At 42.4% G+C, this 72,089-nt stretch overlaps 1 protein-coding gene across 1 annotated transcript; it reads right to left on the minus strand.

The window, feature by feature from the left end:
- Positions 1–29,732: 29,732 nt before the first annotated feature.
- LOC132870221 (uncharacterized) lies at positions 29,733–30,749 on the minus strand. Its single transcript, XM_060903844.1, has one exon. It carries the CDS (start codon positions 30,747–30,749, stop codon positions 29,733–29,735), a length of 1,017 nt encoding a protein of 338 aa, XP_060759827.1.
- Between the last annotated feature and the right edge of the window lie 41,340 nt (positions 30,750–72,089).

Consider the following 72,089-nt stretch of genomic DNA (forward strand, 5'->3'; position numbering starts at 1 on the left):
GTACACCAGCAGCAATGCTTTAAAGTCAATTCTGTAGCTTACTGGAAGCCAGTGAAGGGACCTTAGAATTGGAGTAATGCGCTCTGTTCTTTTTGTTCGTGTGAGAACCCTCGCCGCTGCATTTTGAACCAGCTGAAGTCGTTTGATGGTCTTTTTTGGCAGGCCTGTGAAAAGGCCATTGCAGTAATCAACCCTACTAGAGATGAAGGCATGTATTAGTTTTTCCAGATCATTTTTTGACATAAGTCCTCTTAGTTTGGAGATGTTTTTTAGGTGATAAAATGCCGTTTTAGTGATTGCTTTCATGTGACTGTCAAAGTTTAGCTCGCTGTCAATGAAAACACCAAGATTTTTAACCATTTCTTTAGTTTTAATCCTTTTTGTGTCAAGAATAGTGGTAATCCTGAGTCTTTCATCTTTTTTTCCAAATAGAATTACTTCTGTTTTATCTGTGTTCAACTGAAGAAAATTTTGTGACATCCAGCTATTGATTTGATCGATGCACTGGTAGAGACATTCAAGGGGGGCATAGTCATTTGGTGATAGAGCAAAATAAATTTGGGTATCATCTGCATAGCAGTGATACAAAATTGAATTTTTATTGATAATTTGCCCAAGTGGGAGCATATAAAGGTTGAAAAGTAATGGTCCAAGAATCGACCCCTGGGGGACACCACAGGTCAAGGGCATTGACGTTGAGGAACAATTTCCCAGGGTAACAAAGAAGCTTCTATCTTTTAAGTATGATTTTAACCAATTGATAACTTTACCAGTCAATCCAACCCAGTGTTCAAGTCGATATAGCAGTATGTTGTGATCAACAGTATCAAAAGCTGCACTGAGGTCCAGTAATACCAGGACCGATGTTTTGCCTGCATCAGTATTAAGACGTATGTCATTTATAACTTTAATCAATGCTGTTTCAGTGCTATGATTGGCACGAAATCCTGACTGAAAATTATCAAAACGGCTGTTTGATATCAAGAAGGCAGTTAATTGATTGAAGACAATTTTTTCCAGGATTTTCCCGATGAATGGTAGATTTGATATTGGCCTGTAGTTATTTAACACTGAAGGATCCAGATTATTTTTTTTAAGAAGGGGCTTTACAACAGCTTTTTTTTAGGGACACAGGAACAACGCCAGTCTCCAAGGATGTATTTATAATTTGAAGCACATCTGTAATTATAAGATGAAGAACAGACTTAAAAAAGTTGGTGGGCAGAATGTCCAATTCAGATGTTGAGGAACTGAGATTTTGTACAGTTTTTTTCAAGAGTCTCATAATCAATTAAACAAAATTCTGACATTGTGTTAAAGTTATCTATCTGTGTCATTGGTGATTGCAGTTTTTCAATTTTTTGCAACTGAGATATATTATGAGAAATATTCTGCCTTATTTTATCAATTTTACCTTTGAAAAAAGATGCAAACTCATTGCATTTATTAACTGATAGAAGTTCAGGTGCTAATTGTGGTGGGGCATTAGTTAGCTTCTCTACTGTTGAAAATAGCACACGGGCATTGTTCATATTCCTGCTGATGATGTTGGAGAAGAAAGACTGTCTTGCTTTACGAATTTCATAATTATAATTACAAAGCATCTCTTTATGGATTTGATAATGGATGTGAAGTTTAGATTTACGCCATTTTCTTTCAGTCTTTCTACATTCTCTCTTTAGCAGTTTAACAGCCGGGTACTGCTTCCATGGTGCTTTCTGCATTGACTCTTTTTATTTTGAATGGAGCAATATCATCCATAATTTGGGTCATATTTAAATTGAAAAATTCCAGTAAATCATCTACAGAGTCTGAAATAAATGACATTTCTGGAACTAAGATAGCAAACTTGACAACACTATATTTACACTTTATTTACAATGAAAATATATACAAACTAAAAAAGCTGATAGAAACTGTATGTAATGAATGAAATCGAAATGTAAGCTGATCTCTTACAATACACCACAGCACTTGCGAATCCGCATGGGACTGAACTGAAATTCACCGCTGCCTGTCTATATTTGAAACGAGCTGTCAATCAAAGAAAATATCCGCCCGCTTTCACCAATCACCAGTCTCCTCGCGGAAAGCTTTGCCATGTCCCTCCCATGTGAGGCTCGGAGTCCGTAGGCAGGCATTTTCGCAGTATTTGTCCAATAATCATCTTGCATTTTGAGATTGAAAAGCGCATAGCTCCCAAATGCCACTGAAGTCCACTGAGGCTGGGAGTCCGGTGGGCGGGCGTTTTCGCAGTATTTGTCCAATAACCGTCTTGCATTTTGATATTGAAAGCGCATAGCTCCCAAATGCCATTGAAGCCCACTGAGGCTGGGAGTCCGGTGGGCGGGCGTTTTTGCAGTATTTGTCCAATAACCGTCTTGCATTTTGATATTGAAAGCGCATAGCTCCCAAATGCCATTGAAGTCCACTGAGGCTGGGCTGCATCGCGCTGTCACGAGGGGGAAAAACTCACACACACATTAAAGTTATAATGGAATGATTTCGCACTGTAGTTGGGTTGAGCACATATATTTCTATGATTCTGGATCTGAAATAGTAATGTTATAAGGTCGGCTATAACATAAGCCTAGCGCAATTCATCCTACACGATGTTCGTCATTTTTAGAGGAGGCTGAGCCTCCCTTGTTGTCTTAGAGCAATCGCCCGTGATGGAGATGATGTTGGAACTTGAATACAGCGCCCTCCACAATTATTGGCACCCCTTGTTAAGATATGTTCTTTGGCTTCTAATAAATTCCTTTTTTTAAATAATATAGGACAACAATGCAAAAAAAGAGAAAAATACAACCTTTCATTCAAGTGCATTTATTCAGTGGGAAAAAAATTCCCACATTAAGAAATAATTCTTTTACATAAAACCATGTGTGCCACAATTATTGGCACCCCTGGTGTTAATACTTTGTACAACTCCTTTTTGCTAGCAAGACAGCACTTAATCTTCTCCTATAACATTTCACAAGATGGGAGAATACAGAGAGAGGGCTCTTCGACCATTCCTCTTTGCACAATCTCTCTAAATAGTCCTGGGTCCTCTCCTATGCACTCTCCTCTTCAGCTCACCCCACAGGTTTTTAATTGGGTTGAGGTCTGGGGACTGAGATGGCCATGGGAGGAGCTTGATTTTGTGTCTGGTGAACCATTTTTGTGTAGATTTGGCCACATGTTTAGGGTCATTATCTTGCTGAAAGACCCAGTGATGACCCGTCTTCAGCTTTCGGGAAGAGGCCACCAGATTTTGATTTAAAATGTCCTGGTATTTCAAAGAGTTCATGATGCCATGCACCCTAACAAGGTTCCCGGGGCCTTTGGAAGAGAAACAGGCCCACAGCATCACTCAGTGCGTTTACATGCACATAGAGAAAATCGAATTTCTGCCGTAGCTCGACTGAAATTGAAGTTCTAAATGCCATGGAAACACCTTAGCTCGGCTGAAATTGAACCGAACTGGATTTCTCGTAATCGAGCTACGCGACCTAGATTATGCGATTGTAGCTGAGCTACTTAGTGCATGTAAACCCTATCGAGCTACGTAGTCGAGCTACTTACTTCAGCACTGCCCCTTCCGGAAGTGACGAGTGACGAGACCACAAGCGGGAAACACAACAGCCTCGGTTGGCATGACAACAGTAGTAATAGCGAGTAGCAGAAGAGGTCAGGAGGAACAACATCTCTCGATGTTGCTGTCCTCGTCGTTGTTCTTCTTGTGAACACGGAACTGATAACTTTGTTTATACTCTTGAATAGCTCTTCTTCATGATGACAACCGGAAGTGTACCAACATGATGGGGCATGTAGCGCCACCTGTGGCTCGGGTGCACAATGTACCTCACACAATAGCTCGATTTCCTTGTGTGCATGTAGGATTGGATTTCTCTGGCACCCCTGCTGGGACCCTTAGCTCGATTACCAACAGTAGCTCGATTTGGATGTGCATGTAAATGCACTGACTGATCCTCCCCCATACTTCACAGTGGGCATGAGGTGCTTTTCTGCATACTCATCTTTTGTGTTATGCCAGACCCACTTAGAGTGTTTGTTGCCAAAAAGCTCTATATTGGTCACATCTGACTAAAGCACACGGTCCCAGTTGAAGTCCCAGTACCGCTTAGCGAACTCCAGACGTTTATGTTTATGCTTGTAAGTGAGAAAAGGCTTTTTCTGTGCATGCCTCCCAAACAGCTTGTTGGCATGTAGATAGTGCCTGATGGTTGTTATGGAGACTTTGTGACCGCAAGATGCTACTCTTTGATGCAATTCTCTAACAGTGAGCTTTGGAGAACTTTTTACTTCTCTTACCATCCTCCTCACTGTGCGTGGTGGCAAGATAAACTTGCATCCTCGTCCAAGCTTGTTTGCCACTGTTCCAATTGTTTTAAACTTCTTGATGGTTCCTCTGACTGTAGATGTGGGCAGGTGTAGGTGAGTGGCTATTTTCTTGTAGTCATTGCCTGACTTACGAAGGTCGACACACATCTGCCTTGAATGGTGTGTTCTCTTGTCTTTCCCATGTTGAAGAGTGGATAAGAGAAATAGGCCTCTGTGTCACATCATATTTATACCCCAGGGAAACAGGATGTGATGAATTACTAATTAAAGGTTCCTAGATACTCTGATCAACTTTATAAACTACAGTAGAAATGACAGAAATGCTTCAATTACATTTATTTTCTAGGAATTGTTATGGGTGCCAATAATTATGGAACAGGTGATTTTATGAAATATAATTATTTCTTAGTCAGGGATTTTTTTAAATTCACTTGTTTAATTCACTTTAATTCACATTTTTCTACAATTTTCAGTATGAGATTATGCTTCTGCAATAAAAATTGAATTTATTTTAAGGTTTTTAATACAGCTTAACCGGGGTGCCAATAATTGTGGAGGGAGCTGTAGATGGTCCCTTGTTAGACTTTATTTCTAGGTATTTTTACCACCTTTGTTTAGTTTGTCGTGCTGATTTCAGTTTTCTTCAGTGTCTCAAACACTCTTAGAAGCAATGTGTAGAAAAAATTACATGAATTATGTGTAGCACTTGTTGTGTATACATATTGTGTCAATATTAAATAACATTGTGTTGGAAAAATTCAGCTTTTTTACACATTCTATCAAATCCAGTGGAATGACACGTCCGGTGGAATAATGCAGCATGAACTTTTAAATATGTTTAAATGTTCATTCCTTTGCCCAGTTTGTTGGGTTTACGGTTATTTAGCACAAAAGTCTTTAAGCAGAAATCCAAAGTCTTTTAGCACAAGTTCTAAAGTCTCTTTGCACAACTCTAAGTTCTTTAGCACAAGATCCAAGAACACTTAATCTTCATTATGAATACTTACCGATCATGTTTAAAGATGTTTGGTGGATTTTTTGAAGAAACTTGCCAAGATTCCAATTGAAAACGAGTGAATAAATTTCCCCACTCTGCCATTTAAAAAACAGTATCTGAAAATGTCAGTAAATGTCTTGAAAATTGTGTAAAAATAGGTCACAGCAGGAAGAAAGAAAATAATGAAGATGAAAAGAGAGCACTGATAGAGAAAAGGAAATTAACTTTTCCAAGATTTGCATGTACATGCCAATAAGTTGAGAAAAAATGATTTTCATTTGTGAGGGTGAAATTTATCATGAGAAAATAATAATAATAATAATAATAATAATAATAATAATAATAATAATTTCAATTTATGTAGCGCCTTTCTCAAAACCCAAGGTCGCTTTACAATTATAGGGAAAAAAAAAAGTCCACCAAATAGAGATCAGGGTGTCATTCCAATGGTGTAGCAGCCACAGTCCCACCAAAAGGCACACGAAAACAAGTCCCACACCGCCAGCTCATTCGCTGAGACGCAGCCGGGCAACATCACTCGAAACACCGTGCCATGGATCCACAAAGCAAGCACAGAAGCACCACCACGCAGAGCGCTGGTATGTCCCAAACTGCCTGCACAGCTGCCGTGACGCCACGAAGCAACATTACTCGGAACATCACGCCAAGCACTAAAGCACTGCTGCACAGAGCGCTGGACAACCACGATGTTAAAATGAGCAACGAGCTCACTGCAGTCCATAGCTAGGAGCACAGACATCACCCACGGCAAACCAAGGCCTGGAGGGAACCGATGCCCAAAACTGGGTCCGGAGCTACACCACCACCGGTGGACAAAACCACTCAAACAAAAACAAACATCAAACTACACAAACATAAATAAATAAATAAATAAATAAATAAAAGGAAATAAAATAAAAAGATCCAGTGAGAAGCGGCAGCCAGAATGTGCATGGCATACTCTCAACCGGAAATGGGGGAAAAAAAAGTCACATTACAAGTAATAGACATGACATGTAATTAAAACTGTTAACTTTGGCATGTGAAACTGACGTTTTGACGTCGCAGCAACACATGCTTCTTGCACATGCGTTGACAATGGCTATAGATGCATTTTGAAGAAGAAGAAAAAGACTGTCACATGCACACCCAAACACAATGAAATTCATCCTTTGCATTTAACCCAGCTGAAGTAGTGAACACATGCATGTGCGCGCACACACACACACACACACACACACACACACACACACACACACACACACACAAGTGAGCAATGAGCACACACACATACCCAGAGCAGTGGGCAGCTATGCTACAGCACCCAGGGTGCAGTTGGAGGTTAGGTACCTTGCTCAAGGGTACTTCAGGCCAAGGTTGCCTCATGTTAACCGCACTACGGTGGATATCATAGTATATACATCCATTTCTGTTCAGAGTGCTCAATTAAAAGAAAACAATAGGATTAGAGAAGTGAAAATTTTTGCCATCTATCCCATTGTTATTTCAACAACAGGTTTAAAGAGCGACACAAAAACACAACAGACATTATTATTATTATTATTATTATTATTATTATTATTATTATTATTATTATTCAAATAAAGTGCAGGCTGTTCTTGATCTGATTGATTTGTGCGAATTGTCTGTAATGTGTGCACTGAAGTTTTTTTTCACACAATCTACATTTGTAGATGAATGGTTGTGGTTTATTGATTTGATAATTTAGTGTTAAATAACATTTTTAGTGGCTGATAGCATTAAATTAAAAAAAAAGAAATATTGAAATCAAATATAAACATGCTACAACAAAGTGAATTTCCCTGTAAACTAGCCACAGCTTCGACACTTGTCTTGATGATCAAACAACCCTTACATCTTAGTGTAATCTCTTCTTCTTCATCTTCTTCTTGCTTCATGATTGCCGTATTATAAACAATTGCTATATTAATTTTGGTTGTTTTGTCATTCCTGAATGTTTATATTTGCACTTTTTTTAATGGCCATTCATTCTAGGATACTTTAGTGGAAGTTTCTCTCTTTTCTTTACATATCGCGACTGTTGGTTACTTCTTAGTCAGCAAAACACATGTTGTCAAGCAGGGCAAGAGACATAATTCCCCGGTTAATTAATTCGGCAAACGCATAATTATTGAGAGTCAGTTGAATTTGTGATATGATCAGAAGTGACTGAAGTTATCTATGAAGGTGCCCACAATTCAAGGTTTGTTCTGGCTTAACTACAAATATCCAAAGACACAAGAATCGGATTTTCAGTGCACGTTTCAGAGATCAACAACTGATCCTTAACATGCACAGCAGCAGAAATTCTGGCTCCCAATCCCTAAGCAATCATAATAAACCCCTTCCTATATCAAGATGAGTTTTTTTTTTTAATTATTGTGACCATAATCTAGAGTTGTGCAAAAGAACATAGAGTTGGGCTAAGAGACTTTAGAACTTGTGCTAAAAAACCTTGGATTTGCGCTAAAAGACCTTTGTGCTAAATAACCAGATACCATTTGTTGTCATGAATTATAAAAGTTTAATCTGAAATGAGCATTTGTGGGAAAAAAACAGTTGTGTGTTCATCAATCTTTTTAATAGTTTCTGTTGTTCTAGTTTTAAAGACTCTCATATTATCAACTAATTATAAAATTTTTTAAAAATGTTAAAAGAACTGTACATAGTTTTGGCATTTATTGACTACCATACCATACAGAACATGCCTCTTCCTATAGCGATCAGTGCATGCATCATTGATGTAGCAAACACCAGGTGAATGAAAACTTAGGGCAGCATGGTGGTATAGTGGTTAGCACTGTCACCTCATAGCAAGAAGGTTCAGGGTTCGAGCCCAGTCCAGACGGGGGCCTTTCTATGTGGAGTTTGGGTGTCCTCCCCATGTCTGTGTAGGTTTCCTCTGGGTGCTCCGGTTTCTCCCACATACAGTTAGGTTAACTGGCCCATAAATTGCTCATAGGTGTGAATGGTTGAAAGGAGTCAAGTCAAAGTCCCTCTCAGGCCAAAATCTGGTCTTCCCAAGCAGTCTCCTGTCCAAGTACTAACCAACTCTTTAAGGTGTATGGGTGCGGTGGAGACCAGGGGGTTTGAGTTGTGATACATGAAAGGTGGGTTGAACATGTCACATGGTGAGTGGTAATGCCAGTCTAGCGGAACATGGGTTGATTACCTTCTTGATGAGAAAGGGTCCAAGGAACCTGGGTGCTAGCTTGCGGGAGACGGTTCTAAGTGGCAGGTGGCACGTGGAGAGCATGACTCGTTGTCCTACCCGGTAGGCGGGTGCCTTGGAGCGGTGTTTGTCGGCCTGCCTCTTGGATGCAAGAGTGGAGCAAATGACTCTTCTCCAGGCCAATGCTCATGTCCTCCTGCAGCGATGTATAAAGAGCTGGGCTGAGGGTACGGCGACTTCCTCCTCTTGGCTGGGGAACAGTGATGGTTGGTAACCTTGGGAGCACTGGAATGGAGAGAGACCTGTGGCAGAGGAAGGGAGAGTGTTATGAGCATATTCAATCCAAGGTAGGTACTTACTCCAAGAACTGGCATCCATGGACGCCATGCACCTGAGTGCTACCTCCAAAGCCTGGTTCGCCCATTCTGCCTGGCCGTTGGTTTGTGGGTGGAAGCCTGAGGAGAGACTACAGGTGGCCCTGATGAGTTTGCAGAAGGCCCTCCAGAATTGTGCAGTGAACTAAGGACCTCTGTCAGAAACGATGTCAGTGGGCAGTCCATGTAGACGGAAAATGTGCTGGATGAGTAGTTCAGTGGTTTCTTTGGCTGAGGGGAACTTGGGCAGAGGGATGAAATGAACAGTCTTGGAGAAAAGGTCAATAACAGTGAGGATGCATGTGTTGTCACCTGAGTTGGGGAGTCCTGTGGCAAAGTCCAGGGCGATGTGAGACCAAGGTCGATGCGGAGTCGGGAGGGGTCTTAGCAAGCTGGCAGGGGGTCCATTGGCTGTCTTGTTCCGGGAGCACATGTCACAGGCTGCCACGAACTCCTGGACGTCTTCCTTGATGGATGGCTACCAGAAGCGCTGCTGGATGAGTGCCAGGGTTTGGGCAGCTCCCGGATGACAGGCCAGCTTGGAGCCATGACCCCACTGCAGCATCTGGGTTTGCACAGGACAGGGAACAAACAGATGTTTACGTGGAATGTCATTGGAGTTACCTTCTCCAGGGTTCTGCTCCAGGGCCTTCTGCACTAGTGTCTCAACCTCAATTATGGCAACCCCCACCAGGCAGCATGGAGGGAGGATGGTTTCAGGCATTTTGGACTCCTCCTGGCAGGAAGAGAACATCCTGGACAGGGTGTTGGGTTTGCCGTTCTTGGAGCCTGGGCAGTAGGAGAGCGTGAATTTGAACCAGGAGAAGAAGAGAGACCATCGGGCTTGTCGAGAATTGAGGCGTTTGGCAGACTTGAGGTACTCCAAGTTTTTATGGTCGCTCCAGACTAGGAAGGGGAGATCAGACCCCTCGAGCCAGTGCCTCCACTCCTCCAAGGCTAGTTTCACAGCCAGTAGCTCTCTGTAACCGATGTCATAGTTACATTCAGCTGGGGACAGCCAGCGGGAGAAGAAGGAGCATGGGTGGACCTTGTTGTCACTGGCCCTCTGGGAGAGAATGGCTCCGACCCCTGACTCGGAAGCATTGACCTCAACGACAAACTGCTTGGTAGGATCGGTTATGGGGAGTATGGGTGCTGTGGTAAACCTGCGCTTGAGCATGGAAAAGGCTTTCTCTGCTTCCTCCCCCCACTTGAACTGGGTCTTGGTCGAGGTCAGGGCTGAGAGATGTCCGGCCACCATGCTGAAGTCATGGATGAAGTGCCTGTAGAAGTTGGCGAACCCAAGGAAGCACTGGAGCTTTCATCTCGAAGATGGGGTGGGCCAGTCAGCGACTTCCTCCAGCTTGAGGGAGTCCATCTGAATCTTAGCTGGAGAGATGATGAACCCCAGGAATGAGACAGAGCTTTGGTGGAACTCGCTTTTCTCTGCCTTGATGAACAGCTTGTTCTCTAGCAGGCATTGGAGGACCTGCTGGACATGACCCCGATGTTCCTCCAGGGAGCGAGAGAAAATCAGGATGTCATCCAGGTACATGAAGACAAAGGTGTTAAGGAAGTCCCTCAAGACGTTGTTAACTAGTGCCTGGAAGACCGTAGGTGCGTTGGTCAGGCCGAAAGGAACCACAAGTTACTTGTAGTGGCCTGTGGTGGTGTTAAAGGCCATCTTCCACTCATCCCCTTCCCTGATCCTAATGAGATGGTAGGCATTGTGTAAGTCCAGGTTAGTAAACACTTTGGCTCCCTGGAGTAGTTCGAAGGCCGTGGTCATGAGCGGTAGTGGATAACGATTCTTGATTTTGATAGCATTGAGACCCCGATAGTCAATGCAGGGGCGGAGTGACTTGTCCTTCTTTTCGACGAAGAAGAACCCCGCCCCTGCTGGGGAGGAGGAAGGGTGGATGATCCCAGCTGCCAGGGACTTGGTGATGTATTTTTCCATGGCTTGTCTTTCAGTGGGAGAAAGAGAGTAGAGGCATCCCTTGAGTGGTGCTGTCCCGGGCAAGAAATTGATACCACAGTCGTAGGGTCTGTGAGGAGAGAGGGGCACTGCTCAGGTCTTGCTGAAAACTACCTTAAGGTCTAGATATTCCGGGGGCACGTGAGAGAGGTCGGGAAACTTGCTGGCTGAGGGCTGCGGTGGTTTGGCAGGAGGTAGAGCAGAGTTAAGGCAGGAGGCCAGGCAGAAAGGACTCCAGCCTAGGATGGTGTTATTAGTCCAATTTAAGTAAGGGTTGTGCTGCATCAGCCAAGGTAGTCCTAGAATGACTGGAACATGAGGGTCGTTCATGATGTGAAATTGAATAGTTTCGGAGTGATTGCCTGAAATCCTTAAGGTGAGTGGGGCGGTAAGGTGAGTGATGGTGGCCAAGCCAGTGCCATTGAGTGTCAGGACAGTGAGAGGGACCTCGAGGGCGAGTAACGGGATTCCGAAATCCTTGGCAGTAGTAGAGCAGATCAGGTTCCTGTCCACCCCTGAGTCGATGAGTGCCTGAAGATGGTGATGCCGGTTGTTGTGGGTGAGGATAACAGGGAGCAACGGTTGGTCAGCAGGGGACTGGTTCCGAGCATTGCCCACCAGGGCCTCTCGATTCACTGCTGGGCTCATCCTTTTAGCGGGCAGGCTCGGCAGATGTGTCCTTGCTGACCACAGTAGAAGCAGGCCCCCGTGCTCCGCCGGCACAGTCGTTCCTCCGCTGACACCCGTACCTGATCTACCTGCATGGGTTCAACGGACCAGGCGGAAGGTGGAGAGGTGGTGAAGCTGGGGCGGTTCTTCTCTCTCCTCCATTGTTGAATCCGAGTGTCAATGTGATTGGCAAGGTCCATGTGGCTGGAGAGGTCTGATGGCAGTTCCCGAGAGACTAGTTCATTCTTAATGGCGTCGGACAGACCATGTAGGAATGCGTTGACCTGGGCACTCTTGGTCCAACCGCATGACGCCGCCAATGTCTGGAACTCAATGGCATAATCCGAGGTAGCTCGGGACCCCTGCCTCAGCTCCATGAGTTCCCTAGCCGCCTCCCGGCCGGACAGAGAGCAGTCAAATGTTTGCCTCATTTCATCTGAGAATTCTTTGAAGCTGGAACAAGAGGATGCATCAGTGTCCCAGACTGCTGTTCCCCATTCCCTGGCCTTGCCGGTGAGGAGCGTGATGGTATAGGCTACCCGGGAGCGTTCTGTGGGGAAGGCCAGAGGTTGGAGCTCCAAGATCAGTGAACATTGAGATAGAAAAGATCTGCAGGTACCTGGTTCTTCACTGTAGGGCTGAGGCAAAGGGAGTCTTGGTTCGTGGAGAGCAGTGGTGGCAGGAGGTGAAGAAGGAGGCAGTTGGGCAGGGGTAGGCACAGCTTGGGAGTGCTGAAGTTGTGTGGCTAGAAGGTTGAGTGAATTGGACAGGGTGGAGAGGTTCTGGGTAATCTGTTGTAGCTCCTTTTGATGGGTCCCGAGGAGAGCTCCTTGCTGCTGTATAGCCGCTCTCAGATGGGTCAGTTCTGCTGGATCCATGTTGGTCAGAATGTAGTGTTGGGGTGGTGGGGGTGTTGTGAGATTAGGGTCCAGAAGCAGAACACACAGACAGTAATCCAATAAATAATGTGATTTAATCTAGGGAAAGGGCATGGTAAAAAGGTAAACAAACAGTATAGAAAAAACAAATAGCAAAAATAGTCCAGGAAAAAAGAGACAAAAAATCTTGACAAAAAAACCAAAGTGGGCAAGTACAAAAACACTAGTGCAAAAGACATGAAAAATAGTCCAGACAAAACAACTTTGAGACAAAAAATGAGGCAGGCAAGGACAAAAAACACTAGCACAAAAAACATGAAAAAGACAAAACATTAGTGCAAAAACCGTGACAAGAGCAAGCAGGCTAGAGAGCAAAAAACCAAGAAGCATAAAGGGCACAGAAATGGTGAGAAAAACTGACGAGACGTTCTGGCAAAGTCCCTGTCTGAGAACGGCATTTTTATAGACAGCAGAGAAAACCAGAAAGTGAATGCAGGCAAGATGGAATTATCGTCCCGGATCCGGATTAGCGCTGACCTGGGAGATAAGTAATCTCCAGAGTGGAACTCCGGGGTGGAGCATGACAATTATCATTTCACTATGTGAATTGCTCAAAAAATCTGCAGCTCAGTGGCCATTGAATGCCTCTGAACATCCTGTCCATTCCTCAGAGATGATATACAGCACTGCTAATGCCAGCTATTTCGAAGCGAGTCAGTATTTACTTACTATTCACAGTATAATACACCCGCTCTTTGCGGAAAAGATTGAAGACTCCTGCTTACAATCCTCTGGAAATTGGTGGACTGATAGTCACTCAGGGATTTCAGTGGGAGATTTTAATTAATGGGGTTACTCAAGTAGTGTTACATTAACACTAGCTCTCTCTATCTTCAGCTTGAATAATGTTAGCTTGCTACTTGTCTTTAACAACTACTGTACATCCAATATACTCTTGAAGCAGGTAAAGGCTGGTTTATGTTGTAGTTTCATCCATCCATCCATTCATTATCCATCCATCCATTATCTGTAACCGCTTATCCTGTACAGGGTCGCAGGCAAGCTGGAGCCTATCCCAGCTGACTATGGATGAGAGGCAGGGTACACCCTGGACAAGTTGCCAGGTCATCACAGGGCTGACACTTAGGCCAAGTTTACATTAGACCGTATCTGTCTCGTTTTCTTCGCGGATGCACTGTCCGTTTACATTAAAACACCTGGAAATGCCGGGAAACGGGAATGTGCCAGGGTCCACGTATTCAATCCAGATCGTGTCTGGTCCGGTGCTGTGTAAACATTGAGAATACGCGGATACGCTGTGCTGAGCTCTAGCTGGCGTCGTCATTGGACAACATCACTGTGACATCCACCTTCCTGATTCGCTGGCATTGGTCATGTGACGCGACTGCTGAAAAATGGCGTGGACTTCCGCCTTGTATCACCTTTCATTAAAGAGTATAAAAGTATGAAAATACTGCAAATACTGATGCAAATACTGCCCATTGTGTAGTTATGATTGTCTTTAGGCTTGCCATCCTTCCACTTGCAAGTGGTAAGTGACGCGCATACCCGATATGCACTGGGATCACACACACAGCGGCTCAGTCCCGAATCACTGCTCGTGCGCTTCACTCGCGCGCTCTGTGAGCTGCGCAGGGCCGGAGTGTGCACCCTCCAGAGGACACTCGCTGTTCAGGGCGGAGTGATTTGGAGTGCAGGATGCCTGCGGAGCTGAGCGTATCCGTGTATTGGCGTTGCTGTGTGCACGCGAATCATGTATTGGCATTGCTGTGTGCACGCGAATTGTTTTAAAAACGTTAATCTGATGATCCGCTGATACGGTCTAATGTAAACCCCACCATAGAGACAAACAACCATTCACACTCACACTCACAGTCAATTTAGAGCCACCAATTAACCTAACCTGCATGTCTTTGGACTGTGGGGGAAACCGGAGCACCCGGAGGAAACTCATGCAGACACGGAGATAACATGCAAACTCCACACAGAAAGGACCCCGTCAGCTACTGGGCTTGAACCACTACACCACCATTGTAACCCTGTTGTAGTTACAATAGTAGTTAATTGGTTTTAGTTGGTAAGTGTGTGCTTCATGCATGGTGTCATGGGGAAATGCTGACTTCGAGTGACTACCCCCCCATCTTAGTTTTGTAGTTACAGTATTTCTATTGGTATTTTATTGTTCTCTTAGGCACTGTTTTTTAAGGCATTTATTTCTTGTACAGTTTTATTTTACATACAGTTTATTTTTTTAGTTTATATTGTTGTATTTTAACATGATGTATGGTTATGGGGCGATTTCTGGCACAAGAATTTCCTTCAGGATTAATAAAGTTTTGTTTTATCTTATCTTATCTTTGGCCGGCGTGTAAAGCATCATGGGAGCTGTATAATGTCAAAACAACCATTTTGACAGAGAACAGATTCTCGTCAGTGACAGCTAGCAAAATTCTTGAGGTAACTTGTAATTGAAATTGTTTATTAATGTATATTTACATGCAAAACTGACATTGTCTTCTGCTGTTATTTTTAATTCTGGTTTAGTTTGGTTTCTAACAGAGCTGTTAGACCGCAGGCACAGGAACGTCTGAGGATGAGTATGGATGCAGAGCGACGTCCGAAGTGGAGCAGGGAGATGGAGTGACACCCATAGCGAGGCTGTGCTCTGTGGGGTGGGGAGGGTAGGAAATAGCTCTTGTACATTTTTCCTAATACAGGAATAGAAAGACTCTTACCACAAAGGTGTGATAGCTACCGGATGGAGTGTAACTACAGTAAGTACTGACTTAGTTGGGTTTCCAGACTTTCACACATGCAACAAAGATTTTTTTAATTAATCAACTTTAAAGTAACTGTGCATTACAATTTGCAGATTTTTTTTAAAAACGGCACATTGTGCAAATGTAATATTTGTGATCAATTGAGTAATATTTGTAATGTATGTAATATTTGTAATGTGGGACTTGTTTTCACACGCCTTGTGGTGGAACTGTGGCTGCTACACCATTGGAATGACATCCTGACCTTTATTTGGTGGACTTTTTTTTTCCCCTTTCCTTATAATTGTAAAGCAACCTTGCATATAAGAAAGGTGCTATATAAATGTAACTTATTATTATTATTATTATTATTATTATTATTATTATTATTAATGTATGTAGTATTTGTGATCAATAGAGTTAAATTGCATTTAGTTATATTCTCAATTTATTGTCATTTTTAAAATTAATATTATGTCTTATACAAGACCTTCTTGATATAATGATATATATGTTTGATATTCACCTATTATAGTAGTTTAATGTTCATTTTTTAATATTTTTAATTTATAAAACTTTAATTAGTTTGAATATATTTATTATGAGTCTTTGACTCATTGTACTTATCGAACATAAATTAAGCTATGATTGATTGACTAAGCAATTTTGACAAGAATAACGGACAAAAATATCAGAAAGCAGAAATGCCAAGCTGATAGAGACATCCCAGAAGCTTTGCAGCTCTAATTGAAACCTCAGGAATTTCTTAAATCTGCTGTCTCCTATCAAGTAGTAAATGAAGGGGGCTGAATACTTATACAATCAAAAGAAAAAAAAAAACGTTCCCACAAAACTGCCTTTCCTCCTGCTATACTTGAGTCTTAAACTTGATTACTTCCAAACATCAAGCCTTTCAATCAAACCGGGGCTCTTTACAATGACACTGAGTTTATTGAGAAAAAGAAAGTACTCTTTCTTTCTTTGTTATCGCTGGACTGGGTCTCATTTCTTTCCTCTAATGGAGGAGACAGGCAGACAAACATGCACAGAGAAGCTGGCTTATAAGATATTTGATTCACTGGCTGGATGCTATATATTTATTTTTTATCTTTCTGACAGAGCAAATGCGAAAAGCTCTAGCTGAGAGATTTCAAACAGCTATGTATTTAGAGCTGAAGACAATGGCATCTTGAGTCATAAACATGCAGTTAAACTGAATATTTATTAACTGCCAAAGTGTGTTTCAGAGCACAGTGCAAACTATAACAAAACTGAGAGCGAAATAGAGAGGGTCAGAGGGAAAGAAAGGGATCAAGATGGATTGAAGGAAATTGAGAGAATAAGCAGGAGAATCATGTTGCGTCTGCTGGAGATAAACTAGGCCAAGCATATCTACAGGCTCACAGCCAAGAGTGACACAGAATCAGGTGTAAAAATGGGACATTTTCAAACTCACCAAACTTTCAGACCAGACTTGGAAAATAATTTCCAACCAAACAGTCCCTTAAGACTTAGTCCATGGGAATGGGAATGATTTTACATCTTTTTATCTGTTTTCTTTTCTCTCCCTCACATACAAAACACACATTTTTTTTTCATTTACAACTATTTAACATTAAAATATCTTCAAAGCACCTCAAAATATCTTCTCTACATGAGTACAAACAGTTCTGTTCTATTCCCACAAGCCTCAACTGAAAGCCACACCATTAATTATTCATTATTATAATAATTACAAAACAACAGTGGCAGCTTTGTAAGCAGCACTTTTTTTTTAGCAATAAATAAATCAGCTTTGTGTTTTTGCTCTAGTTCCTGGATTTATTCTAAAGAGAGAAGATGGTGCGCTGATAATGTCTGAATACGTTAGAGTCAACATTAAAAGTTTAACACATTAAAAATGTCACGGTTACACCAAATATGGTTCATGATGATGATTCCTATCAGGCACTGCACTTCACCTGGGCATTAAACTCATGTCACATGACTGTCTGCATCCAATTCACATTTTGGTTAATGATCACTAGAGCGGCGGCCACAGTTATTGACAGTACATAATTATAGACACCTTTTCAGATTTACCAATAAAAAACAATTTTGCAAAGGTGAGTTTCAGTTACAACAGTTATTATTGGTTAATTAATCAACTGGAAGACCCGCCTTGTCCTTTGATCTTGCTGTCTGATGACCCAGCTTGTTACCTAAGATGGAATTTTTTTCAGCACGATCAACAATTTGAGGAAAACCCGGATGTTGTCATCACAGGTAAGCATGGTAGAAAGATAATGGACATGTTTTTACTTATCAAATTCACCAATATTTCATGATCTCCACCGATTGTGGAACGGTGTCATGTGATCTGATATGCTAAGTAATTGGGAATCAATTCATTTTTTTCCCCAGTCGAAATCTCATCTCATCTCATTATCTCTAGCCGCTTTATCCTTCTACAGGGTCGCAGGCAAGCTGGAGCCTATCCCAGCTGACTACGGGCGAAAGGCGGGGTACACCCTGGACAAGTCGCCAGGTCATCACAGGGCTGACACATAGACACAGACAACCATTCACACTCACATTCACACCTACGCTCAATTTAGAGTCACCAGTTAACCTAACCTGCATGTCTTTGGACTGTGGGGGAAACCGGAGCACCCGGAGGAAACCCACGCGGACACGGGGAGAACATGCAAACTCCGCACAGAAAAGGCCCTCGCCGGCCCCGGGGCTCGAACCCAGGACCTTCTTGCTGTGAGGCGACAGCGCTAGCCACTACACCACCGTGCCGCCCCCAGTCGAAATTTGAGTAATTATTCATGCACAATTTATGTATTGAAAGCCTTTTATACTTTTACAATGGCCAAAGGATCCTTTAGGTGTCTAATTGTAACTGCCGCTCTAGTGTTTAATGGTGCCTTAAAATGGGGGTCATGTTTACCATGAGTCTATATAAATGCCCCCTTCTTGTGGTATTCACAACTTCAGAAGTGGAATTTTTCTGAAAGCTCTGAGTTCATGTGATGTGACGTGTTTGATGATGTTTTCACAAATTTCCGACATTATGTTATCCACTCATTAGCTTACTAAATTGTTAATGCTTGAATGAGGAGTCTTTTGGCGTCCATGTTGCTGTTGCCTAGCAGCAGTGTTCTCACAATGTATGTCAAGCATTCCACATACACGATTTCCCATGTCGTAGTCGCAACCTCATGAGTTCCATTTGAAGGCAGCATAAGTGACGTCTTGTACAACACTTGTCTAGCTTTCGTCTTTCATTGATGGTCTTACCCTCTCTCATAGTATATGTATGTTTCTGCAGTGAGCTCATAGTTAATGTTTTGCTTCTCAAGGTTTATATGTTCTGTACTGTTTGTTTTCAAATGAACTTAAACTGCACTCGTATCTGCCTTTGCCTTCCAATATGTGATGGTCCACAATAACAGCCATTATTCGATCCACATTCACTGGATATGAGCAGTTGCACGCTCTGATTGGCTACTCTACTACTAGGCTATCAGCTCATATCCTGTGAGTAGAGAAAAACAAAATGGTGGTGCGTGAACCAACCGAGGATGAAATAAAAACTCTACTCGAAAACAAAACCACAAAAATACAAAAAAGCAACAAAATATGGAATAAAAGTATTGGATGGTAAAAACATATCTTTTTAATTTATTTTCCAAGAATTATCATTATAGCATTTTCACAAATTGCTACTGTCATTTCGTTGGTTTCTATGCATTCTAAGTGGAAATGATTTTGTCAGACGTTTTGTATAAAGATTTTATTTATTGAATTTGCAAAAAATAAAAATGTCCTGTTTCTCAGGATGAAACAGTTAGTCCACTCAATCTCATCATACATGGCTTATAGCCAACTCAACGCTCCACGCCTTATCAGCTATCAGCTCATGTAAGACTCGATTTCGAGGAATAACTTTTAATCATTTCTGATCACAAAGTATGTTCTTGTACACGATGAAGGGTAGTAGGAACTACTAGAACAACCTGAAAAGGAAAAAAAAAGCCCCAGTCTTGAGTCTCACGTGAGATTTTTCTTGCAGAGTGGAATTCAGTTTTACCTCTCGGCAAACCCACAGCAAAATCTAAGAGGATATATGCCTCATAACTATCCGTAGATAAATACTGTATCCAACATCTAGTTGCCACATTAGCAGCTATTGCTGTCTTACGAGGTGGAGGTACCATGTGGGGTGGAGTAGATGGTGGATTCAGTGTGTGAGGTGGCTGAGGTGGGGTTTACATTAGACCGTATCAGCGGATCATCAGATTAACGTTTTTAAAACGATTAGCGTGCACACAGCAACACCAATACACGATTCGCGTGTACACAGCAACGCCAATACACGGATACGCTCAGCTCCGCAGGCATCCTGCGCTCCAAATCACTCCGCCCTGAACAGCGAGTGCCCTCTGGAGGGTGCGCACTCCGGCCCTGCGCAGCTCACAGAGCGCGCGAGTATAGCGCACGAGCAGTGATTCGGGACTGAGCCTCTGTGTGTGTGATCCCAGCGCATATCACTTACCACTTGCAAGTGGAAGGATGGCAAGCCTAAAGACAATCATAACTACACAATGGGCAGTATTTGCATCAGTATTTGCAGTATTTTCATACTTTTATATTCTTTAATGAAAGGTGATACAAGGCGGAAGTCCGCGCCGTTTTTCAGCAGTCGCGTCACATGACCAACGCCAGCGAATCCGGAAGGTGGATGTCACAGTGACGTTGTCCAATGACGACGCCAGCTAGAGCTCAGCACAGCGTATCCGCGTATTCTCAATGTTTACACAGCACCGGACCAGACACGATCTGGATTGAATACGTGGACGCCCCGTTTCCCGGCGTTTCCAGGCGTTTTAATGTAAACGGACAGTGCATCCGTGAAGAAAACGAGACAGATACGGTCTAATGTAAACTTGGCCTCAGTGAGCACTGCTGGGGAGAAATTTACTTCATACTTACACCACACTTCAGTTCTTCAGGAGAAACACACTTATACAAGTTGCAGCAGTGTGTTTATTCTCTCTCCCTTTCTGTTTTCCTCTGATGAGAGTTCACAGCAGCATATTGGATCCTTCAGGCAGAGACCAGGTCAAGTGTGGAAGTACATGGCAGGATTCACTGTGTGTGTGTGTTTGTGTGTGGGTAGAAGATATGGACAAGACTGTATGCTGACAAAGAAACCAAGCCAGCAAGAACATTTCTACTAGCATTCATTCTGTCATGCAGTTGACAAAGCAAAAAAAAAAAAGTTAGGAACAATTAATGTGAGGAGTTGGTATAATAATTATGGCTGATCTTTATTTTAAAGCAAACTTCAATGGTATGATATACAATAAAATCACACGTGTTTCTAGAGCTAAATGAATTGTTTTGCATGATCAGGTAACACAAACATGTCAAATGAAAAATCTAAGTGTATGAATGAGGGCAAGGGACAGGTGGAAATACAAAGGACAAATGACTTCAGAAAAAAAATGAGAAGCCAAAAAAAAACCCCACCAAAAACACTTCTTCTTTCAGCCACTCCCATTCAGGGTTACCACAACGGATCTGTTCCACATATTTATCTCTCATACAAACGAAGTTTGGCGAGGGATATAGAAACGGGTTCCATCCGGTCACATTTTCATTTCCGGGTCATATCTAGAAGGCCCAAAGTGCAGACTTTATGCTGTGTTCACACTTATACCGGTATGAAAGTGGTATACTGTAACTGTATCGGTACAAAGTATACCGGTACAGTTTAGTGCATCTGTCCACACTAGCGAGAAATGTTTGCGGTTTTCTTTCATGGAAGTTGAAATGCGCGTGCGCGAAATGTTTCCGTGGTTACCGAGTAACTTCCTTCCGAGAATGTGGCGGATGAAACAACGTGTGTGTGCTTTTTGATGTCAATGTACAGTCTGTATTTCTGGTGGTCATTTATTCAGGTGAATCGTATAAAACGCACGAGGCAGTTGATAAAGAAACAAAGAAAACGAATCTCCGTTCTTCACCATTTTATTCAGCGAAGACATCGACTGAGGTGTGTGACTTTATCGCACGTGCTCCGGACTCGGATGAGTAATCGACAGATGTGGGTGAAACGACGACATGTGGATCTCTGGTACAACGTGGCACATTCATGGGGAAGTAAAGACTGGTTAGAAAATATACGAATGTCAAAGCAAACATTCGATTATATCTGTGATGTTTTGGAACCATATATAAAGAAACAGCGAACACGGTTTCGTGAACCAATACCGACACGTAAACGCGTATTGATAGCTTTATGGAGACTGGCCATGAATATTGAATATCGGACGCTCGGACAGTTATTTGGAACTGGACGTTCAACAGCATGTAAAATAACAAATAATTTTTGTAAAATGGTTGTGAAACATCTGATGCCATTACATGTTAAATTCCCTTGTGAAGAAGAATTTTGTGAAGTTGTAGATGGCTTTAAAAACCGGTGGGGATTTCCACAGGTAGGTGGGGCCATAGATGGCTCACACATACCGATAGTGGCGCCGACAGAACACCATACTGATTATTTTAACAGAAAGGGTTGGCATTCGGTGATTATGCAGGGTGTTGTCGACCACAGATACATGTTTATGGATGTTCATGTCGGCTGGCCAGGTAGTGTCCATGATGCCAGAGTTTTTACAACTCTGGTTTATTCAAACAAGGGGAAAATGGTCAACTATTCCCGAAATGGCACAAGCTAATTGATGGTGTCCAGGTGCCTATTTTCCTTTTGGGTGACCCTGCCTACCCATTATTACCCTGGTTGATGAAACCTTTCCCTTGGCATGGTAACCTGACATGCTCCCAGCATCTTTATAACTATAGACATTCAAGGGCAAGAATAGTCATCGAAAACACATTCGGATGTTTAAAGGGATGGTGGAGATGTTTGCTCAAGAGATATGATTGCCACATATCTAAACTACCCGATACAATTGGTGCATGTTGTACACTCCACAACATATGTGAAAGCCATGGGGAACACTTTCTTGAAGACTGGATTGAACAGGCAGCAAACCAGATACATGTAGAACAGCCACAAAGAAACATTGATACGACCCCTGGTTCAACAAATGCTCAACAAATTAGAAATTCCCTTGTTTCGTGGGTTGAAGAACATCAATGATAAAAAGAAAATGGTAATCAATATCATATTTAATTTCAATGAATAGTTTGGCACATAAGGTTATGTATGTTCTGTAAATATACAAAGTAGTAAAATTTAAAATGTAATACTTAATTTACCAAAGTATTCTGTGTGTATGTAATTAACATTACTTTTTAATTTGTAAGAATACAAAAAAAATCAATAAAAAAATTTGGCACAAACAAAATTTTCTGTCTTTTTTACTTAATTTCTCAAAATTGAACAGGTAAGATATCACTGAGAATCAAAATTGCCTGATTCATCACCATTCAGAATGATACTTGTTTCATGGTATGAAAAACTGGATGTGGATGGTGTTTGCTGTTGCCATGACGTGGACGGAGTTGATGGTTGCCATGACATAGATGGAGCGGTAGGTTCTTGCCATGACGTGGATGGAGTGGTAGGTTGTTGCCATGTCGTGGATGGAGTTGATGGTTGCCATGATGTGGATGGAACTGGAGGCTGCATACGATTCAAGGAAGGTCCCTGCTGGTTACTTCTATCTTGGTAGGGGTTACATAAGTTGGTGAACATCTGCATTTGCATTTGCATCATCTGCATGAGAAATGCCTGTTCACTTGCCCTACGTCTTTCCTCGGCCTCGAGCTCCATCTTCGTTTGTTTCTCATGCAAATCGATGAGAGCTTTTGTGCTCCTCTCCTCCATTTCTGAAAGCCGGTTCAGTATAATACTCATATCATTCTTCTTGCACTCCCCTCTCACCGAGAATGACTTTTTACCTGTGTGTATACACATAGAGATGTTTTTAGAAAGTGAATTGAATGAGTCCCAGAACTCACTAAGGCTAAAAGTAATGAGTCCCAAGCAAATCAATGAGTCCTAAGATTTTGCAAGTATGTGTGTGTATATATATATATATATATATATATAAAACATTCATAACCATTAGACTTCTTGGGTTTATCATGATATTATTATTAGAATCCAAATCATATTTGAACTGAATATTGATGATCATTTGATTTATATTGTGCTTACCTGATGCTTTTTTTTTTTGTTTTTCTGATAGGCCGACACTTGTTGCGGCTTCTGTAATACAAAAATTGAACCATATTGAATGTAACGTAATTGAAAGAAGGTGTGTGGTTTAAATTTCTATATATTTTGGCTTACTCTATACAATTTACCTGCTGTATTTTTTTCAACCTCTACGGGTCTTGGCACATTTACATCAGGTTGGCTGGAGTTCTCATCATCTTAAATGAAATAATTAAAGTAAAACATTAATAATAGTGTATGTATGTGTGTATATATATATATATATATATATATATATATATATATATATATATATATATATATATATAAACTATTATATATAAATTATATTCCTTTGAGCATAGGAAAAGGACAGGACGAATTAAGTTTTAAAAATATCAACAAATATATACATACCTACATATATTATACCTGAAAAACTTTCCAATGGTCTCTTTGTACCTCTTCTGGGAATCGAGGTAATTCTTCCATCCACAGATACTGTTGAACAAAAAGTAGTTAAATGGGATATAATATTGAATATGTGCATTTTATATATATATGAGAGAGACAGTATAGTTAAAACTATAAATATATAATGTAATGTGTCATGTTATGTATCCGCTTACATGTATCATTTGATGCAGCATCGTCCTCCTCGTGGCGGCACGGTGGCGTAGTGGTTAGCGCTGTCGCCTCACAGCAAGAAGGTCCTGGGTTCGAGCCCCGGGGCCGGCGAGGGCCTTTCTGTGTGGAGTTTGCATGTTCTCCCCGTGTCCGCGTGGGTTTCCTCCGGGTGCTCCGGTTTCCCCTACAGTCCAAAGACATGCAGGTTAGGTTAACTGGTGACTCTAAATTGACCGTAGGTGTGAATGTGAGTGTGAATGGTTGTCTGTGTCTATGTGTCAGCCCTGTGATGACCTGGCGACTTGTCCAGGGTGTACCCCGCCTTTCGCCCGTAGTCAGCTGGGATAGGCTCCAGCTTGCCTGCGACCCTGTAGAAGGATAAAGCGGCTAGAGATAATGAGATGAGATGAGATCGTCCTCCTCGCCCTCCTCGGTCGGCTGACTCACAGTGGGAGCACTTCCCTCATTCTGCGAACTAGCAGTGGAATTAGCCGTACCACTTGTATCTAGAGAGAAGGCCGGTGATGTCGAGGGCTTATCTTGTAAAACCTGATCCATTATCATAATATGGAAACTTACTACGTCCAGCCCCAGACCTATTGTTGTGATTCTTTGCTTTGTGATAATCGCGTATCAACACTTTTATTTTCGATCAGCACTGCTCCGGAGTGCGACCGGCTGCATCTTGAAGCGGTGGAGATCACTCGACAGTTGTCTGTACACGTCGATATTTCGATATTTCGACATGTACCCCTCAACTGTTCCTGGCATTGCTTGTCTCCCCAAAGCTCCAACAAACACATAACTTTGTCTTTGCTCCATGTAGCTCCACGGTCATTTTGAGCCATTTTCCACAGCTGGAAAGCACGTGCGTATTATATTGTTTGAATAACCCGGAAGAAGCAGGAATGGTTCGTTGCACATGCGCATTACATTTGTATCGATACAGAGCCGCTTCATCTGTCCACACTACAGCGAAGCGCTACAGTACCGATACTGTACCGGTACGAAACCCATACATTTGTGGGTTTCGTACCGATACAGTTATACCACTACAGTACCGGTATCGTTGCTAGTGTGGACAGGTGTTGCAGTACAAAAGTAGTTTCGTATCAGTACAAAATCCCTAGTGTGGACAGGGCTTTAAGGCCAATTTATGCTGACAACACAGTCCTCGCAGATGGCATCGCAGATGGCGTCTGCGTAGCCCCCCCCTTCGCAGATGCTCTGCGCGCACCTCCCAAAAATTGTGACCACCGCAGAAGCCTCGCACACAGCGTCGCAGACAAGAAGGCTCTGATTGGTCCACTCTACATCCGCTGTACACGCACTTCCGCTTCCCTACTTTCCCGGTTTGGTTTGTTTTCACTACTGCCATTTTTAAAAACACAAGCGAAGATGGAGCAGCACAAAGAGCGGTTGATCGAGGAAGTGAGGAAGTACGTACATCTATACGACTCCAGTTCTAGTCATTATAAGTAACCGGAGGATAAACACTCCACTAACCACACCCACCAACTACTCCTAGCGATTTCACGACTTCACGCCCCCTTGCGTTGTGGCGGTGAATAACATCATGCATGCCTATTACTCCCCGCTCAACGATAAATTACAACTGTCTGCGAAAAGCTATCTGCGAAAGCCTTGTCGCAAGAGCATGCAGAGGCCCTTAGGCCCTGTCCACACGGCAATGGATTCAGGTGAATCCGATACAATTGTTTATTGTTTTGGCCTGGCGTCCACACGGCACCGGTGGAAAGATCTGGCAACGTTGCCGTTGCGAAGTCGTCTGGATGAGTAGAACGGATTTGTTAACGATGATGTCACAACCACATGACTGTGAGTGCTTCACGCCGGGTAGAAATGTAACGAACTCGATGCGAGTTGTCAACAAATCCTATAACTTAGTTCATGAAACGCGCTTACAAAATATTTTCACTGTGAATATTTATTGTGTAATGGTGCAAAGTGAGAGAGAGAGAGAGAGAGAGAATAGCCCTTAGGGCAGAGTCAATCCCACCAGCAAAAATAGGGAAAAAAAGGAGCGATCTCACCTCTTCAGATGTTGGTTTAAGTCCGACAATACATTCCTCAAAAAGGGCGTAGAAGAACAAATTAATCCATCAAAGTGTAGCATTCAATTTATTCCGGACCATTAAAGACACCGCCTTCCGCGTAGAATCATATGTCATCCTCGCCGCCATATTGGATGGGTCAAAGCGGAGAATAAAGATGCCTCATTCATGTGCTGCGTTTAACTGTACCAAGAGGTTTACCGTCCAAACGAGATCACATGGGATTACCTTTCACAGGTGAGACTGGAAAAATACTTTTCATTGTATTTGGTCATTATAATGTAATTTTACGAACAGATTTTTCTGACTTTGTGGCTAATATGAAGTCTCGCGCATAATAGTTTATGCGCATGCGTCCTTACTTCTTCTATTGTTCTGGTGTCTCCGAAGGGACCATCTTACAGCGCCCCTAGAGGTGTGGCATGTGTATTGCATCGTTTTCAGCAAGCGTTGCGTTGCCATATGGACCTGATATTTTACTGATCGTTGTCCATGTGGACGCGATATTTTTTTAAATAACATCTCGTTGCCGTTGTCGTGTGGATGTAGCCTTAAGCACTATTCGCATGGGATTAGTATTACCTGTGAACCTATAGTAATTTGTAAATTCCCACCCAACCTCTGTGTTAAATCCCTTACATTCGCACGGGATAAGCAAAGTCCGTAATTTACTCAAATTTACAGACATCACGACCGGATATGTCGTAACATCCTGTACTTCCGCTGCACTTGAGTGACAAAATGGCAACGACTTCAGCTCACGCTTTGTCAACGCGCAGAGCAGCAGCCAGAAGAAGGCAAGCGAAAACACGCCATTGGACTTGTGAAGAGACCGTGAATTTGATAGCTGTTTGGGCTGAGCCACATTATCAAAGGCAGTTTGAGTCGTTGGTGCATAACCACACGGTATGGGAGAAAATATATGAAGAGCTTGTGCGCCACTGTCCTTCGGTTCACGATTTTGGCGATTGGGACAAAATGAAAGACCGCATGGATTACCTGAAACGCAAGTACAGGGAATGCCTCAAAAATAACAAGAAGACTGGGTCCACACCGAGTCGGTGTCCCTATTATGAGGAATTGGACGCAGTTTTGGATAAGTTAAAACATTGACTTTCACCTGCGACGTTAGCAAATTAGCTGCTAGCATGTAGTTGTTAGGCAAGGCAAGTTTATTTATATAGCACATTTCATACACAGTGGCAGTTCAGTGTGCTTTACAGAAGCAAACCAGTAAACAATAGAAAATAAAATTACATAAAATAAATGGGGAAGAAAAATAATAAGAATTAAACAATAGTAGAAATAAAATAATAAAATGAAGTAAAAGTTCAGTAAAAAAACAGCAGAATAAAAGTTAAGTAAAGTTTAAAACATGCAGAGACTGTAAAAGTTAAGAGTTTAAAACATGTAAAGATGACAATATTAATAATTTAGCAGAAAGCATCTGAAAACAGCTTGGTCTTTAATCTAGATTTGAAGCTGCCAACAGCAGGAGCATTTTTGATGTCCTCTGGGAGTTGGTTCCATAGCTGTACTGCATAGTAGCTAAAAGCTGCTTCACCACACTTTGTTTTAACAACAGGTTTTACCAGTAAATTTTGCTGCTGCGATCTGGTAGATCTGATTGGGTTAGGCCGCTGCAACATATCAGAGAGGTAATTGGGCCCTGTACCATTTAGAGAGTTGTACACCAGCAGCAATACTTTAAAGTCAATTCTGTAGCTTACTGGAAGCCAGTGAAGGGACCTGTTAGCTCGTTATGCTAGTGTTAATTTCACTAACGTTAAGGATAACATATGACACATTTAACACACATTTAGGAATTTGCTACCTGATGAACAGAATTCCCATTTCGTTTGATATATCACATGCTAATCTGTTTTCTAGCACACTAACTTTACTGTTTCTTTCATTGTGCTGTTAGGGTGCAGACCCATGAACAACCCAGGGGATCATCGACTGGACAGGGGGAGTTCAGAAGAGGAGGAGAATGAGGAGTCTTGTAAGTACAGTATTAACTTACAATAGGTTGGTAGACAATCCAATGTTGTAATCACATATTGTGTTTGATTAATTTAGACGTTTTTGTATCTTAATGACGGCAGTCAGACAGTAGAGGACAAGAGGTGACTGACATTGCCCAATATTGTCTGTGTTCAGCTGGTGAGTCACCAAGTGGGCATCAACCGGGTGAAGATGGTACAGAGGGGGCGGAGGATGAGGCGACAGAGGATGAGCCAGTGGTGGATGAGCCAGTGGTGGATGAGCCTTCAATTGCTGAACCTGATCCTCAAGGTGAGATCTGTGTATTAATGTACTGGTAGTAAAATTGATTGATCTGTGTAGATTCAGTTAGATGACGCTTGGGATGAGTGTTTGTGGTGTGTTTTCAATAATATTTTAATTTAAATTACATTATGTGAGATAGTACCTTTATCTCCAGGCCTATGAGTAATGCCAAAATGGTACAGTTTCTCCTGGCCATGTTGATTGCTGGCAGAGTAGCTCACAGAGGAAAAAAGTCAGGAGGCCCCAGTGCATATGCTGACTGAATCAGTTATGTCATATATTCCTATCTACTACAAAAAAGTGAATTAAAAAGACTATATTTGAGGAATGTAATTGAAGCAGAATGCATTTTAAAAATAGTAATACATGCAATTTCATATGTAGTATGTATCAAGTATGTTATTTGAAAAATGAAATGTTTTTACAGCACAGTGCCGAAGAAAGGGCTGTAAAACTCAAATGATGGAGGCCCTTGAGAAGGGGTTGGACCGGCTGTGTCAACATGACTATGCCTATGAGCGAGAGCGCCTGGAATGGGAGAAGGAGGTGGAAAGGAAGCGGATGGAACTAGAAAACAAAAGGTTAGAATTTGAAATGAAGCGTATGGAAGCTGATGAACGTAGATCTAGGGATAACAGAGACCTCATGCCCCTACTTCTCCAGTGCATCAGGCCCCCAGCCCCCTTCTCTTACATGGCACCACATATGGCACCTCACCCATTTCCACCACCCCACCAAGGCACATCTACGGAGTGCTATCCTACAACCCCTGGACCCCCCGCTCCAGCAGCACACCAGGTCCAATGTTATGACTCCCCCTAGAGATGGATACATAGGGTTTCTCTGCACCTCCTTCACCTATTCTGTCAGGTTTTAGGCAGTCATTTGTTTATTTTTGTTCTTGTGTTTAAAATGAATCCTTTTGCACATTTGAAGTCTGTTTATAAGACAAGTGAGCCTGTTCTGTACATATGTTTGTATTTTTCTATTTTATACTTGTCAATGTTGACAGCATATTTGATTTACACTTAATGTGTAAAAGACAAGTGAACCCAAGCCTTTTCTTTATACAACTTGATATTCTTTGTTTTATACTTGTCAATGTCGACAACACTTGAAACAGTTTTTGAAAACTGAAACATTTGCACTTTATTTTAGAGAAAAAGTTAAGATACATTTGAATAAAAGTTTGAATACAACTGAAACTATGAGCCTCTGCACTTTTTTAAAAAATGTAAACCTAGAGAAATTGCATGGTTAAAACAGGAAAGCATTATTTTAACAAGATTTGAAAAAACTTCTCAGGAAAGCTCAGCCATTGTATTTGATACAAATTGTCATTGTACAGTGTTGATATGGGCTACCAATGCTTCTCGTATGCACTCTGCTGGGGAGAAGTCATCAAGTGCACCCTGCTGCTGTGGTCCTGCCTCTGGCTGCTCAAACATTTCTTCCTGGGTTTCCTGGTAAGCAACATTCTGCATCTCACAAAAGTTGTGCAACACTATACAAGCAGCTACAACGTGTTTCACTCTTCTGGTTTCAGAATCATTCCTCTTCATTATGCATCGCCAGTGACCCTTGAGACGACCAAATGCATGTTCCACGTGGATGCGTGCGCGGCTTAGGCAAGCATTGTAGGCTGCTCTTGGTCCCTTTACTCCATCTGGGAATGGCTTCATAATGTTGCTGGTTAAGCTGTACGCAGAATCTGCTACAATCAGGGCAGGTATGTTGACCCCTTGGATGGTCCTGGTGACTGGAGGGAAAAAGGTGCCATCCTCCAGCTTGCGGTACAGACGGGAGCACTCAAAAACATATGCGTCATGGCACTTTCCAGGCCACCCAACATCAAAGTCCATGAACTTGTAGGTGTGGTCTACAAGCCCTTGTAGTACAACACTATACCACCCTTTTCTGTTGTAGTAATCAGTAGGATAGCTTTGTGGGGCAATGATTGGAATATGTGTGCCATCCAAAGCACCAACACACATGGGGAATCCTGTCTTCTTCTCAAAACCAGCAATGTGTGATGTGAGTTCTGGGATAGATTTTGGCCTCTTCAGATAAATCTTCCTGAGTTCGCTCAGTGCCTCGCACACCTCCCAGAAGATGTTGCAGGCTGTTCTGGTCCCAATACCAAACAGGTTGGCAACGTCGTGAAACTCCACATTACTAGCAAGCCTGTAAATGGTGAGTGCCACCCTCTTCTCTAAAGGTACTGGTGCCAGCATGTTAGTGGTTTTGGGGTTGACATATGGGCGCAGCTGGTCACACAGTTTCCTGAAGGCATCTTGGGGCATTCTGAAGTTAAGGTACCAGTCTTTCTCCACAAAGTTCCCAAGCACCTCCATTTCCCAGAAAGACTGGCCTCTGTCCCATGGTGTTCTTTGAGGATACCATACATCAGCTGCAAGGAAGAGGTTGGGTAGGTAGTGTAAAGGTGTCTGCTAACAATTCAGTACAAGCATGTTGGCAGGGTTGACATATTACTGTACTAAGTATATGGATAAATTAACAAATAAGGATTAAAAACAGTTGGCATAAAAATAGCACCAAGTATCCAACCTATTAGGAATTAATAAGAAATGCCCGTCATTGATAGGCAAAAAGTCATAGGCCACAACTTCAGATAGCTGTCAATATTGCTATGTCTATGGAGGATATGGCCTGGCTATACCTATGAAATATTAAAAATGTTCCTTACCGAAAGCAGCCACACAAGTCATCCAGGTCAAAAATCTCCAAGCTCTCCTCTTGGATTTCTTGTTGTTTTTGGGAAGCGGATTCCATGTAGTGTGGTATGGGGCACGACTACCACTTGCCCCTAAAACAGTACTCATAAAAATTTCAACCGTAGCTTCCATTAGCCTACTCACAGTAACCGGAAAAGATATAAAATGCGCGCAGTTAGTAACCGGAAAAGATATAAAACGCGCGCAATTAGTAACCGGAAAAGATATAAAATGCGCACAATTAGTAACCGGAAAAGATATAAAATGCGTGCAATTAGTAACCGGAAAAGATATAAAATGCGCGCAATTAGTAACCGGAAAAGATATAAAACGCGCGCAATTAGTAACCGGAAAAGATATAAAACGTGCGCAATTAGTAACCGGAAAAGATATAAAACGCGCGCAATTAGTAACTGGAACAGATATAAAACGCGCGCAATTAGTAACTGGAAAAGATATAAATCTCGCGCAATTAGTAACTGGAAAAGATATAAAACGCACGCAATTAGTAGCCGGAAAAGATATAAAACGCGCGCAATTACAATAACAAATACGGACATGCGTATTCGCACGGGACTAGTATTGTCACTGGACGTCTGTGTTGGACAAAAGATAGTAGGTAATTTGCGGCGGAATTATTACTTTACAAATTACAGACATGGCGCATTCGCACGGGACTAACATCTCAGACATTCTCTGCAATTATTACAAATCGCCAGAGGTTAACAGGTAATACTAATCCCGTGCGAATAGGGCTTTAGTCTGCAATGAAATCCCCCCCAAATGTGTGAGTAGATAGTTTTCACTGACGTCACGGCATTCCGGGGAATGCCCCCCAGCCGCCATCTTGGAGGGCAAACAAAACGGACCATCGCCACTACCGGCTACGTTATCTCGGACGAATTTATGAAGTTATATAGTCAGTTTTCTAAAATAAAGATCAATGTCGGCAAAATCAAGCAAACAGAAGTATATAGATACATTAGATGGCATCTCACGACAACGGTATGCAGCCAAACTGGCCTTGATTGGGGGAATTGACCCCTACGAAGTGGACAAAGATGCATTTTCAAGTGACTATGCAGGGCTGCCAAAGCCTGAAACTGCCAAAGCCTGCTCCAAAGCCTGAAACTGACTTCATCAAACTTTAAAGGCTGTCTGATATATACAACTTTATATATTCACAGTGCGCCTTTTGGCGGATGCCGCCTGAATCGCACAGATCCGATTTTTTTTTTTAGGGGGGGCGTTGGAGTGTCTGATTATAATTTCAAAGTAAATTCTGTATTAAAATGACTAAATAAGCAAATCCGTTACAGTCCATGAAACAGGAAGTATAAGGATGAGAAAAAAACAGTTTAAATCGGGAAGCTGCGCACATTTGCGCAGTCCTGCACACCGCTCAGGCTGCACAAGTATGCGCAGCTTCCCGATTTAAACTGTTTTTTTCTTATCCTTATACTTCCTGTTTCATGGACTGTAACGGATTTGCTTATTTAGTCATTTTAATACAGAATTTACTTTGAAATTATAATCAGACACTCCAACGCCCCCCCTAAAAAAAAAAAAAAACGGATCTGCGCGATTCAGGCGGCATCCGCCAAAAGGCGCGCTGTTTGCATCCCAAACACAAATCAAATCATACAGAATAGACCTAAAATGTTTTTCAAAAATGACCCTTGCGTGAGTGAAGTGACAAGTGTCAAATAGAAACATGACAAACGAGCGATATTAAGTGTACATTACAATGTAAATGTACACTCAGCGGTTCCAGTTAGGCATTCTCCAGAGATTGTTTACACGATGTTTTGGTTTCCAAAAACAAACTTAAACACAATTGATTGTTTATTTAAACAACTTACCACTTATAAAATGATCGGAGCAGACTTTGCTGTGTTTGGAAGGCTGATAATCCTTGCGGTTGATTCTCACAAGCCATAGATTTCTCCTTTGTATACTGAGTGCTCCCGTACAGTGGGAATTCCATAAAAGCTCCGCTTGACTTCATCATCTGACCTATTACGACAGCCGTGAATACAACAAGTGTGCACCATTGCTAGTTTTAAATAGTAGTAATGTAACTATAAATGTAAATAATATATAAATGAATGTAACTCGCGCGCTACAATGTGTGCTCAGTGACCCGTATGGTAAGCTTGCCCTCCAAGATGGCTGCCACCAGGGAATCCCCGATTCTGTGACGTCATGTGAAAACTATCTATAAGGCCCTGTCCACACGGCAACGGATTCAGGTGACTCCGATACAATTGCTTATCGTTTAGGCCTGGCGTCCACACGGCACCGGCATTTTGGGTGCCCAAAATGCAATCTTTTTGAGAATGGGTTCCAGAGTGGAAAGATCTGGCAACGTTGCCGTTGTGAAGTCGTCTGGATGAGTAGAACGGATTTGTTTACGATGACGTCACAACCACATGACTGTGAGTGCTTCACGCCAGGTAGAAGTGTAACGAATATCACGAGGAAAAAGCCTTACAGAGCACTAGTGAGAGTGAAACACGAGCTTGGATATTATTATTATTATTATTATTATTATTATTATTATGTTCAGTGTTAGTTCACAGTAGTAATGCAAGAAGCAGAATAGTGACAGTAATAGTGAAGCAAAAACATGCAAATGTACAAACACTGCAGCTCTACAGCAAAATATTCATTTATGAAATGGTCTGATTCTTAACACCAGTAGTGCCAATGATCTTCTCATTGCGATGCGATGCGAGTTGTCAACAAATCCTATAACTTGGTTCATGAAACGCGCTTACAAAATATTTTCACTGTGAATATTTATTGTGTAATGGTGCAATCCCGCCAGCAAAAATAGGGAAAAAAAGGAGCGATCTCACCTCTTCAGATGTTGATTTAAGTCCGACAATACATTCCTCAAAAAGGGCGTAGAGGAGCAAATTAATCCAATTTATTCCGGACCATTAAAGACGCCGCCTTCCGCGTAGAATCATACGTCATCCTCGCCGCCATATTGGATAGGTCAAAGCGGAGAATAAAGATTCATGTGCTGCCTTTAACTGTACCAACAGGTTTACCGTCCAAACGAGATCACATGGGATTACCTTTCACAGGTGAGACTGGAAAAATACTTTTCATTGTATTTGGTCATTATAATGTAATTTTACAAACAGATTTTCCTGACTTTGTGGCTAATATGAAGTCTCGCGCATTATGCGCATGCGTCCTTACTTCTTCTATTGCTCTGGTGTTCCAGAGAGAATAGCCCTTAGGGCAGAGTCAATCCCGCCAGCAAAAATAGGGAAAAAAAGGAGCGATCTCACCTCTTCAGATGTTGGTTTAAGTCCGACAATACATTCCTCAAAAAGGGCGTAGAAGAACAAATTAATCCATCAACATGTAGCATTCAATTTATTCCGGACCATTAAAGACGCCGCCTTCCGCTTAGAATCATACGTCATCCTCACCGCCATATTGGATGGGTCAAAGCGGAGAATAAAGATGCCTCATTCATGTGCTGCGTTTAACTGTACCAACAGGTTTACCATCCAAACGAGATCACATGGGATTACCTTTCACAGGTGAGAAACAAATTAATCCATCAACGTGTAGTATTCAATTTATTCCGGACCATTAAAGACGCTGCCTTCCGCGTAGAATCATACGTCATCCTCGCCGCCATATTGGAGAGGTCAAAGCGGAGAATAAAGATTAGCTGCGTTTAACTGTACCAACAGGTTTGCCGTCCAAACGAGATCACATGGGATTACCTTTCACAGGTGAGACTGGAAAAATACTTTTCATTGTATTTGGTCATTATAATGTAATTTTACAAACAGATTTTCCTGACTTTGTGGCTAATATGAAGTCTCGCGCATTATGCGCATGCGTCCTTACTTCTTCTATTGCTCTGGTGTCTCCGAAGGGACCGTCTTACAGCGCCCCTAGAGGTGTGGCATGTGTATTGCATCGTTTTCAGCAAGCGTTGCGTTGCCATATGGACCTGATATTTTACTGATTGTTGCCCATTTGGACGCGATATATTTTTAAATAACATCTCGTTGCCGTTGTCGTGTGGATGTAGCCTAAGTCTAACATACCACTAACTGCCTCCCATTGTTGTGTAAAGAAGCCTAATTATTGAGCTGTGTCCCTACCAGCACCCCACCCCACCCCACCCCCACACACAGGATATTCTGCAGGCCAGCAACTCTGATGTGCCCTTCTGTAAGAATCATTGGCCATAAAAGGCACATACCAAAGGCACATAACCAAAATATTTACAATTTTTCCACTATAACATTTGTAACAAAAACCGTGCTGGCATTTGACAAGGGCATAAGACAAATTGTGTTACCTGAGAAATAGCATCTGATGTGCCCTTTTGTAAGACTCAATGGGCATCATACAATTTAGATTCGATGAAGGAAGGGAGGGGAAGGGAGAAGGGAGTGTCGTAAAAGGTGTGAATGTTGTGGGCGAGAAACAACCATAAATAGGGAATGCCTGGCATGCAGACCCAGACTTCACAATGTCACAACCAAGGCAACCAAGAAGGATCAGTGCTCAGGAGGCTTTAGCAATTCTACAGATCATGTCGGACTGTGAATCTGATGGTGGAGATGTGGACCTCGCATTTCAGAATGAAAACGTTGTCACCGATTCATCAAGTGATGAGGATGCAGCTACTCTTGCACCAGTAAATCCTCCCCTCCAAAGACGCACCAGGAGACGGGTGGTCAAGTATGTGATTGAGCAGGACAGTTCAGACACAGAGGCCACGTCAGATGAGGAGGAAGACACAATGCATGTCAACCCCCCCTTGTAATAAAAAACAAAAAGTTGCAGATGTGGGCATAACACCTGGATCCACAGAGAAGGCAAAAGATGGCACTGTGTGGTTCCACCACAAAGTTGGAGACTTTTCTGCACATGGAACTCCACAGACAGCATTCAATGGATCTGGAGGGCCAACGGAGTTTGCAACACGCAAAATCACGAGTCGCCTTCAAAGCTTCCTGTGTTTGTTGGATATCAGCATGTTGTTGACCATCAGAGACTGCACAGTCCAGGAGGGCCGTAGAACAAATCCCAGCTGGCAGATGAGTGTCTTCGAGCTGATGGCATTCCTCGCAATCCTTTTTCGAAGGGCTGCCAAGGGCAACATTGGTGCCATGCGACTCATGTGGGCCAATAGATTCGGCAACCCAGATATCAAAGCCATAATGCCCCATAACCGCTTTCTTGAAATAAAGCGGTACCTTTGCTTCGACAACAAGGACACCCGCAAGGAGCGCCTACAAATGGACAAATTTGCAGCAATTTCAGACATCTGGCAGCGGTTTGTTCAGAATTGTGTGTCATCCTACAGTCCAGGGCAACATGTTACTGTGGATGAGCAGTTATTTCCTTCAAAGGTTCGTTGTCCCTTTCTGCAGTACATTGCATCCAAGTCTGACAAGTTTGGAATCAAGTTTTGTATTGTAGCAGATCTGGACACAAAATATATGTGTAATGCCATCCCTTACTTGGGAAAAGATAACACTCATCCGACGGGAGAAAGGCTGTCAGAAGAGAATATTGTTTTGAAAGTGATGGAACCATTTATGGACCAGGGAAGGACTGTAACTATGGACAATTTCTTCACCTCTCTATCTTTGGCTAACAGGCTTCTTTAACGAAAAACAACTCTGCTTGGCACCATCAACAAAAATCATTGGGAGCTACCAGCAACTGCAAAGGAAACCTTGGGGCGCCAGTTGTACTCCACACAGGTGTTCACATCTGGAAGTGCCTTGCTGACGGTCTTTGCAACAAAAAAAAAGAAATCTGTTTGTCTTCTGAGCACCATGCATCAGAAAGTGGAAATTGTGGACACCCAAAAACAAAAACCAAACATTGTTGTTGATTACAACCATTTCAAATGCGGCGTTGATATCATGGACCAGAAATTACGCAACTACTCGGTGTGTGCAGGAACACGGAGATGGCCCATGGCTGTGTTTTACAACCTGCTTGACATGGCTGTCACAAATGCACATGTCTTGTACACAGCATGTACAGGATCCAAAGAAAGTCGCCAATTGTTCATGCTGGAGCTTACAGAGGAACTTCAAAACAGGCTTTTGCAGGAAAAGGCACAAGGGTAAGAACACAAACAGCAGCGTAGTGAGATGAGAGTTTCTCAGAAAAAAAGACAGTGCCAGGTGTGCATACTCTGCAATAATAACAGAAGCACCGAACTTTGTGTACGCTGCCGCAAATACACCTGTGGCAAATGTAGGAAAGACTCACCATGGGAATGTGGAAACTGCTAGATGGGACAACTGTATGCTACATTTCTGTGCTTTGTATAGCCTCCATATGTAGTGAGCCTGCTTTTCTTAGTGTGAAATAAACATTTATTTTCTTCCTGAAGTTATACCATCTGTTTGTAGTTTTTCCAAGCTGAAATTGTGTTTTTTGGGGCACTAATTCCAGTCCTCTGTCCTCTGACATTGTGAGCTTGGCAGAGTAAATTGTCATTGAAATTGGGGTGTAACCTACAACCAAATTACCATTCATGAAGGATTTAGTATGTCCCTTCCTAAAATGACAGACCATTATTAAAATAAGTTGTTTTTATGACAAATAGAAAGCGTTTATCGGATCAACTGACAAAATAGGGTGAATGTGTACATCTGTTTGTTGACTAAATAAAATATAAAATGAAAAATGGTTACTCTTAGTACAACACACACAACTCAACACACAGTATGTTGGGCAGAGTTCATTCAAACAGCAGTTTGGCCTTTGTCATTACAGGCAGCAACCTCAGTGGGGGGTGGAGTGGCTGTTCACAATACAATGGAGACAGTTAGCACCTTGAGAGGAATACACAATTTTTGCAGAGGGGAGGGGGCATGCAGCAGAAGTGAAAATCTCTGGGCCTGCTGAAGATGTCTTCATGAAACTTTGTATACATATCAAGCAACCTGTGAACTGCTGCCTTTTGCCATTTTTGATTTTTGGGAAAAAAAGATTTTTCAAATATTTACATAGATTTTGACTTGGGTGGCATGGTGGTGTAGTGGTTAGCGCTGTCGCCTCACAGCAAGAAGGTCCAGTTTCGAGCCCCGTGGCTGGCGAGCGCCTTTCTGTGAGGAGTTTGCATGTTCTCCCCGTGTCCACGTGGGTTTCATCTGGGTGCTCCGGTTTCCCCCACAGTCCAAAAACATGCAGGTTAGGTTAACTGGTGACTCTAAGGTGGGGTTTACATTAGACCGTATCAGCGGATCATCAGATTAACGTTTTTAAAAACGATTAGCGTGCACACAGCAACGCCAATACACGATTCGCGTGCACACAGCAACGCCAATACACGGATACGCTAATCACATGACTAATTAGACGGCACGTAAGTTGAAATGTGTAAATGTGTAATGTCTAAATTTCTCCTCAGCGGCTCGGCTCCGCAGGCATCCTGCGCTCCAAATCACTCCGCCCTGAACAGCAAGTGCCCTCTGGAGGGTGCGCACTCCGGCCCGGCGCAGCTCACAGAGCGCGCGAGTGAAGTGCACGAGCAGTGATTCGGGACTGAGCCGCTGTGTGTGTGATCCCAGTGCATATCAAGCATGCGCAAGTCACTTACCACTTGCAAGTGGAAGGATGGCAAGCCTAAAGACAATCATAACTACACAATGGGCAGTATTTGCATCAGTATTTGCAGTATTTTCATACTTTTATACTCTTTAATGAAAGGTGATACAAGGCGGAAGTCCGCGCCGTTTTTCACCAGTCGCGTCACATGACCAACGCCAGCGAATCAGGAAGGTGGATGTCACAGTGACGTTGTCCAATGACGACGTCAGCTAGAGCTCAGCACAGCGTATCCGCAATGTTTACACAGCACCAGACCAGACACGAACTGGGTTGAATACGTGGGCCCTGGCGGATTCCCGTTTCCCGGCATTTCCCGGCATTTTAATGTGAACAGACAGTGCATCTGCGAAGAAAACGAGACAGATACGGTCTAATGTAAACTTGGCCTAAATTGACCGTAGGTGTGAATGTAAGTGTGAATGGTTGTCTGTCTATGTGTCAGCCCTGTGATGACCTGGCGACTTGTCCAGGGTGTACCCCACCTTTCGCCCGTAGTCAGCTGGGATAGGCTCCAGCTTACCTGCGACCCTGTAGAACAGGATAAAGCGGCTAGAGATAATGAGATGAGATGAGATTTTGACTTTGTTTCGAAAAGCAACATTCGTTTCTGGAGCATATATCCAAAACTATTCATGATACGGATTTTAAACTTGGTATACATGTTAACAAGGTGATGTCAATGTGCCTTTTCATACTAAGAAATTTGAGAAATTTTAATTTTTCATGTTTCCATGGAAACAATTTCAGATTTAGTTTCTCAGGTTAGTCTTCGGGGTAGGTTTTATTTCCAGAACAGAACTTGAAAACTATGAGTGGTATAGTCTTGAAAGTTGGTATATGTGTTTATTAAGTAATGTATATGTGCCTTTTGATACTAAGAAATGTGAGAAATGTTAATTTTTAGCTAACCTGGACCAAAGTTCCGGTGGGTTTATGCCATGGGCTGCTAAGGTCAGGTAGGGTTGGTTTCATGCAGCAGAACTTGAAAAACGTGACAAATAATACCTTGAAACTTGATATATAGTTGGTATATAGGGTGGAGCATATAGATGACTCTGTCTTCTTGTTGATTTGGCATAGGTTTTTCTCCGGATACCCTTCCTGACACAACCCTCCCCAAGCTATCCAGGCTTGGAATCAGCATTAAGTATGCACTTACTTGTGCAACTCCAGTAGCTGGGTATTTTTGCCTAATCTGCATGTATTTGAACTGTGGGAGGAAACCAGAGCACCTGGTGGAAACCCACACAGACAACATGCAAACGCCACAGAGAAAGGCCCCCATCAGCCATGAGCTTCAAATCCGGAACCGTCTTGCTGTAAGGTGGCAGTGTTAACCACTGCACCACCGTGCTACCCACCAATGACAAAAAAATCAATAAAAAACAAACAAACAAAAAAAAAACGGCACACAAAAAACAGCAGTACAAATGTAGTATAATGTCAATATGCTTTGTGTTCTGTAAAACTTCAGCTGACACACACACACACACACACACACACACACACACACACCTGTTTACCTGACCTGTTCGAGCTATTTAAAGCAAATGGCACACTTAACACACACACACCTACACTGTAAGAAGTGATTTTGGAGAGTGGTAAATATAATCTATGCAAACCATATAAAATTTACTCGATTATTGCAGTCAGCCAAGGAATTATAAAGTAATGGGTAAATTATACATATGCTACCTATTCATTAACAGTAACAACCGATACATGGAAAAATACGGTAAAATATACCCCAAAGCCGTGAGTCCTGTGCTCCAAATTGCGCATGCGTCAGACCACGCGTTTGAGTGAGCGGGACAGGGAACTCTCGGACTGCCATCTTCCTCTCTCTGGCTGAAAGTGTTGTTTGCATTAGCCAATTATCCAGAAACAACATTTGAAGCTGTTAGTTTAGTGAGTTATAAAACAGGTTCATTACTTGAAATGTTGTGTGAAGCTGTTGTACTGCACTTTATTTTGTGTTTTTTTATCATTTGGTGCATCATTGCTGCATATAAACAAGGCGGTTCAGTTATTTGTTGTATAAATGCACCTGGACTGCAGATTTGGTCAGTCCAGAAACAACATTTGAAGCTGTTAGTGAGTTATAAAACAGGTTCATTACTTGAAATGTTGTGTGAAGCTGTTGTACTGCACTTTATTCTGTGTTTTTTTTTTTTGATGATTTTATGGATTAAAAACATTGAGATGATGAACCATCTGAAAGTCTTTTTTGGGGGGGTACATCTTACCTTCTCCGGATAAGTAATGGTTACTAACTGATATAAATGACCTTTGATTAGTAATTATCCGGTATTACCTAATGGCAAACAAGAGATAATTTTACCCAATTTCAATGAGAAAGTAGCTGTTGAATAGATACATAAATGTGAGGTAAATTTTACCCAATTTATTTATTTCATAGCTTTTTATTTCAGTTATTTTATACTCAATATATGGAATTAAATCTACCCCAAACAAGTCAATGCAAATTGTTACCTCAGATTTATTGGGTAAATTCTATAGGTTACTTTTTTCAGTGTGTGATACTCCACTTCCCCATAAAATTACTTTTTTGCTCTCAGCTTCTCTTTGCAGCCTCTTCTCCACTGCAGCTGTAGTTTTCATCATGTCTACTAAAACCCTGTCCACACGGCAACGGATTCAGGTGACTCCGATACAATTGCTTATCGTTTAGGCCTGGCATCCACACGGCACCGGCGTTTTGGGTGCCCAAAATACAATCTTTTTGAGAACGGGTTCCAGAGTGGAAAGATCTGGCAACGTTGCCGTTGTGAAGTCGTCTGGATGAGTAGAACGGATTTGTTTACGATGACGTCACAACCACATGACTGTGAGTGCTTCACGCCGGGTAGAAGTGTAACGAATATCACCAGGATATCACCAGGAAAAAGCCTTACAGAGCACTAGTGAGAGTGAAACACGAGCTTGGATATTATTATTATTATGTTCAGTGTTAGTTCACAGTAGTAATGCAAGAAGCAGAATAGTGACAGTAATAGTGAAGCAAAAACATGCAATTGTACAAACACTGCAGCTCTACAGCAAAATATTCATTTATGAAATGGTCTGATTCTTAACACCAGTAGTGCCAATGATCTTCTCATTGCGATGCGATGCGAGTTGTCAACAAATCCTATAACTTGGTTCATGAAACGCGCTTACAAAATATTTTCACTGTGAATATTTATTGTGTAATGGTACAAAGTGAGAGAGAGAGAGAGAGAGAGAGAGAGAGAGAGAGAGAGAGACTCTGCCCTTAGGGCAGAGTCAATCCCGCCAGCAAAAATAGGGGAAAAAAGGAGTGATCTCACCTCTTCAGATGTTGGTTTTAGTCCTACAGTACATTCCTCAAAAAGGGCGTAGAGGAGCAAATTAATCCATCAATGTGTAGTATTCAATTTATTCCGGACCATTAAAGACGCCGCCTTCCGCGTAGAATCATACGTCATCCTCGCCGTGATATAGGATAGGTCAAAGCGGAGAATAAAGATTCATGCGCTGCCTTTAGCTGTACCAACTGTTAGGACTAGGACTGTTTTGGCCTCTAGAGGCCGCTGTTATTTCCTTTTCATGTCGTGTTTATTTTGGCCTCTAGAGGCCGCCACTGTTCCTGTGTTTTGTGTTTGTGTTAATTGCCTAATTATCTTCACCTGTGTCCTTAATTAGTTTGTCTATTTATACCCCTGAGTTCAGTCCTCTTGTCACGGAGTCTTTGTGCTGTTATGTTTATCTCCAGTTTCCTTTGTACTGTGTTTTTTGATCTTCTTAGCTTTTGAATTTTTGCACTTTGCTTTTCTTTTGGATTATACTCTTTGGTTTTTTTTTGTCTTTTGTTTTGCCCTGTATATAGTGTATATAGTTTAAATAAACCTTTTGATTCTTTTTCTACTTCCGCCTCACGCCTCTGCATTTGAGTCATCCCCCTGGTGGCCTAGTGGGGGTTTGCTGGATTATCACACCAACAAACCAGGTTCGAATCCCAGCAAAACCCTAACAGAAAGACTCCGTCATGACCGACTCAGCAGAGGCTGCTTCAACTGTCTACCCGGCCAACCTTCAGGGAATTATGGCAGCTTTGACACGCTTCGGAGCGACCATGGACGCTCATGGACGTACGCTCACCAGCCAACGTGAGGCCCTTGCTCGCCACGAGGAACTGCTTCAGCAAATTGGGAAAACCCTGGCACAGCTGACATCTCTGCCTGCATCTCCTGCTCCTGATCCAGTTCCTGCTCCTGATCCAGCTCCCACTCCTGCTCCAGTGCCTCCTGCAATGCTGCCTTCTTCACCTCGCGAACCCAGCCTTCCTGCACCACAGAGGTATGACGGCAAGCACAGTGAGTGCCGAGAGTTCCTTACCCAGTGTCAACTCACCTTTGAGCTTCAGCCTACCACCTACACTACGGATCGCCGCAAGATTGCCTTTGTGATCACCTTATTAGCTGGTAAGGCGCGAGCCTGGGCTACTGCTATCTGGCAAAGACAGGGACCTGAGTGCTTTGATTTCCAGCTGTTTTCTGAAGAGATGCTTCGGGTCTTCGATCAGGCAGACATCAGTACCGACGCAGCCCGAAAGCTCATGTCCATCCGGCAAGGAGGAAGCGTCGCAGATTACGCCATCTCGTTCCGAACACTCGCAGCAGTAAGTGGATGGAACGAGACTGCCCTGGTGTCAGCCTTCCACCATGGTCTGTCTGACCCCATCAAGGACGGTCTGGCCTCTATTGGATGCCCAAGTGACCTCGAAACCCTCATCTCACATGCTATTCGTCTGGACAACAGGATGAGAGAACGCCACCAAGCCTTGAGCCCCCCCAGCCTCCCTACCTCTACCTGGAGACCGTCTACCTCCTTCAGTGACTGTCCAGAACCCATGCAAGTGGGTCGTACTCGCCTCTCCGCATCTGAGAGGGAGCGCAGAAGGAGGGACAAGTGCTGCATCTACTGTGGCAAGCCTGGTCACTTCCGAGCATCATGTCCCGAACTCTTGGGAAAAGGACCGCCCCGTCCAGCCGAGGGAGGGTTGTGACGGGGCCTACCCTCTCTCCCGGACTCCCTGGCCAAGGAATCTACATCCCGGTCTCCATCTCCTGGGGTGAGTCTGTCCACTCTTGTCAAGCTTTGATAGACTCAGGGGCGGCTGGGAACTTTATGGATATTCACTTCGCCCAAAGCATCAATATTCCGACTGCACCTCTTGAAGTCCCACTGTCTGTGTCTGCCCTCGATGGCCAAGCGTTAGGTGATGGAAGAGTCACCCAAGTTACTTCTCCAGTTTTCCTCCAGTCTCAAGGTCACAAGGAAGAAATATCCCTGCACCTGATTCCTTCACCTGAGTTCCCAGTTATTCTAGGCCTTCCTTGGCTTACTCGCCACAACCCTCGCATAGACTGGGTAACAAGCCAGGTTGTGGAATGGGGCCCTGCATGCCATGCCTCTTGTCTGCTCTCTAGCTCTCCTGTGTCTCCTGCCGAGCCCCCTGATCTCACCGAGTTATCTCAAGTTCCCACAGAGTACTGGGATCTCAAGGAGGTATTCAGCAAGAGCAGGGCCGCCGTTCTTCCTCCGCACCGGGCCTACGACTGTGCCATCGACTTGCTCCCTGGGACTACCCCTCCTCGTGGCAGACTGTTTTCACTCTCTCAGCCAGAACGCAAGGCCATGGAGGAATACCTCAAAGATGCCCTGGTCTCTGGGTTTATTCGACCCTCCACTTCACCTGCTGGAGCCGGCTTCTTCTTTGTCGGCAAGAAGGATGGGGGGCTCCGACCATGTATTGATTACAGGGGCCTGAATAAGATCACTGTGCGCAACCGATATCCCCTTCCGCTGATGTCCACAGCTTTCGACCTGCTCCAAGGCGCCACCGTCTTCACCAAGTTGGACCTACGGAACGCATACCACCTCATCCGTATCCGACAGGGAGACGAGTGGAAGACTGCCTTTAACACCCCGTCTGGGCACTACGAATACCAGGTGATGCCCTTCGGACTCACCAACGCACCAGCTGTTTTTCAGGCCCTAATCAACGACGTCTTAAGGGACATGATTAACCTATACGTTTTTGTCTACCTCGACGACATCCTTATCTTTTCCAAGACCGTGCAGGAGCACCGCCACCATGTCCGCCAGGTTCTCCAGAGGCTGCTACAGAACAATCTGTTCGCCAAGGCCCAGAAATGCGAATTTCATGTTCCCGAGGTCTCCTTTCTGGGATTTATTGTACGGACAGGCCAACTCCAAATGGACCCTGCCAAGACCCTGGCCGTCCGGGATTGGCCTACTCCCAAGTCCGTTAAGGAGGTTCAGCGGTTCTTAGGATTCGCTAACTTCTACCGCAAGTTCATCAGGAACTTCAGTTCTGTGGCAGCACCCATGTCAGACCTCACCAAAGGGACAGGTGGATCTTATGGCTGGTCTCCTCAGGCAGAAAAGGCATTCAAAGACCTCAAGGACCGCTTCTGCACGGCACCCATTCTGGTTCTCCCGGACACCTCCCAACCATTCATCGTGGAGGTGGACGCCTCGGACAGTGGTGTCGGCGCGGTGCTCTCTCAACGTTCGGAAGGAAAGCTGCACCCCTGCGCTTACTTCTCCCACCGCCTGAGTCCTGCTGAGTCCCGGTACGATGTGGGGGATCGAGAACTGCTAGCGGTCAAACTGGCCCTTGAGGAGTGGAGGCACTGGCTGGAGGGAGCACAACATCCATTCCTGGTTTGGACTGACCACAAGAACCTGGAGTACCTCCAGCAAGCCAAGAGACTGAACCCTCGACAGGCTAGGTGGGCCCTGTTTTTCAGTCGGTTTGACTTCACCCTCTCGTACCGTCCCGGCTCCAAGAACACCAAACCTGACGCACTGTCCAGGCTGTTCTCTGCCACTAACAGGGAGAATGAAGTCGGGCCTATTATCCCGGTGTCCCGGATTGTGGCCCCTGTCCGCTGGGGTATTGAGGAGGCTGTTCGACGAGCCCAACGCCAGGACCCTGGTCCTGGGACGGGGCCACCGGGCCTCTTGTACGTCCCACATCAAGCCCGGGCCAAGGTTCTCCAGTGGGGTCACTCTTCCCCTCTCACCGCCCACCCGGGAGCTCGGAGGACCCTGGACTTCCTGAAAAGACGCTTCTGGTGGCCTAACATGGAGCAGGAAGTAAGGTCATTTGTCCTGTCCTGTGAGGTTTGCACCAGAACCAAGAACCCACGACAGCGTCCCCAGGGTCTCCTGCATCCTCTGACCATTCCCCGGCGTCCCTGGTCCCACGTGGCAGTCGACTTTATCACGGGTCTCCCTGAGTCACAAGGTAACACGGTCATTTTGGTCTTAGTTGACAGATTCTCCAAGGCCTGCCGCTTCATACCACTGTGCAAACTCCCCTCTGCTCTTGAAACTGCGAAACTTTTGTTTAATCATGTCTTCCGAGTCTTTGGTCTTCCACAGGACATCGTCTCAGACCGAGGGCCCCAGTTCTCCTCCCGAGTGTGGCACGGGTTCTGCAAGGTCATCGGAGCCACTGCCAGCCTCTCCTCTGGGTTTCACCCACAGTCCAATGGTCAGACGGAGAGGCTCAACCAGGACCTGGAAACCACCCTGCGAGGCCTGGCTATGGATAACCCGACATCGTGGAGCACCTGGCTGCCATGGGCGGAGTACGCCCACAACACCCTGCAGTCATCGGCCACCAAGCTGTCGCCATTCCAGTGCCAATTCGGGTTCCAGCCACCTCTGTTCCCGGACCAGGAGGAGGACGCGGGGGTGCCCTCGGTCAACCAATATGTGAGACGGTGTCGCAAGACCTGGAGCAAGGTCAGGAAGACCCTCATACAGACCTCCAGAACCAACCAGACTCAGGCCAACCGCCATAGAAGACCTGCACACGCTTTCCGCCCTGGGCAGCGTGTTTGGCTGTCCACTAAGGACCTTCCACTGCGGGTGGAGAACCGCAAGCTTGCTCCTCGCTACATTGGCCCCTTCAAGGTGGTGCGCAGGGTGAACCCTGTCTCCTACCGGCTCCAGTTGCCCCGGACTCTGAGGATCAACCCCACTTTCCATGTTTCCCTGTTACGGCCCGTACTGACGTCTACGTATGCCCCTGCCCCTAGGAACCCCCCACCCCCCCGCATCTTCCAGGGGCAGACTGTGTTCACTGTGAATCGCCTGCTTGACTCCCGCCGGGTCCGCGGCGGGTTGCAATATCTGGTGGACTGGGAGGGCTATGGTCCTGAGGAGCGCTGCTGGGTTCCTGCTCGGGATGTCCTTGATAAAGAACTATGTCGGGACTTCCATTCGGCCCATCCGGATCGCCCTGGGAACGTCAGGAGACGCTCCTGGGGGGGGGTCCTGTTAGGACTAGGACTGTTTTGGCCTCTAGAGGCCGCTGTTATTTCCTTTTCATGTCGTGTTTATTTTGGCCTCTAGAGGCCGCCACTGTTCCTGTGTTTTGTGTTTGTGTTAATTGCCTAATTATCTTCACCTGTGTCCTTAATTAGTTTGTCTATTTATACCCCTGAGTTCAGTCCTCTTGTCACGGAGTCTTTGTGCTGTTATGTTTATCTCCAGTTTCCTTTGTACTGTGTTTTTTGATCTTCTTAGCTTTTGAATTTTTGCACTTTGCTTTTCTTTTGGATTATACTCTTTGGTTTTTTTTTGTCTTTTGTTTTGCCCTGTATATAGTGTATATAGTTTAAATAAACCTTTTGATTCTTTTTCTACTTCCGCCTCACGCCTCTGCATTTGAGTCATCCCCCTGGTGGCCTAGTGGGGGTTTGCTGGATTATCACACCAACGAACCAGGTTCGAATCCCAGCAAAACCCTAACACCAACAGGTTTACCGTCCAAACGAGATCACATGGGATTACCTTTCACAGGTGAGAAACAACAAATTAATCCATCAACGTGTAGTATTCAATTTATTCCGGACCATTAAAGACGCCGCCTTCCGCGTAGAATCATACGTCATCCTTGCCGCCATATTGGAAAGGTCAAAGCGGAGAATAAAGATTAGCTGCGTTTAACTGTACCAACAGGTTTGCCGTACAAACGAGATCACATGGGATTACCTTTCACAGGTGAGACTGGAAAAATACTTTTCATTGTATTTGGTCATTATAATGTAATTTTACGAACAGATTTTCCTGACTTTGTGGCTAATATGAAGTCTCGCGCATAATAGTTTATGCGCATGCGTCCTTACTTCTTCTATTGTTCTGGTGTCTCCGAAGGGACCGTCTTACAGCGCCCCTAGAGGTGTGGCATGTGTATTGCATCGTTTTCAGCAAGCGTTGCGTTGCCATATGGACCTGATATTTTACTGATCGTTGCCCATTTGGACGCGATATATTTTTAAATAACATCTCGTTGCCCCAAACTTTTGAATGGTAGTGTATGAGTGTTTAGTTTATGTCTATTTCTTATCTAGACTGTTTATATTGTTTATTTCAATTATTCTACTTTTATTTATTGCATTGTCTGTTTGCACCGTGGGTCAGAGAGGATTGAAATTTCATCTGTGCTGGATGTCGAGCATGTATAGCATATTTGACAATAAAGTTGACTTGACTTGACTGATAGATAAGCGATATGGATGGATGGATGGATGGATGGATGGATGGATGGATGGATGACTGACAAGGTCATTTTGAAAGTATAGCCCTGAAACACAAATTATAGCTTAAAAGGGAAGCCATGGCCTAATGGTTAGAGAAGCAGCTATGGGACTAAAACATTGCCAGTTTGATTCCCTGGACCAGCAGGAATGGCTGAAGTGCCCTTGAGCAAGGCACCTAACCCCTAACTGCTCCCCAGGCTGCTCTGGGTATGCTATACATCATTCTGGATAAGAGAGTCTTCTAAATGCCTGTAATGTAAAAGTAAATGAACAATTAAAGCAAGTAGTAAATCGTTCGACATAAATCACTTTCTGGGGCGGCACAGTGGTGTAGTGGTTAGCGCTGTCGCCTCACAGCAAGAAGGTCCCCGTGGCCGGCGAGGGCCTTTCTGTGTGGAGTTTGCATGTTCTCTCCGTGTCTGCATGGGTTTCCTCCGGGTGCTCTGGTTTCCCCCACAGTCCAAAGACATGCAGGTTAGGTTAACTGGTAACTCTAAATTGACTGTAGGTGTGAATGGTTGTCTGTGTCTATGTGTCAGCCCTGTGATGACCTGGCAACTTGTCCAGGGTGTACCCCGCCTTTCGCCCGTAGTCAGCTGGGATAGGCTCCAGCTTGCCTGCGACCCTGTAGAAGGATAAAGCGGCTAGAGATAATGAGATAAATCACTTTCTGTTATTGGTGTAGATGTTAGCTTAGCTTTTTTTTTGCATTTGTAATTCTATGCAAAAAAAACCCCAATCCATCCATTATCTGTAGCCGCTTATCCTGTTCTACAGGGTTGCTGGCAAGCTGGAGCCTATCCCAGCTGACTATGGGCGAGAGGTGGGGTACACCCTAGACAAGTCGCCAGGTCATCGCAGGGCTAACACACAGAGCCAAACAACCATTCACACTCACACCTACGGTCAATTTAGAGCCACAAATTAGCCTGACCTGCATGTCTTTGGACCGTGGGGGAAACCGGAGCACCCGGAGGAAACCCATGCAGACACAGGGAAAACACACAAACTCCATACAGAAAGGCCCCCGTCAGCTGCTGGGCACAAACCCAGAACCTTCTTGCTGTGAGGCGACAGTGCTGACCACTACACCACCATGCCACCCACGCCCAACCCTGTTACTCATTTTAAGAGCAAAATGCAGATTGCCAGCAAAGAAACTTTGAAACTTTATCAGAAATAGTTTAACACATTTTTGAATGGATAAATGCACACATTCTTTTAGATTCAGGGTTGAAAATTAAAAGAAATTTTAAAAAAAGACTAGCACTCATTAAAAGTAGACGGCCTTTCGATTTCATAAAATCGGTAAAATTTAGTTCCCTCTGAAATTTGGTTATTGTGATATATGTTTATTTCTGTAATATCTAAATATATATCAGGCCATTCTCCGGCTGGGAAGTTATTTAATTTGAGGGGATTCCTGAGCAAATAATGTGCATGAAATCGCTTGCTTCACGCAGTCAAGCAGACAGAGGAAGTCCATGTGTGCATGCACACGCTTACCTGAGTTGTCATCTTCTTCATCTTTAGGGTTTTACGGCAGCTGGCATCCAGTGTTGCATTACTGCCATCTACAGGTTTACCTTGACCGTACACTGACAGTTACATCATTCTGTTGCTAAACGAACAGCTGATCACACCAAGGTGCTCGCTGACCGCCAGTATTTATTAGTTTGGTATTCATTAATTGTTCTTTTAGGATTAGATTAGATAGATTAGATAAAACTTTATTGATCCCTTTGGGAGGGTTCCCTCAGGGAAATTAAGATTCCAGCAGCATCATTACAGATAAACAGAGAAAAGAAATAGAGGAAAACTTTTAGATAACTTAAAATAAATTAAGTATTTACATATACAAATATAAAAAGAATAAGATATGGGGAAGAGAGGAAGGGGGAGGGGAGGAGGAAAAGTAAAAAAAAAAGGGGGGAGAGAAGGGGGCGGCGGCAGCAGGAGAGATATTGCACATTATATTGCACATTGTCCGGTATTAATTGATTGATTGATTGATTGATTGATTGATTGATTGATTACTTTATTCTGAACAATAAAGAAGAAAGATATAAAAATAAAAATTTAAATAAAAAATACAATAATCAAAACATCATCATAAACAAACAGAATAGCGTAGCCACAAGGCAATAACATAACAATGTTCAGAAAGGATTAGGAAGAAGTAATAACTTATCCAATCCTAACCCTCTATACCACCGCTAATCAAATGTCACTTTCCACCATAATAAACTATATATACAAAAGAAAACAAAAGCAATAAACAAAAAAGAAAACATACCAACATACCAAAACATACCGACATGGTATAATATCGACCAAATCAAATCATATATACAGATACTTATGTTATGCATATATACACACATACAATACATATATACAGTACATACATATACACATACCTATAACTATACACTAAATACAAGAAGACCATTGCTTATTGTATTGTATTGCTTATTGTTAGGCTAGGCTACTGCTCCTTCCCGTCCTCTGTCCTCCTGTTACCCCTCCTCCCCTCAGAGAGGAGTTGTACAGTCTGATGGCATGAGGGACAAAGGAGTTTTTGAGTCTGTTCGTCCTGCACTTGGGAAGGAGCATTCTGTCATTGAACAGGCTCCTCTTGGTTGCTGATGACGGTGTGCAGAGGGTGACTGGCATCGTCAATGATGTTCAATAGTTTGTCCATAGACCTCTTCTCTGACACCGTCACCAGAGAGTCCAGCTTCATGCCGACCACAGAGCCGGCCCGCCTGATCAGTTTGTCCAGCCTGGATGTGTCCTTCTTGGATGTGCTGCCCCCCCAGCACACCACAGTGTAAAACAGGACACTGACGACCACAGACTGAAAGAACATCCACAGGAGTTTCCTGCAGATGTTAAAGGACCGCAGCCTCCTAAGGAAGTATAGCCTGCTCTGTCCCTTCCTGTATAAGTGTTTGGTGTTGCAAGTCCAGTCCAGCTTGCTGTCCAGCCACAGCCCGAGGTACTTGTAGGAATCCACAGCCTTCACCTCGACTCCCTCGATCAGAACTGGTCGTGACCTTGGTCTGGACCTCCCAAAGTCAATGACCAGCTCCTTGGTCTTCAAGGTGTTGAGCTGCAGATGGTTCCTGTTGCAAAAAAGTAGGAAAAAAAGTAATAAAATCGGAAGTCTGTGATTCGAGTTCAGTAGCTTTTGGTCCACTAAAAAAATATAAATTAAATAAATAAATAAATAATAATAATAATAATGGGCGGCACGGTGGTGTAGTGGTTAGCGCTGTCGCCTCACAGCAAGAAGGTCCTGGGTTCGAGCCCCGGGGCCGGCGAGGGCCTTTCTGTGCGGAGTTTGCATGTTCTCCCCGTGTCCGCGTGGGTTTCCTCCGGGTGCTCCGGTTTCCCCCACAGTCCAAAGACATGCAGGTTAGGTTAACTGGTGACTCTAAATTGACCGTAGGTGTGAATGTGAGTGTGAATGGTTGTCTGTGTCTATGTGTCAGCCCTGTGATGACCTGGCGACTTGTCCAGGGTGTACCCCGCCTTTCGCCCGTAGTCAGCTGGGATAGGCTCCAGCTTGCCTGCGACCCTGTAGAAAGATAAAGCGGCTAGAGATAATGAGATGAGATGAGATAATTGGGTGTCAGGGAAAATTATTTTTATGATCTACACATGAAAAATCTGAAAGGCAATCTACCTGTAACCCACTCTCTGGTGTAACATTGCCATATCCATGTTTCGATCCTCTGTCATCAAAAGAGATGAGTATCATGTGATGCCCTGCATCCTCGTCAAACCAGAACTAACTTTTGCCACTCATCAGCAGAGAATGTGAATGTGGTGATGTTCAGAGCTGGCATGTTGAAAACACATACAGACTTTGCTGGAATTGCCAGGGTTATTCGATTTCCTATGAAGTGCTGTGTGCTTTTAACAAATTCACATTTGTGGACTTCGATTTCCTACAAAGTGTGACACATTTGATAAGAGCCTCATTATCAACACTGACATTACAAACCATTAAACTGTGATTATCCACACTCTCCATCTTTTTCTCTCACACACATACGTTCTCCTTTCAGCTGTTTCTCTCAACTCAGTACGCCATCACAGTGAACAATGATTGGATTTTCTGCTTATTCTGCTTTCCAATAAGATAAATATCTCTCTCTCTCTCTCTCTGAAAATGTCTGTCCTGTTTCCAACAGCCATTAGCACTTACATGTGTAGAACAGACACACTTATCTCCATGAGGAGGGACAGAAAACAGATCATTACTAATGACTGATTATTACTATAAATAAACACATCACTGTGATGTCCGTGTCTGTTGCATTCCCACTATTTAAGCTGATTTTATAGTAACTGTGAAACAGTGTCACATAGTCACAGACTGCAAATCGCCTCATGTGATACTGAAGTGACTCTCTCTCTCTCTCTCTCTCTCTCTCTCTCTCTCTCTTCCTGGCTGCCGTGTGACTGTGATAAAAGCAAACATGCTGCATTAATCATTTAACCGCCCCCTTGAGTCACCATCAGCCTGTTTTAGCCACGAGCTTTCCATTTGGACAAGATTCTCTTGCGAATGCTGATTAAAGTGTGTTGTTTACTCTTTTCTCATCCCTATTTTATGGTAATATGCAGCTTTTAAGTGAACAAGTGATGAGTGAGATGAGAGACTGAACCAGGAGCTGGCAGTGCTGCTTTGAATTCAAGTGTTTGTTCAGTGGCACAGTTTTCTCCCTGGAAAACATTTTGCTGTCTGATTTTCACTTTTCTGTCCATGGTGGTGCAGATTAAACACTGCAGCGTGATAGATTTGTTTGTAGATTATGTGGTTGTTAGGAGTTGAGCACTGCCAACAACACAGATTTTTTTTTGTTTTGATAGAGTTGGAGGAAGAGTTTCACCTTTGTCCAGGAAGCATTTTCAGGTCCTTACAGCTGATCATGTTTTGAAATATTATGTAGCTATTAACACCAATTTTTCATCATGGGGAGGGGAATGTTGACAAAAATCATCTTATGATTTTTTTGGACAACAAAATGAACATTGACATACAGGGTGTCTGAAGCTTAAAAAGTTCTGTCTCCAAAGGCTGTTTTCTCAGGTAGAACAGCATCAGATGGTGTCCAAAAGATCATTAATTAAAAAAAAAAAGATGCAAAGTTTTTTTTTTTATTTTGTGTGGAGGAAAAGAGCATTACAGCAGCATGATAGTGAGCAAAATAGAGGATGAAATAAATATAACTAGATTTGCACTGTCTGATGGAAATATGAATGCTTGCTCAGCAGTAATTTCAAAATTCTAAATAAATACAATATAAAAGTTTAAGAGGAAGTTGAAAATATATTTAATACAGGCAGAGAGAGAGATGAAGTTAGATATGAAGATTGGGAGAAAGAGAGAGAAAGATGAAAGAAATTAAGTTAGATAGATAGATAGATAGATAGATAGATAGATAGATAGATAGATAGATAGATAGATAGATAGATAGATAGATAGATAGTGAAAGAGAGCAGGAGTTTAGAAAGAAAGGCATGAAGAAACAGTTGGGGAGTTGACGAAGACATTAAGACAGAAAAAAATAAATGAAGAAATAGAGAAACAAAATAGAATGGGACATTAGATAGATAGATAGATAGATAGATAGATAGATAGATAGATAGATAGATAGATAGATAGATAGATAGATAGATAGATAGATAGATTCCACCATTCATTTCAACTGGAAATTTTAACTAGTTTAATTTTTTCTTCATCTTAAAAACAATAAGGTGTGGAAAAATGAAAATAAATAATAAGGCTTAACATGTTCTCCCTGGGGCGGCACGGTGGTGTAGTGGTTAGCGCTGTCGCCTCACAGCAAGAAGGTCCGGGTTCGAGCTCCGTGGCCGGCGAGGGCCTTTCTGTGCGGAGTTTGCATGTTCTCCCCGTGTCCACGTGGGTTTCCTCCGGGTGCTCTGGTTTACCCCACAGTCCAAAGACATGCAGGTTCGGTTAACTAGTGACTCTAAATTGACCATAGGTGTGAATGTGAGTGTGAATGGTTGTCTGTGTCTATGTGTCAGCCCTGTGATGACCTGGCGACTTGTCCAGGGTGTACCCCGCCTTTCGCCCGTAGTCAGCTGGGATAGGCTCCAGCTTGCCTGCGACCCTGTAGAAGGATAAAGTGGCTAGAGATAATGAGATGAGATGAGATGTTCTCCCTGTGTCTGTGTGGGTTTCCTCTGGGTGCTCCGGTTTCCCCCACAATCCAAAGACATGCAGGTTAGGCTAATTCGTGGCTCTAAATTGACCATAGGTGTGAATGGTTGGTTGTCTCTATGTGTCAGCCCTGTGATGATCTGGCGACTTGTCCAGGGTGTACCCCACGTCTCGCCCATAGTCAGCTGATAGGCTCCAGCTTGCCTGCAACCCTGCACAGGATAAGTGGCTAGAGATAATGGATGGATGGTTGGATGGAACAAGGCTTAAAGTTTTTCTTAATTGCTAAAACACTAATTCCTGTTGTGTGAATCAATTGCTCAGTTGTCTAAACTCATTCATTGAATTGAGCATAATTTTGACAAAACCATAAACTATCTTCACCTAGTAAAACACTATTTTGCAGATCTCAGTCCTTCCTTTTGCTAAACTCTAAACACATTCTCATGCAATAAAACACAGTTGTCACTGTAATGCACTTGTGATGCATAATGGTAACAACAAGTGGCAAAATATGAACACAAATGAAACACGTGTCATCCATTGAACACAACGATTCAAAATTGATCACACTTGTTTCTCATCATGTCATGACAACATGACAACCAAAATAAGCCAGTTCAGAGTGCAGGCAGAATTTCTGATGAAATTCTGGCTACCGTCATAGACCATGTACTGGTGCATGGCATGACCATGAGGGAGACAGACCAAAGAGTCCAGCCAAACATCAGTCGATTCTCTGTGTCCACCATAACCTGGAGATTCAGACATGAAAACAGGTACAGTCTACTTTTACTGTACTGTTTTATCATTGAAAGTTTACAGTACTACTGTATACTGTATATATATTTCAAAACATTACATTACATATATTTTGCACATTCTCTTTTTGGAGAATTGCAAGACTGCCATACGGAGGTAGGAGGACACTCATGTTCACACCCCAGCAGGAGGCCATTGTAGTCGACATTGTCTGTCATAACAAGGCCATTACACTACGGGAAATACAGCAACAAATTATTGTAAACCACAGTACAAACACAGACTTCGAGGAAATCAATAGTGTGAGCCTTTCCACCATAGACCGTATCCTCCATTACAACAGGATACGAATGAAACAAGTGTACAGAGTGCCCTTTGAACGTAACTCTGAAAGGGTGAAGGAGCTGCAATTTCAGTATGTACAGGTAAGTGTACAGTTAGTTATGGTACTGGACTATATACATATTATTGTCAAGTTCAATAACATCACATTACATATACAATGTATGTTAGTGAAGAATGCATACATTGTACTCCACAGCATAGGCCTGTCTCTTTTGAAGCACTTACAAAACTATATCCGTCTAATTGCAGAGAATGTTTGAACTGGACGCCATGGAGAGACCCCATGAATTCATTTTTGTTGATGAAGCTGGCTTCAATCTCACCAAGAGAAGAAGGAGAGGCAGGAACATAATTGGCCAGCGAGCCATTGTTGAAGTCCCTGGCCAGCGTGGTGATAATATAACACTGTGTGCTGCTATAAGCAACCGGGGTGTTCTTCACCATGCCACTCTGGGGCCATATAACCACCCAGCACCTTCTCACCTGTCTTGGTGGTCTTAGAGATGTGTTGTCTGCAAATGAACAGCAGGAACATGAGCTTGAGTGGCCTATTTATGTTATAATTTAGGACAATGTTAGTTTTCACCATACTGTCCAAGTCAGAGAATGGTTCAATATGAATCAGAATTTCATTAACCTATACTTGCTACCATACTCTCCCTTCCTCAATGCAGTAGAGAAGTTTTTTCTCCACTTGGAGATGGAAGGTGTACGAGCAACAGCCCTACACCAGGCTTAATCTTGAGGCCATGGAACTAGCCTGTGATGACATTGGCGAGGAGATGTGTCAGGGCTGGGTGTGGCACACTAGTTTTTTTTCCCCCCTGTTGCCTAGCAAGGGCAAATATAGCGTGTGATGTGGATGAAGTGCTGTGGCCTGACCCAGCCCAAAGACAGGATGACACTCAATGAAGCTCAATGATCAACTGTGTAAAGTCATTTGAGTTTTTTTTTTTTTTACCTTTTACAGTACATTGTAGCCTGTACACTTTCATTTGTATTTGTCAATTTCAGGATGATTTTTTTTTTCACAGTACCTGTTACTATAGTTTGTTTGAATGCAGAGTAAATGCTATATCCACTGAGTTGTGAAATCTTTTTTCTTTACTTTTGGAGATGCAAAATGCATATGCTATACTTTATTGTGACCAATAAACATTTCTCCATGAGCAACATGCCTTGACCACTGTGTTTTCAAATTTTTGGTATAGTATTTAATGACTGCTCAGCAGTTTTTCTATTTTGACTGATTCGTGCAATATCTGACAACATTGTTTGGTTTTGAGCACATGTACGGTAAAACTATTTTGAGGCGATGGTATGGTTTTGCAAAAAGAATCAGAGGTTTTGTGAATGTAGGTTGAGAAAAGAGTTTTGTGTTTAGAATTCTGAGAAAAGGACAGGAGGATTCAAAAAATGTGTTTTAAAAATTGTGAAAAACTGTAAATGGCATTTACAAGAACTACATTTAAAAAAATGTAATGAATTGAGTGAATGCAGGTACAGGAACTGGATGGATTCATCAAAGTCTAGGTGTGGCATATCACAGAGGTTGCACATCCTAGCAGCCGCAGGTATGAAGGGCGTGGCATATCATTCTTCTGAGCTCAATCTTTGAATAGAATTCTGCCCTCAGATGGCATGAACATCAACCCAGCAGTAATTTATCAGTCTCTCCAAAGATATTTAATTTGTTTGGCGTGTAAAATTTAACTCTTTCTCACACACACACACACACACACACACAAAATATTACACACACACACGCACAGTGGTGTTTGAAAGTTTGTGAACCCTTTAGAATTTTCTATATTTCTGCAGAAATATGAACTAAAACATTATCAGATTTTCACACAAGTCCTAAAAGTAGATCAAGAGAACCCAGTTAAACAAATGAGACAAAAAAAAATTATACTTGGTAATTTATTTATTGAGGAAAATGATCCAATATTACATATCTGTGAGTGGCAAAAGTATGTGAACCTCTAGGATTAGCAGTTAATTTGAAGGTGAAATTACAGTCAGGTGTTTTCAATCATTGGGATGACAATCAGGTGTGAGTGGGCACCCTGTTTTATTTAAAGAACAGGGATCTATCAAAGTCTGATCTTCACAACATATGTTTGTGGAAGTGTATCATGGCACAAACAAAGGAGATTTCTGAGGACCTCAGAAAAAGCATTGTTGATGCTCATCAGGCTGAAAAAGGTTACAAAACTATCTCTAAAGAGTTTGGACTCTACCAATCCACAATCAGACAGATTGTGTACAAATGGAGGAAATTCAAGACCATTGTTACCCTCCCCAGGAGTGATCGACCAACAAAGATCACTCCAAGAGCAAGGCGTGTAATAGTCGGCGAGATTACAAAGGACCCCAGGGTAACTTCTAAGCAACTGAAGGCCTCTCTCACATTGGCTAATGTTAATATTCGTGAGTCCACCATCAGGAGAACACTGAACAACAATGGTGTGCATGGCAGGGTTGCAAGGAGAAAGCTACTGCTCTCCAAAAAGAACATTGCTACTCATCTGCAGTTTGCTAAAGATCATGTGGACAAGCCAGAAGGCTATTGGAAAAATGTTTTGTGGACAGATGAGACCAAAATATAACTTTTTGGTTTAAATGAGAAGTGGTATGTTTGGAGAAAAGAAAACACTGCATTCCAGCATAAGAACCTTATCAGTCTCAGCATTTAAGTCTAGGCTGAAAACATATCTGTTTAGTCAAGCCTTTTGTTAATGGTGTTTATGAGGTAAAGGAGTAGATCTGGAGGGTCCTCAGACATAGAGTGTTTTGGTAAACTGGAATGTATGGATGCTGTCAGTCCCCACTCGCTTGCTCACTCGAGTTTGTTGACGGTGTAGTGGCTGGCTGCTTTATGTCCCGGGGCTCCCTCATGCCTGTGTTACCTTCTGGCTCTCTCCTTTTAGTTATGCTGTCATAGTTAGTTGCCGGAGTCCCTGCTTGTACTCGGTGCAATATGTATACTGTTCCTACTTATTCAGGTGACATTGGGCATACCTAACCACCTGTGTTTTCTTTCCCTCCCCCCACCCCAAATCTGTCCCTCTGAGTTACATGGAGTCAACAGGAAATCTTTTGGTGGAGAGGGTGGAGACCTCGACTGGCTATCGTAGCCTGCAGGGAATCGGCCGTCAGACATTCTGTCACATGTCCCAGACCCGGTGAAATGTAACTAAATTGTCTTGGCCAGCCCTAAGGGTCCCATCTGCATCTCATCATTGCTGAGGAGTGTGCTCCCATCACCCAATCAAGCATCCAGCCAGAGCAGGTCATGATATATTTTACCATATTAACATGCCATTGTTGTGTGTTATGCCTGATGTAAAGACTCTCGTCTCTGCGAGCCTACCACACAGATTTAATACTTGTCATTTTTAGGGCATACCTAACAACCTGTGTTTTCTTTCTCTCTCTCTTCCCCCCCCCCCCCAATCTGTCCCTCTGAGTTACATGTTGATCCTGGGATTAAGATGCTGGCCTCTTCTGCCCCTTGGACCTGCTTGATCCATCCTGGTGCCCTGTGTCTGGTCGGAGTTTTATCGCACCGCTCCTGTGGAGGACGGCCCCATGAGGACAGTTGAGGGTTATACCTGTTAAAACTGTTAATATTATAGTCAGGCTGTCTGTTGTTGCCCAAATGAGGATGGGTTCCCTTTTGAGTCTGGTTCCTCTTGAGGTTTCTTCCTCATGTCATCTGAGGGAGTTTTTCCTTGCCACCGTCGCCACAGGCTTGCTCATTGGGGATAGATTAGGGATAAAATTAGCTCATGTTTTAAGTCGTTCAAATTCTGTAAAGCTGCTTTGTGACAATGTTTATTGTTAAAAGCGCGATACAAATAAACTTGATTTGATTTGATATCCCATCTGTGAAACATGGTGATGGTAGTATCATGGTTTGGGCCTGTTTTGCTGCATCTGGGCCAGGACGGCTTGCCATCATTGATGGAACACTCACTACGTTTACATGCACATAGAGAGAATCGAATTTCTGCCGTTGCTCGAATGAAATCGAAGTTCAAAATGCCATGTATACACCTTAATTCGGTTGAAATTGAACTGAACTTGATTTCTCGGAATCGAGCTACACGACCTAGTTTATGCGATTTCTGCTAAGCTACTTTGTGCATGTATACCCTATCGAGCTAGTTGTCGAGCTACTTACTGCCCCTTCCGGAAGTGACGAGTGACGAGACCACAAGCGGAAAACACAACAGCCTCGGTCGGCATGACAACAGTAGTAGCGAGCAGCAGAAGAGGTCAGGAGGAACAAACAAAGAAGAGAAAATGGCGATGTAGAGCTCTCTGAAGTGTGGGTGGAGCACAGAGGACGGCAGGACAAAGCTTCTGGTACTAATAGGCTTTTTATTGTCAGACTTTTCAGTTTAACAGCCTACTTTTATTCTTGAGAGAGAGAAACACACACACACACACACACACACACACACACACACACACAGCGCGTGCGCGCTGTGTTCTAGTCCCGGGATGAGCTTTCCCCTCTGCTCTCCCTCTGCCTCCTTAAATAGGGCGCGGTTACTGGGAAGACACACAAACACAGGTTAATTACCATCAGGTGTAGTGATTCTGCCACTCACCTTCCCTGGCTCCGCCCTCCTGTCACAGACCGGCGCTTGACCACGCCCCCACTGCCACAGGAAAGCAGAAACGTGCACTTCTGGAGCAATGAGGAGACAGAGTTCATGCTCATTCAGCTTAAGGAGTTGAATATATTAAAATTCATGGACGGGAGAAAAACGCGCAATGGAGAACACGGAACTGATAACTTTGTTTACACTCTTGAATAGCTCTTCTTCATGACGACAACCGGAAGTGTACCAACACGATGGGGCGTGTAGTGCCACCTGTGGCTCGGGTGCACAATGCACCTCACACAATAGCCCAATTTCATTGTGTGCATGTAGGATTGGATTTCTCTGGCACCCTGCTGGGACCTTCAGCTCGATTACCGACAGCAGCTCAATTTGGATGTGCATGTAAACGTAGTCAATGAATTCTGAATTATACCAGTGAATTCTAAAGGAAAATGTCACAACCTCTGTCCATGAACTGAATCTCAAGAGAAGGTGGGTCATGCAGCAAGACAGACAAAGACTAAGCACACAAGTCGTTCTACCAAAGAATGGATAAAGAAGAATAAAGTTAATGTTTTGGAATGGCCGAGTCAAAGTCCTGACCTTTACCCAATCGAAATGTTGTGGAAGGACCTGAAGCGAGCAGTTCATATGAGGAAACCCACCAACATCCCAGAGTAAAAGCTGTTCTGTCCGGAGGAATGGGCTAAAATTCCTCCAAGCTGGTGTGCAGGACTGATCAACAGTTACTGGAAGTGTTTAGTTGCAGTTATTGCTGCACAAGGGGGTCACACCAGATACTGAAAGCAAAGGTTCACATACTTTTGCCACTCACAGATATGTAATATGGCATCATTTTCGTCAATAAATAAATGACCAAGTTTAATATTTTTGTCTCATTTGTTTAACTGGGTTCTCTTTATCTACTTTTAGGACTTGTGTGAAAACCTGATGATGTTTTAGGTTATATTTATGCAGAAATATAGAAAATTCTAAAGGGTTCACAAACTTTTAAGCACCATTGTATGTTAGGAACAGACAAAAAAATACTTTACCAATTACTTCACACACATTGTTGTCATCTCATGAGACAAAAGATTCATTTTGTTTGGTGTTCAGCTATATTCCTCTTTCAACATTTCTTCAGAATAGCTAGCAAAACAAAGTAAATGATGACAATTTAAAACAAAAACTGCAGTAAAAGTCGTAAGCGTGATCAAGTGACATCACTGATAAAAGACTTAAATTAAGGCCATTTCATAAGCAATCACTGAATGGAAGAAAACAATCTCAGATCAGCTGGCTAGACAGTAACCTATGGGCTAACGTTACCTTGTGATACACTTATTCGAAGGCCTGCACACTATTAGATAGTCATCATATTCATGCCTCTATGTCCCTTTCTGTAATTTATTTTTAAAAAATGATCAGGCTCAAGGGGTGACACGGTGGTGTAGTGGTTAGCGCTGTCGCCTCACAGCAAGAAGGTCCGGGTTTGAGCCCCGTGGCCGGCGAGGGCCTTTCTGTGTGGAGTTTGCATGTTCTCCGGGTGCTCCGGTTTCCCCCACAGTCCAAAGACATGCAGGTTAGGTTAACTGGTGACTCTAAATTGACTGTAGGTGTGAGTGTGAATGGTTGTCTGTGTCTATGTGTCAGCCCTGTGATGACCTGGTGACTTGTCCAGGGTGTACCCTGCCTTTCACCTGTAGTCAGCTGGGATAGGCTCCAGCTTGCCTGAGACCCTGTAGAATGATAAAGCGGCTAGAGATAATGAGGTGAGATCAGGCTCAAATTTGTTACGGCACAAAACTGGGCTTTCAGCTTCTTCTGGAATGACAATTATTCTGAGATTTTGTTGTCTACTACAGCTTTACAAGTCAGTACCTTGTTCCTGAAGTTGTTGAAGTAGCTCTTCATGAGATTAGAAACACCATCAATAAAGGCATCAAAGGTTTCGCGGACGCTTGTCTTCTCTTTGATGCTTTGCTTGAAGGAACTCCCACAGTGGGATAACTTACAACCCATATCCACATGAAGATGCTGTAATTTAGTTCCACATTTCAAATGAAGAGAATCAATATCTTCAGAAGTTGTGAAATATTGATTGTAATTCATCCCTGAACAGTTCCTTAGTTGGAGTCGACATTGCCATTTTGCTGCAGCTTGCTCTGAGCTCTTTTCCAATATGTATGTTTTGGGCAATTTGACAAGGTTTTAGGGAACATAATCTTGTCTCTCTGAAGTTAAAGTCATGCCTCATAATGAATGTTCTGCAGATTTCATTCTAACTTTAAACATGATTCCTAATTCAGTTTGTTTACCTGACAATTACGGCACCTGGTGGAATACAACTATGTGAGTTTGAAAGTATGAAAAAGTATTTTCGCAGATATAGTGTCTTGCAAAATTATTCACCCACCTTGGTGTTTGTCCTGTTTTGTCACATTACAAACTGGAATTAAAATGGATTTTTGGATGGTTAGCACCATTTGATTTACACCATATGCCTACCACTTTAAAGTTGCATTTTTTTTTTTTGGTGACACAATAATTAAGATGAAAAAACAGAAATCTGGAGTGTGCATAGGTATTCACCCCCTTTCATATGAAACCCCTAAATAAGAGCTGATCCAACCAATTCACTTCATAAGTCACATAATTAGTTGATTAAGATCCACCTGTGTGCAATCAAAGTGTCACATGATCTGTCACATGATGTCTGTATAAATCAACCTGTTCTGGAAGGACCCCGACTCTGCAACACTACTAAGCAAGCAACATGAAAACCAAGGAGCCTCCAAACAGGTCAGAGACAAAGTTGTGGAGAAGTATAGATCAGGGTTGGGTTATAAAAAAAAAAAAAATCCCAAACTTTGAATATCCCAGGGAGCACCATTAAATCCATTATAGCAAAATAGAAAGAATATGGCACCACTAGAAACCTGACAAGAGAAGGCCGCCCACCAAAACTCACAGACCGGGCAAGGAGGGCATTAATCAGAGATGCAACAAAGACATCAAAGATAATACTGAAGGAGCTGCAAAGATCCACAGCGGAGATGGAAGTATCTGTCTATAGGACCACTTTAAGCTGTACACTCCACAGAGCAGGGCTTTCTGGAAGAACGGACAGAAAAAAAGTAATTGCTTAAAGAAACAAATAAAAAAACACGTTTGCCCAACAGCATGTGGCAGACCCCCCAAAACACATGGAAGAAGATTCTCTGGTCAAATGAGACTAAAATTGAACTGTTTGGCCATCATGGGAAATGCCATGTGTGGCGCAAACCCAACACTTCCCATCACCCTGAGAACACTATTCTTACAGTGAAGCATGGTGGCGGCAGCATCATGCTGTGGGGATATTTTTCATCTGCAGGGACAGAAAATCTGGTCAGGACTGACAGAAAAATGGATGGCACTAAATATAGGGCAATTCTGGAGGAAAACCTGTTTGAGTCAGCCAGAGGTTTGAGACTGGGACGAAGGTTCACATTCCAGCAGGACAATGACCCGAAACATACTGCTAAAGCTACACTGGAGTGGTTTAAAGGGAAACATTTAAATGTCTTGGAATGGCCTAGTCAAAGCCCAGCCTTCAATCCAGTTGAGATTCTGTGGTAAAACTTGAAGATTGCTGTCCACCAATGCAATCCATCTAACTTGAAGGAGTTGAAGCAGTTTTGTCTTGAGGAATGGGCAAAAATCCCAGTGGCTAGATGTGCTAAGCTGATAGAGACATACCCTGAGAGACTTGCAGCTTGCAGGTGGCTCGAAAAAGTATTGACTTTGGGGGGTGAATACTGATGGACACTTCAGATTTCTGTTTTTTCATCTTAATTATTGTTTATGTCACAGTAAAAAAAAAACATTTGGACCTTTAAAGTGGTAGGCATGTTGTGTAAATCAAATAGTGCTAACCCCCCCAAAATCCATTTTAATTCCAGCTTGCATACATGTCAATATGGTTATACGTTTTCCCCATATTTTGTACGGGAAAATGCAATTTTTGGGCTAATACGGCATACACAGATTTTTATACGGGAAAATTTCATTTTGTATCAGAGATTTTTTTCCGTTACTCTGAGAAATTTTTCTTAGGATCCACCATTTATTTTTTCAAACACGCATGCACAATGAAACGGAACTATTTTCAATTTCTGTGGTTTTATAGTTGCACATGGTTTTCTCGGTCATTTAAGTCCATCGGCTCGGACTGCCCAGACTTCTGTGATGGCTGCAGAAGTTATGTTCTGCCAATTTCTCGTGGAACACAACATCCTCCCAACTGTGATAGACCATTTTTCGCAGCTAGCGAAAAAAAAAAAAAGTTTCCCGATTCAAAGACTGCACAGGTAAGCATTTGTGGTTTTTTTTTAATGTTTTTCCTGTTTGCATGTAGGAAAGGTTCCTCCATTATCATGATAATTTAGGGAGTTTATACAACGGCAACTGTAGTTACCCGGCGATTTCTGGTTTCGCTTCCCTAAACATTTTAATTGCTGATAGACATTATATGTCGACACAGATGACCAACACCCGTTACTACCATCAGTCGTCAGTAAACTGGAAAAGTACTGAATGAAGAGTAATGGTGGTAACGACCGTTGGTAGCCTGTCTCTAAAATGTCTAGTAGGGGATGGAAGCAATTTAACACCATCTACATGTTTGCCGTGCTCTGATTTTCTTTTATTGACCAAGAGAATAATAGATGTATATTGGGGAAAGGTCTTCGATGTAAAGACTGCTCTGGGTGTTGCCAGGTTTCCAATGCTGAAACAACTTTTTACTGTTTTGCTGTGCCTCCCACATAGCAATGCAGATAGTGAGAGGGCTTTTTCATTGGTTAGGAAAATTCATACTGAGTACAGAAAAAATATGGCTGCAGACACATTAACTGCATATCTGCAAAATAAAATGAACTGTGATGAGGAGCTACAACTGCTGCCCAAGCAGTGATATTATAGCTAGTGCCAAATCTGCAACATCTTTGTACAGCAAAGAACACTCCAAAATGGAATAAGATTTAAATTCTTGTTATAAATTACTGGGAAGATTTTCAGTTTAACTTCATAATTTATTAATATTTTCACTTATCCTTGTTTACATAATATACTTGATGAGGTTCAGTCATCTTTAGTTGGATCTAACACTGCTTGTGGTGTCAACACTTTTCTCAAATGGAACTTTTACTAATCTTCATTTACTGTTTGACATAATTATATATAATTTATTACATGTAACCTACTATTTTAATTAACATACCTACTTAGTACTGCTGTTATATTTCAAGTAATTTTCTTTGGTGGAATGTAATATTGTAGGTGATGTCAAAGCTTGTCAGATAGAACTTTGTGTAATTTTTATGAACTATTTAATATGAATAAATTTTATTTGCAAAATTTACATCAATAATTCTGGTATTACTGATACAATGTATATTAAATAATGAAGTTTATAGTTCAGTCATTCTCTTTAGTAGATAATTGTTTACTTGACTGTACATATAGTCCTTTTTAATTCAGTTGTTTTCTCTGGGATCTAAAATTTCTTTTTATTCAGTACATGCTTATTTGATCCCTTTAACTTGATGCAGTGTGATAAATATGCCTATTACAATAGGAGTGTATCATGCGGAATAAAACAATCGGTGCTTTGGATTATATATTGGAATTTTTTCTTGTGCATAAGGGCTCATGGGTGTATGTAAGGAAAACGTACAGATTTTATAAGGGCATGGGTAACTAAAGGTTGACATGTATGAGCTTGTAATGAGACAAAACAGGACAAACACCATAAATACTTTTGCAACACACTATAACATGGCCAATATCATGAATTTGCTTACATTAAACATGGACCAAGAAATAGTGCAGCATCTTGAATATTAAACATAAAACATATCGAACATTTATTTTCTTTGTTATATATCCCAAGTGTGGTCTCAGATTTTTGGAACCCAGTATACATTTCTTCATGTATATTTTATATTCTAAGTCTCTTCCACAGTCATCTTTCATCAAAGCAAATTCAAATGCACTGAGCTTTTTGAAAATCTCAATTTACTCTTACACCCAAACATGTCTCTCACATGCATAAAGTAATGAATTTGTGCTTAGCTTTAATATGTATGAATATCTTACTTTTGAATACTCATCAGCATGCTTCCTGAAAGGTTAAATGAACCAATATGCAAGCCTTGTGCGAGCAATGAGGCACTTTGCAAGTCAATAGAAATTTGAGTGCCACATCCATAACTATGAAAATGCCCAACTTTTTATAGTAATTTATTCCCCAGGGTGATTGACTGGCACCTCCAGTGCTTCAGCGGATACCATCTTGGCAGCAGAGAGACAGGCCATTACAGTGAACGGTAAATTAGTATCTCAGACTCAGTCCTGAAAGATAATTGGTGAAATGTTGACTGTTCCTGATATGATGATGGAGGAGGTTCTGGCTTACTGTCTGCCCTATTAATTCCATTTCCTGAGGTTCTTTTCAATCTCATACTCAGTAAGACAGACAGAAACTGGAATTCAGAATTGAACCCCAAAAAATAGAGCTGTGAGGAGCCAACACTACCACAGCATGTCTTCATGACTTGTTTTTTTCTGTATATTGCTGTAGAATTTTTGTGCCACTCCTAACCTAATTCATTTAACAATGAATTGTTAAATGTGTATAACTGGTCTGTAAATACTACCTCAAGATCAGGGTGGATCCAGAGCCTACACTGGGAACAAGGTGGGAATACACCCTGGATGGGACATCAGTCCATCACAGGACATGATGCACATACGCACGCATTCACATTAAGAGACAATTTAGCATCGCCAATCCACACACCATCATGTTTTTGTGAGCTGGGAAGAGAGCAGATAACCCAAAGGAACAGTCAACTAATATTAAACCATAAACCAATGAACACCAATCTCAGAGAGAGAGAGAGAGAGAGAGCAGATGGGCCCATTTTGTTCAGAATTTAATATTCCTTTTATGGTAGGAAATGCAAATTAGAACCCTTTCCTATAAAGTAGTTTTAAAAGGGCAGCACGGTGGTGTAGTGGTTAGCACTGTCACTTCACAGTAAGAAGGCTCTGGGTTCGAGCCCAGTAGCTGACAAGGACCTTTCTGTGTGACACTTTCATGGTCTCTCTGTGTTTGTGTGGGTTTCCTCCAGGTGCTCTGGTTTCCACCATGGTTCAAAAGACATGCAGATTAAGTACAATGGGGCCACTGTAATTGGTGCAAGCTGTAGTGGTTTCCCAGCCATAATGTATGTACATATATACTGTCTCTCACAAAAGCAAAGATAAAAAATTAATATCCAATAATTTCTCAACTATTTCTATCAAGCATGTTAAAATAGCTAAATGTAATCAGAGAATAAGGTGATTGAGCTACTTAGCATGATGATATTTGTATTGATGATCGATGCCAAAGCTGAAAGACCAAACGCATCTGCCAGTTAAAATAATGAATACCATTAGCCAATCTCTAAATGAATCCCAGATTCAGGTGTTGCAGTGAGTATGGCACTTGGTAGAATATAGGATAATCCCTTGACAGCAGCACAATGCATAAAATCATGCAGATACAATTCAAGAGCTTCAGGTAATGTTCACTTCAAACATCAGAATGGGAAAAACTATGATCTCAAAGTGTGACTTTCACTGTGGCATAGGTTTTGGGTTGAGCCAGATGGACTGGTTTGAGTATTTCAGAACCTGCTGATCTCCTGGGGTTTTCACACGCAACAGTCTCTAGAGTTTACACAGACAGAATGGTGCGAAAAACAAAAAAACAATGAGTGAGCAACAGTTCTGTGGGTGGAAACAAACACCTTGTTGATAAGAGAGGTCAGAGGAAAATGGCCAGATTGGTTCAAGCTATACGTCCCCGATTTCAAAAAAGTTGGGACAAAGCACAAATTGTAAATAAAAATGGAATGCAATAATTTACAAATCTCAAAAACTGATATTGTATTCACAATAGAACATAGACAACATATCAAATGTTGAAAGTGAGACATTTTGAAATTTCATGCCAAATATTGGCTCATTTGAAATTTCATGACAGCAACACATCTCAAAAAAGTTGGGACAGGGCAATAAGAGGCTGGAAAAGTTAAAGGTACAAAAAAGGAACAGCTGGAGGACCAAATTGCAACTCATTAGGTCAATTGGCAATAGGTCATTAACATGACTGGGTATAAAAAGAGCATCTTGGAGTGGCAGCGGCTCTCAGAAGTAAAGATGGGAAGAGGATCACCAATTCCCCTAATTCTGCGCTGACAAATAGTGGAGCAATATCAGAAAGGAGTTTGACAGTGTAAAATTGCAAAGAGTTTGAACATATCATCATCTACAGTGCATAATATCATCAAAAGATTCAGAGAATCTGGAAGAATCTCTGTGCGTAAGGGTCAAGGCCGGAAAACCATACTGGGTGCCCATGATCTTAAGGCCCTTAGAAAGCACTGCATCACATACAGGCATGCTTCTGTATTGGAAATCACAAAATGGGCTCAGGAATATTTCCAGAGAACATTATCTGTGAACAACAATTCACCGTGCCATCTGCTGTTGCCAGCTAAAACTCTATAGTTCAAAGAAGAAGCCGTATCTAAACATGATCCAGAAGCGCAGACGTCTTCTCTGGGCCAAGGCTCATTTAAAATGAACTGTGGCAAAGTGGAAAACTGTTCTGTGGTCAGACGAATCAAAATTTGAAGTTCTTTATGGAAATCAGGGACGCCGTGTCATTCGGACTAAAGAGGAGAAGGACGACCCAAGTTGTTATCAGCGCTCAGTTCAGAAGCCTGCATCTCTGATGGTATGGGGTTGCATTAGTGCGTGTGGCATGGGCAGCTTACACATCTGGAAAGACACCATCAATGCTGAAAGGTACGGTATATCCAGGTTCTAGAGCAACATATGCTCCCATACAGACGACGTCTCTTTCAGGGAAGACCTTGCATTTTCCAACATGACAATGCCAAACCACATACTGCATCAATTACAGCATCATGGCTGCGTAGAAGAAGGGTCCGGGTACTGAACTGGCCAGCCTGCAGTCCAGATCTTTCACCCATAGAAAACATTTGGCACATCATAAAACAGAAGATACGACAAAAAAGACCTAAGACAGTTGAGCAACTAGAATCCTACATTAGACAAGAATGGATTAACATTCCTATCCCTAAACTTGAGCAACTTGTCTCCTCAGTCCCCAGACGTTTACAGACTGTTCTAAAGAGAAAAGGGGATGTATCACAGTGGTAAACATGGCCTTGTCCCAACTTTGAGATGTGTTGTTGTCATGAAATTTAAAATCACCTAATTTTTCTCTTTAAATGATACATTTTCTCAGTTTAAACATTTGATATGTCATCTATTTTCTATTCTGAATAAAATATGGAATTTTGAAACTTCCACATCATTGCATTCCGTTTTTATTTACAATTTGTACTTTGTCCCAACTTTTTTGGAATCGGGGTTGTAGTATGGAAGGCCATAGTAACTTATATAATCACTCTTTACAACCATGGTGAGCAGAAAAGCATCTCAGCATGCAACAGAAGACCACATTGGGTTCCAGTCCTGCAGCCCTGCTGTCCTACAGGAGTCTTAGAACCAAGAACAAGTTCCTATTAATTGGCCAGTGAGTGTATACTGTATATATGTACTACGTATATTGTTATGGCCTGGTCGAGATTCAGGCCATAACATAAAATGATGGCAATACCTATACCCTCCTGTTTCCCAGAACTCCACAAATAGGATTTGCCACTATACGTAGTTGTTGTTTTTTATTTACAAGAAGTGAGGGGAATAACTTGTGCACAGGAGATATAGGAGTGACGAAGACAGAAAATAATAAACAAAAGCCATCTAACTTAAATTGTAAAGAACTACCTTCTCTATTTACAAGCCAAAATAGAAGAAAATTCAGCAACTTTCCTCACTCCTTAATGGAAAAAAATAAAGGTATAAAAGGTCATCCCTCTACTTATGTACCATAATATACAGTCCCAGTCAAAAATTTGGACACCTCTACTCATTCATAGGTTTTTCTGTATTTTGACGATTTTCTACATTGTATAACAATACTGAATACATTAAAACTATGAAATAACATCTGGAACATAGATGGAATTATGTGGCAAACAATAAAAGTTCTAAATTGACCGAAGGTGTGAATGTGAGTGTGAATGGTTGTCTGTGTTTATGTGTCAGCCCTGTGATGACCTAGCGACTTGTCCAGGGTGTACCCCACCTTTCGCCCATAGTCGGCTGGGATAGGCTCCAGCTTGCCTGCGACCCTGTAGAACAGAATGAAGCGGCTAGAGAGAACGAGATGAGACAATAAAAGTGTTATATATATATATATATATATATATATATATATATATATATATATATATATATATATGAGTGATTCCACGCTTATGGGTACTGAAATGGGGACATGAACTTATTTTTAAAAATTCATCTAAAACCATTTCTTTTTTTTACCATCAGGTCACAAAACATGTAATCTTTAATGAATGATATGTTAAAAGATAACTTTAATTTTCTGAGATGTAATAAAAACATATTTATATGCCAAAGTCAGAACGTAACAGAAGTGTTGTGGACATATATATTCTCAATTTTAACAATGTAGAATTACTTTTTGAAACATAGGAAGGTGATGTTTTAGCAAATATAATTAATAAACATGTGTAGTAGAATAAACATACACATTCTTTCAATAAGATTAACATGGTATAGAGCTAGATTGTAATTAATTTGTAACAGACGTGAGATGGACAATCGTAACAGAAGTAATGTAACAGACATCATTTTGGAACTCATAGGCTTGACTTTGGCATATAAATGTTTTTATTACATCTCAGAAAATTAAAGTTATCTTTTAACATATCATTCATTAAAGATTACATGTTTTGTGACCTGATGGTAAAAAAAAAAAAGAAATGGTTTTAGGTGAATAAGTTCATGTCCCCATTTCAGTACCCATAAGCGTGGAATCACTCATATATATATATATATATATATATATATATATATATATACTGTGTGTGTGTGTGTATATATATATATATATATATATATATATATATATATATATATATATATATCATACTTTATATTCTTCAAAGCCTCCCTGGCTACCAGCTCATGTATGACTCGATTTCATGGAGTAACTGTTAAATATATCTAACCCCAATTCCAAAAATGTTGTGACACTGTTTAAAATGCAAATAAAAACAGAATACAATAATTTGCAAATCCTTTTCAACATATATTGAGTTGAATACAATAACCACTGCATACCGGGAACAGCCCACAAGATGTGCCATTTTGGAGATGCTCAGACCCAGTCATCTAGCCATCACAATTTAGCCCTTGTCAAACTCACTCAGATCCTTATGTTTGCCCATTTTTCCTGCTTCCAACACATCAACTTCAAGAACTAGCTGTTCTCTTGCTGCCTTATATATCCCACCCTTTGACAGGTGCCATTGTAACAAGATAATCAATGTAATTCATGTCACCTGTCAGTGGTTTTAATGTTATGGCTGATTGGTGCATATATTTGTTTTATCTCACTCAAAAAATAAAAATACACACACTCTCGCTGGAACAAAATCTCACAGCTAGTCCAGATACAAACTCTATTAGCAGTAGTAATATTTTACACACAAGCAAATTGTGTGTAAAAGCGGAGCTCCCATCTGTTTCTGGGTTGTAGAATTTTCAGGGAACCTGAAGGTGA

The sequence above is a fragment of the Neoarius graeffei genome, chromosome 2, assembly GCF_027579695.1.
Source record: "Neoarius graeffei isolate fNeoGra1 chromosome 2, fNeoGra1.pri, whole genome shotgun sequence".
NCBI classification, from domain to species: domain Eukaryota; kingdom Metazoa; phylum Chordata; class Actinopteri; order Siluriformes; family Ariidae; genus Neoarius; species Neoarius graeffei.

Excerpts from the sequence above, each read along its gene's own strand:
- LOC132870221 (XM_060903844.1), bottom strand. The coding sequence starts at position 30,749 with ATGGAGGTGCTTGGGAACTTTGTGGAGAAAGACTGGTACCTTAACTTC.